General features: G+C 40.2%; 1 protein-coding gene and 2 long non-coding RNA genes across 3 annotated transcripts; all 3 read left to right on the top strand.

Moving 5' to 3' along the window:
• Nucleotides 1–9398: 9398 nt before the first annotated feature.
• On the top strand, nt 9399–28492 carry LOC124276541. Its single transcript, XR_006898563.1, has 3 exons — nt 9399–9484; nt 27846–27923; nt 28403–28492. It is a non-coding gene; the product is annotated as an uncharacterized LOC124276541 (long non-coding RNA).
• A 1065-nt stretch (nt 28493–29557) lies between these two features.
• On the top strand, nt 29558–39710 carry LOC124276572. Its single transcript, XM_046712219.1, has 6 exons — nt 29558–30033; nt 32466–32647; nt 35860–35979; nt 37468–37539; nt 38369–38434; nt 39225–39710. Exons 1-6 carry the CDS (start codon nt 29558–29560, stop codon nt 39287–39289), a joined length of 981 nt encoding a protein of 326 aa, XP_046568175.1. The 3' UTR covers nt 39290–39710.
• A 5279-nt stretch (nt 39711–44989) lies between these two features.
• On the top strand, nt 44990–47160 carry LOC124276539. The gene is made up of 2 exons (XR_006898559.1): nt 44990–46200; nt 46746–47160. It is a non-coding gene; the product is annotated as an uncharacterized LOC124276539 (long non-coding RNA).
• Nucleotides 47161–65105: the final 17945 nt, after the last annotated feature.

The raw sequence follows: 65105 nt of genomic DNA, 5'->3' as shown, positions 1-65105 counted from the left end.
TTATCGAAAACTTACAAAAAAGTACAGATAAGTACAGTTCAATCAATCTAGACCATTAATAATATGCAACAGGAATTTATTGAAGCAACTAAATAAAAGCAATTGGTCAATTTGTGCAACTGATTTTCATCTGGTTATATTGTATGATACTTTCCCAAAATATGGGCTTCATTTACAGAAGAAAGTTGTTACCCGCCAGTAGTTTTACCGGACTGAATATTCTGTCTTTCTTACAGTTGACCAAAGATTATTAATGATTAGTTGCCTTTTAATGGCAGGATAAACTTCTATGTAAAAGTATTTCTTCATGACACATCTTAATTTCTAGTCACTAGGAAGTGACGTATAGTTTACGCTATGACATAACGAACTGGTGCCACCGACTCGAATGTAATATTATCCCCAGATTTCCTGTACATTGCGGATAAGCAAGAGTGTCTACGTGACCGAATCTGTGTGCTTGAACAGATTGGCTACGGGGAAGAGGAAACAGGGAAAATTACTATGCTTGAAAACATGTTTACATTTTGGTCATTTAATAAATGGTAATATCATGGATTAAGTTAATAGTCAACGTTTGTGTGCAATTTAATTGATACCACTATGCACTCTACATTATTTGCAAACACAGACATGCAGTTACATAGTTTGGACATCAATGTGTATTTATTAATTGACCACTCTGGAAACCCAAGACACAGGTTTTCTCGTATGTGCTTGTACTATTGATTTTGATCTGGTGAACATTGATGTTCATATAGTAAACAACAAAACATTCATTCTAACATTGTGACTGTACAAATTGACGTTTCAGATCAAAATGTAAATTGTTCCGGCTTGCCGGAATGACACAGTAGTTATGAATGGAACAGAGATAGTTTTCAAAGATAAACATCATAAGAAGGTAAACAACATTACCTGAGAAATCTGATTATGTGAGGAAGTGAAATGTTAGGGGCCATAAGGTTTCCAGTTATGGTTTGTCTTTTGAATGAATCTATTAATATATGTTTGCATGTTCACCTTGGATAGAGGCGGGCATGGCTGTATCCTACATGATACACATGATACATACAGCATTAGGACATAACGTGGAAGTGTGCACGAAACAATCACGTTTTTCCTTATGTGGAACAAAATAACATGTTTAAATTACTTAATATCAATACTTGAAAATATACAATCATTTTTCTTACACTGAATGTATAACTCTCAAAATATTTGCTGAAATGTTATGCCATTATGAGGCCTTTGCCGAGCTAAACAGCCCAGAGTTACCTCTTTTGATTAAGGCGTAATTGTTGCCAATTGATTTAGACAGATGGTCTCATTCTATTGTGAACGCTTATCTTTTGTTTTCAATCGTATACAGAAGGTTGATAAACTCTTTCCTCTTTCCTGTTACTGAAATCTGCATATTTTGGGTAGTTCAGGAACGAGGAACGAGGAAAGAGTCCCTTGATCGATAGTATTTGTAAAGAACGAATTGACGTCAACATACTGAAATTCCAACAAGGATGTAACGGGCACTAAATACAGCCCCAAATTCCAATAAGCCATGGTAACATTATAGTTACAACTGATATTTGACAGTCAGTTCAGGATAACCCTGATAATTGAGTACCATTCCTGTATATAAACAGCAAACATGATTCGTACTTCATCGGTATCTTGTGAAATATGACAATTGTATTACAATTGTATTACTATTACATTACAGACGATAATTTGATCGACCTGTCGCCATTTGTTTGAAGACAAAATTTGTCAACTTATAAACTCTACATTGGTGCAAAATTATGAACATTTATCGATTGATCCCAAGTGTTTACGGTTCATTTATCTGGGTTTAAAAGATAACTAATTTATTTTGCAACTTAATATCGCCAATTTTCCTGCACAAATTGCAGAACTTATTACTTGATCGATTGTATAACTGTATGATCTTTTTGAGGTTGAGGTTGAAGGAGTAATTTCTCATGAACTTACTTACTTCAACATGGACAGTAGTGATAATGACCGAACTGTTGTTGTTAAAAATATCATATTCATGGTTTCAAGACCAAGCAAACACGATTATTTAAGACTAACAAACATTGGGCCTTTTGTGGCACTTTAATAACAAGGTAAGATTGACTAATGTAACTGAACTTTGAGTAATTGATGTAATTTTTTTCAATCCTTATTTTGTATGTTAAAAGATGGTTTAGGCTGACTGCCTGACTGACTGAGTTTAGTTTTATGCCGCTTTTAGCAATATTCCAGCAATATCACGGCGGGGGACACCAGAAATGGGCTTAACACATTGTGCCCATGTGGGGAATCGAACCCGGGTCTTCGGCGTGACGAGCCAACGTTTTAACCACTAGGCTACCCCACCGCCCCAGATGGTTTAGGGCAACAGAAAGGGCTTACTCTGTCAACCTCCCACACAGGCATGTATCTATATCCTTGATATTTGGACCATTTCTTCAGTTCACAAAATGCTCGCAGTGAGAAGGTTAGTTACTGGTTCCTCGTGATAAAGCTGTTGGTCAGCAACCTTTATTATACAAGATAATAGTAATAGCAGATAATGCATTATTATGTAAAATCTATCGCAACACAAATATTTCAATGTCACTTACGTCGCTGATCAAGAGGCGGTGGGGTAGCCTAGTGGTTACAGCATTCACCCGTAATGCCAAAGATCCAGGTTCGAATCCCCATATGGATACAATGTGGGAAGCCCTTTTTCTGGTGTACCCCGCCGTAATATTGCTGGGACATTGCTAAAAGCAGCGTAAAACTAAACTCACTCACTCACACATCGCTGATCACGTGGAATCTTGACACACTTCTTATTGCTGATAGACCCTAAGGGACAAAGAAAACAAAGACAATGTGCATTATGTTAGCAGGTTTCAAAGTCGTTTGACATGCGACAATATTCGATTGCGCATTATACTTTTACATCTTCCATTTCAATTTACGTTGCATTTGCCATTTAAACACCCAATTTAGGGGACTGAAACAACTTACAATTGTGATGTGCGTTCATAAAAAGCTTTTACTCTTTCAGTGTGTTTAGTATCATTCTCTATAATACGTTCTGCATCGTCGTAGTGTGATCTAAATGTTCGTATTGGGGCGTGGCTTTGTTAGAAAAGTCGAGAACCGTATACTAGGTATGTAAGGATTGGTTGCTGAGATGTTGAATAGAAGATTTGGGGACTACTTGGATTTACGCTCATCTGTCTGTTAACATCGACGTTTCAAGGCCTCGTCCATTGGACTCCTCAGTAGCTGCCAGCAATCTTCAATCAGTACGTTGACAAAAATCAAAACTCCGGCAACTATAGATATATAGCTAATATTTAGCTTTCGATTTGTGACCCAATAGTATTGTATTAGGAATCTGTACTGTCATTCATTGTAACCTTGCTCATTGTTTAATTTGTCTGTGTTTTATTTTGCTGGTTTAAAGGGGACTTACAAATTCTTTGTCACGGCAATGTCTAAACTGTAACAGAATATGAACTTATTCGATTCGGGACCGACCAATCCAATGAGTGACATCATGAGCATCAGTCTACGGAAGCTCGATAACCCGATTCCTCACTGATTTGTAAAACGTTAACGTGCATTCTATCTGTCTGAATTACTAAATTAATGTGGTATTTTACTGAGCTCACAACTTGCTGGACAATAGTTTAGATGATATCCCGTAACTAGCGCCTATAAAAAGAGCCCCTATAAACTGTTTAACCTGTTTGACGTGATTACCGCTTTAGGTGAATATGTACAGGCACGTTAGTATAAGTTTTTTGAGTGACGCTGTGTGTACTTATGTTCAGCTCAATTACAGGATGGTTTTTGACATCAGCCTACGCGTCCGCATATCATTGCTCAAGACATGCTATACTGGGACCAGGCTGAAGACTCGTGTCAGGCCATAGCATTCTGGGGATGTAGTCGTTGGTGGGTTGGTTGCACCTCAGTAGGAAAACTTGGTACATAACCATGAATATTACTGCACGTCTTTATATGCAGTGGAAGATGATCAGAATCAGTACGACAATCTACAGCACAATCCAAAACAAGATTAAACAGATATGATGAAACAATGAAGTAAGCGCTAACACTACTTTCATTCTTGGAAATATACGTATATACACCTATGGTACGATCAGAGCCACATCGCTCATTCAGACTGTTCATATATATCATTATTAATGCAGAAATGTAAAAACTTCTTTCCATAAGGAATGTTTCATCTTTTTATACTCGGGTTAAACAAAAATGATCTTCAGAAACATCCTGTTCCTGTCCTGAGCGTGCATTAAAATCACTACAAAGAATACAATCACTTATGTATATTTCTTATATATGTCTGACAACTCTGTGTCCAGATCATTTATGTTACCGCACTGGTCATGTAGCTGGTGCATAGGTGAAGTCATGGGTGGTATATTTACACCTCCAAGTAAAACATCTGTCGGAAGTCGGTATAACTGTTCGTTTTAATGTTTAGAATACAAGGTTTGAATAATTGCAGGGTACTCTATGGACATAGTCGGAAATACTTTTCCGTATCATAACACATGTACCCCCCATACATCTCCCAAAATGGGCAATTCGCCTACCAAGCGAATGTAAACAAACAAAATCGTCCACAAGCTGATCTAAACAAAAGATAATATAAAATATATTCAAGTACATTTTAATTTCATCCAGATTCAATTTCGACAAAAGGCCTGCAACATTCCAACTGCCTAATCTGAGTGTTGAATAACGTTTCTGATACAACTCTGCGCCTCGCCCCGCCCCCCTGAGTTCGGACTCGTGAAGGTCCGGGTTAGAATTGATCTTAAGTAACCCATGCTTGTCGGAGGAAGCGACTAACGGGATCGGGTGGTCAGGCTCGCTGACTTGGTTGACACATGTCATCGGTTGCCAATTGCGCAGATCGATGCTCATGCTGTTGATCACTGGATGGTCTGGCCAGACTCGATTATCTACAGACCGCCGCCATATAGCTGGGATATTTTCGAGTGCGGCGTAAAACTAAACTCACTCATTCATCCCTGAGTTTCGCGAGTAGATGATTCTCTCCTCTTGTAAGCGTTGTGTCTACGAGCCCTACCGGTCAGTGTTGGTTTAGTTTCAGTTGGTCGAAACTCACTAGTCGCTTAACACTGCACATCAGGAACACGATCATAATCATCAGTAAACTGTACCACAAACTCCTATCACTGATAGGAGCACTCACACCATCCTCACTCACACTGACGCCTTGTCCTGTCGACCTGTCACTTCTACTGGTAAAGGCAACACTATCCATGGCCTCCGGCTCCTTTGGTAGAGTGTCGCTATTCTTTAGTCTCACGATATAATCCCTATAATGGCTCAGACGAAAACTGAATGAGTTTCTGTCCCGGTGCACTGTAGACTAGCTCTCATGATTACCTTTGAACTCATAGAGACATGGCCTTCCTGAAGCGTCCATGACTACCAGCTTGCCTCGACTGTAGTAGGCGGCCTTACCTTCCTGCCGTGCTGCGTTCATCTCCGTCCACTGGCGTCTTGTCATATCTGCAGCAGTCCGAACACCTCTAGCCCTGAGGTCCATTTCTCGCCAAACACTCTTTCCACATCGTCAGGGTGGGCGACTCTGGGGATAACTGCTTTGGGCCGTCCATCCTCAGAGCGACAATCAGCACGGTGCGCCCTTAAAATATCCCTAATCAGCCATACCTCATCAGTCACGCATTCACTAAGGATAGACAAGATTTTGTGCCGACTCCTAAATGAAGTCTCGTCCTCTTCTTCAGGTATTCCAAACAAGCGGACATTTCCTTTCTGCTGTTGGATTCCAGCCTGTCTAGCTCTTTCGTGAGTCCTCTCACCTTATCCTCCATTGCACTGACTTGTCTGTTCTATTGGTCACCTGCGTATGGAGATCCAGACTTAAAACATTAAAACATTTGCCTCTTCCTGTAAGCCTTGCACATCGGCAGTCACAGTGGTCACATTTGTGTCTAATCTATCAACTGACTCTATTATGTTCTTGAAATCAACACTTAATTTATCAAATCCGTCTTTAAATTCTTCCACTCTTTCTCAACAAGTCTAAACTTGTCATTTAAATACCTTTTAGTTTAATCACTTCGTTTGTCCATATGTTCTGTCATTTGTGTAAAGAGCTTTTCCAGTTCTGCTTGGCTGACTGGACTGGGGTTCTGCTCGACATCTCCCGCACACAACATATTACCACATGTAAGCAAACAGGTAGCTCGGGACAAAATTGTCGGGTCATGATGGCCCCACGAGATTAATTCCGTCCTGTATATGACTGATAGGGTAGTATCGGCTCAATATGATGATGCCCCCTGAGGATGTCTAAAACACCCAGTTCGGCATCTAAAGCAACTCCAACGATATCCCTTATTCAGCGCAACACTCACGTCCCTATTTGAAGCCGTCGCACCGAGTCAAAGGAATTAAAGAAGAAAAGTTGTTTGACAGATGGGGAATTAGGGGTAGCCTTTTGATAAAGCGTTCATTCGTAATGTCAATACCCGGGTTCAATTGTCCACAAAATTACAATGTACAATATGTGTAGAGACCATTTGGTGTCCCTCGCCGTGATATTGCTGAAATATTGCTGAAAGTGGCGTAAAACCATACTCACCCACTTACTCACTTAGAAGCCTACAGATTGCAAAATGAGCTGGAATGCTTAGTACCCTCAAGAACAAGCTGACTTTCTTGTTGGATTGACGACTTGGTTGTATGTAGTTCATGTGTCACCTTCATATCCTTATAACGTTCACTATGTTTACAGAACTGGACATGGACTGTAACTGGTTGCGCAATGATGGATTTAAATGAGACGGATGAAGATCGTAAGTCTCTGACATTATCATGAAGTACGAACCCGTGAAAGTCTGCGTAAGAACTGGTCCTTAGTGTCCCGTCGTAAGAGGCGACTAATTCATCGGGTGGTCAGACTCGCTGACTTGGTTGACACATGTCATCGTATCCTAATTGCGTAGATCGATGCTCATGCTGTTGGTCACTGGATTGTCTGGTCCAGACTCGATTATTTACAGACCGCCTAATAGCTGTAATATTGCTGAGTGTGGTGTTCAACAACAAACAAACCAAACAATGGTCTACGGAAGGAATCGAAACCCACAAAAATTTACTCTTTATAATTGCTCCATCTGCTCACAGTTTGCCTAGAAGGTAATTATCTATTTGTTGACGTCTCACAGCAGTGTTCCTGACATGATCCTGTTACCTGTAGGCAAACCAGACAATCAAGTGATCGTTCGATCTGAATTCCAAGTGTCACGATTTTATTATTTTGAAGAAACAAAACATTGTGGGTTGTGGGTGGATATTAAAATATTACACAACCGGCTCATATTTTACCCTGTCCACAGACGTGTTGTAATGATCACATTACAAATAAGTTAAACAGGAAGATGACCTAAAAATTGAAACACCATGACCAAGTAAATGTGTATTTAAGAAATCAATCAAATCTCACGGCCAAAAACTATGAATACACAATGCCTTGTGTATTCATAGCTTTCGGCGGTGGGAGCCGCGCCAATTTACACTTATCAGAGGGGTACACAAAGCGGTGGTCAAAACTACCTGTTGCCAGACTTCCATAATCTTGAAATGTGTTTCAATTTGAGAACATTGACCAAACAGTCAATACTGGAAGTCAGGTCACCCTCGTGGCGACCGTCTCCCATAGTAACATCCTGGCAGGACAGTGGTATAAGAACGGAGCAGTATTGGCGCTGAACTCTCGCATACAGGCGTCAGTGAATAGGCAGTCTCAGGTTCTGAACATCTCAAATGCCCAGACATCTGATGGTGCAACGTACGAATACAGAGTTGATGGACTATCTACAAGTCCTGATAGTTAATGTTCAAAAAGGTGGGTATGTGCCCAGCCACAATGTCGTACGACTCTTTTAAAGTCCATTTCGGTCAGTCGGTTAGACGGCTGACCTTGTGTGCTGGCGATTGGTGCCTGACTCTTGTGGGTGTAGGTTCGAATCCCGGATGGGACTCAACCCAACATAAGCACTAAAATCTGTACTTTACTGAGAAAGTGTAATGCCAAATATATCATGTGTTACAGGATTGTAATTATTTTCTTTTTGATAAAATGGAACTGTAATGGGGTTTTTTCTCAGATATGTTTGCTTGGGCATTCTTTCCATTGTAATGAAAAGGTCATTAACAATATGGCCAATTTATGTAAGGTTCTCTAATCTTGATTCATTTGTGTATTGACTATTACCATATCTGTATTTTAGGTTCCAGAATTATGATAAAGAATGACATTTGCCATTTGCCTTCCATACATAACTGAAGCTGTATTCTTAAGAACTTTCATATGTTTTTATGGTCTTTTTGCAGATTGTGAGACCTGCTCAGAGTTTTTGAGAAATAAAGATGATTTCCACCTACCCGAGGACAGTGTGTTGCTCATTGATGAAGATGTTAAGGTAATAAACAGACCTTATCGCAAAGAGGAGGAATGGTCAGAAAAGAGAAAGAATTTTGTTGACAAGCTTAGGAAGTACATATCGGCTCTGAGGAACACAGCAGGAGGCATTGTGCTGGTTCACCTACGGGGATTAGCGTTGGAAGACAAATGCCTCGACCATTTTAATCAATTAGTCGATGTGAAACTGAATGATATGATCGAAGATGGCAGTCTTTTTGTGGACAGTTACCAGAAGGATTGGTATCTAGAGAACGAATCAAACGATGACACTATCAATCGTTTTAAAGGATTTGTTTCCATCCATGTAAAAGGTTCTGACATTGTGACAACATTCAACTTTAAATCAAAACAATCGCTTGATAACAGTGTAATTGATGTACAAAGTAATGTAGCCATACAATTTCTAAAACGGAAAAAACTTTTTGAAGACAAACGTGCGTCAATTCGGGGAATACCACAGATCAATGAACGGCGAAACATTCAACTAAAACGTTTGGGCACTGACAAGGAACACACTTTGCAAAGTGTTCACGAATTCAATGACTTTGTTTGGCAAGAATGTCGGTTAGGTGAATATATAAGTGCCTTTTCTAAGCTAGATGGTGGTGGGTCGTTCTTCCTTGGCATCAACGAGTACGATAAAGAATACGATACCTACCATTCTAAAAAGTTTTCAACAGCTGGCATAAACTTCAGAGATTTCAATTTTCGTCAAGATATTAAAGACGCCATCTTCCAGTCTTTACAGGACAATACTATCATCGTGACATACGATGGAGAGCGACTGGAAACTCTTCGCAACACTATTGAAGTTCAATTCCATCCCGTAGAGGAAAACCTGTTTGTGCTGGAGGTTGCTGTAGCAGCAGTAGACGGTTTACTGTTTTACGACAAGGAAGGCCCAGAAGCTTACGAGTATGAAAATGAGAGCTTGAGGAGGTTATCGATAACAGAGTGGTACAGAAGGTAAGTAAGTTATATTTATTGGCTTTCATGAGTAAATCAAGAAACAAAGTCTTAAACTTAGGAATGGTCATTTAATGAATAGGTTTACACTGATGTATCATACACGTCGTCAGTGTGTCCGGGCTTTTCATAATTGTGTGTCTGTGATCAGATCAACTGAACGGGAAACTTGCATGTATTTTACCAGTCCACCTACCCTCTTTAAAACAATGAAACATTTCGCTGCATGCAACTGACATTGTGGGTAAAAATAAAATTGCATTGTCCATGCGTGTAATCATTACTTAAACAGTAATGAGCAGCGACATTTCAAGGCCAGGGGAACAAGCAAGACCGCTCCAGCGGAAGATAGCTATCTGGCCCGTGAACGCAACACCCGATTGAAGCAGATCTGGGTGCCCAACAGACGTTGTTAACCAATGTCGTGCATAACCGTCACAAGACTCTTGGTTTGAGGTCCAACTCGGGCTCGTGAACATCAAAGGCAAGGGCACGTGATGGTGCTTTGCTCGACAGCGTTGGAATCTTCGGACCTGCACCTGGATCCATTGGTCTGATGAAAGCAAATTCCTGTTTCATCTTATGGATGTCGTCTGAGAGTCTGAAGGCGCACTAAAACTGTTTATATGACGAGGGGCATTCATCTTACTGTTACCTATGGTGGATGCTCAGTTAAGGTGTGGGAATGTGTCTCCCATATCATAAGTTGACATTATTTGATGAGCAGAAAATGATAATGATACAGCCTAACCTGACTAGAATGCTCGAGAACTGTGTAAGAGCCATAGAAAAACTGGCTGTTGCGTTGCGACACGGACTAACACACGGAATTACACGGGACTTTTCATATAACTGGATATGAAAATGTCCTGTGACTGTTGTAGCAATGTTTTGTATATGTTATATAGCCACAAACCATGTAGGATTACTTCCTTTATCGGGCATGCGCGGGTAGCCATGTGTATTGGTGCCCCAAATTAACATTCTTTCTGCCGTCACAAATACATCAACACATGTTCTGTGTATACTGAAAGAATGTCTGAGACTCCGAATATGTACATTGTCCCCTTTTACGTCCCAACGTTCTAAATTCATTCTTAAAAACTGTGACCTTTAGTTATAATTTACGCTTGTTTCCATGTGGTACTTACGTCAATTGTCTTTGCCACCGTTGAAAGGTTTGGGCTTATGGTTTGTGTTGCTTAGAATTTGTTTGCTTTCAACCATTATTGTTTCATTTAAGCCTTAAGCATGCCTTACAACATGTTTTATGCATGTTAAATGTGTATTGCGTTTGCATACGTTATTTCAACTATGTTATAGTTGTAATTATCCCCTGCCGTGCGTTTAGCGCGAAGCGGGGGATATTGTATTAGACTCCGTCTGTACGTCCGTACGAATTGGAATATCTTAAGAACCATTTACTAGATTCTTTTCATATTTGGTACCTAGGTTCATCACACTATAAGAAAGGTCCGAGTCAGGATTGGTGACCTTGACCTTCATTTCAAGGTCAAATGGGGACGTTTTACATGCATGTTAAGCTATCTCAAGAACCGTTTCTTGGATTTTCTTCATATTCAATACCAAGCTTAATCGAGGGAAGGCGCAGGGCCCAGTCGATTTTGGTGACCTTCATATAATTTCCAAGGTCATGGCGACACTTTGAAGATTTCAGCATGTAACCCTGCATGTTAAGCTATCTCAAGAACCGTTCCCTGGATTTTCTTCATATGTAACACCGAGCTTAATCCAGGGAAGGCGCAGGGCCCAGTCGATTATGGCGACCTTCACTTAATTTTCAAGGTCACAGAGGCACTTTGAAGATTGCAGCATATTAACCTACATGTTATGCTTGTCAGCGAGATACCTCAAGGACCATTCACTGGAGTTTCTTCATATATGGCACCAAGCTTCATCAAGGGAAGGCGCAGGGCCCAGTGGATTTTGGTGACCTTCACTTAATTTTCAAGGTCACAGAGACACTTTGAAGATTGCAGCATGTTAAATTGCTTGTTAAGATAGTCAGTGAGATATCGCAAAAAATATTTAGTGGATTTTCTTGATACGAGGGTCGGTCAAAAAGTACTTAGCCTAACTATATTCTCGACGTATAACAAATTTCACATATGCGGGTAATGTCATTAACGAGAAATTAGTCATCACAACACATTGGGGTATAATATTTCTAGAAAAAATGCAGAAAATGAAAAACGATCCGTCATTTAGTACCTCTTGGATAATGGTATGCCCTCAGATAATCAAAATTCAAAGATTTGGATTGCTTGATTTATGTTTAGACAGGGCTGTTTTTTTAAGGACACACCCATTTTAGTCTTTCAAAAACATTGTGTCCAGATATTCAAGCTGGCCCTGTTTACAATATACTGAGAGTTGACACTTGTGTGACCATTCAATATTTACTTTAAACCTGTAGCATCATGTGTGAAAAGGTGAAAACATAAGAATAAGTTATGTCCTTATGAATTCGTCGTCTGAACGGGGGTGGGTAGTGTCTCCAAATCAAGCTGTTTCAGTAAACATGAAAGGGGAATAACTTTAACAAGCGATTGTACTTTCAAATTGCTTTTTTATCCACTTTAATATCTAAGTTTGATTCTAGCGGACGTCTACCTATCTCAAACACACAAAATGTTTTTTGCATATTTTATTACCTGAAGTTTGTGGTGCAGATTTTGCGCTTTTGGGGGGTACCAAGATAAAATTTCAAACAAAATAATATAATAATAATAATAAATGCATATTTATAATGCGCCCCTTCCACACCCTAAGGCATGCTCAAAGCGCTACAGAATATTTACACTGGAGTATTTACAGATGAAGTTATACATAATATACTGAGAAAAGGTGGGTTTTAAGTCTGGACTTAAAATGTCAATTGTGGCAGAGCTTTTAAGGTCACATGGGCGAGAGTTCCAAAGCACAGGCGCGGAGTAAGAGAATGATCGGTGTCCGAAGGATTTCAGTTTGTAGGATGGGATGACCAGTCGGTTTTGTGTGTTTGAGCGCAAGTTGTGTGCGGGGACATATGGATGTAGGAGTTCAGACAAGTAGGAGGGAGCCAAACCATGGAGGAACTTGTATGTCAGACAGAGGATCTTAAAGTCAATTCTGGCCCTAACTGGTAGCCAGTGCAGTTCTTTCAACACTGGTGTTATATGGGAACGTTTAGGAGTCTTGCTGATGATGCGGGCGGAAGTATTTTGGATCTTCAGAAGCTTATCAAGGAGTTTAGAACTGAGGCCTGAAAGGATGCTGTTACAGTAATCAAGCCTAGATGTAACAAGAGCTCGAACAAGGGCTTGAGTTGCAGCAGTTGTCGGGTATTGCCGAATGTTACCAATGGATCTTAGGTGAAAGTAGCAGGTCCTGCTCAGACAGTTAACATGAGCATCCAGAGTCAAGGAAGAGTCGATGTGGACACCCAAGTCCTTATCCACATCAGAGAATCTGACGTCAGAGTCTGCGACTGTGAGGGTGTCGGTTTTGACCTTGCTGAGTTGTTGCTTTGTACCAATGAGAACTGCTTCTGTTTTGGTGTCATTAAGTTTAAGCATGTTTCCTGTCATCCAGCACTTGATGTCCTGCGTACATTCAGCGATGCACTGAAGAGACGTAGATAGATCTGACAGATGAAATGCTTCCAGGAGCTGGGTGTCATCAGCGTAGGCATGATGAGAAACTGTGTGGTCTGTAGTAATCCTTCCGACATATCCGGTATACAACACAAACAGGACTGGACCAAGGACTGATCCCTGTGGCACCCCACATGTGATTACAGTGCCTTTTGATCTCTCAGTGCCAACAACAATAGATTGCTGTCGGTGAGACAGATAAGACGTCACCCATTGAAGGGCATGACCTTCAAGTCCGTACTGTTGTGTGAGCCTGGACATGAGTCTATGGTGATCGATTGTGTCGAAGGTTGCAGAGAGGTCCAACAACGCTAGAGCAGCAACCCTACCATCGTCGACAGCACAACGAAGCTCATTCGTCACTTGCAGTTAGGCAGTCTCCGTACTATAGTATTGCCGATACGCTGACTGAAATTCATCAAGCAGAAGATGTTTAGAGAGATGGTCTTTGAGTCTGAAATGCACGGCCTTCTCAATTATCTTGGAAATGAAGGATAAATTTGAGACAGGTCGAAAGTTCTGAAGATTCTGAGAGTCAAGATCAGGTTTCTTAAGCAGAGGTTTGACAACCGCTGGTTTGAATCTGGATGGAAATACACTACTCTCCAAACTTGAGTTGACAATTTTGGTAATGCTTGGCAGCAACAAGTCAAGATATTTCCTTTTAGCGGAGATGATTAAAGAGGTGGTAGCATTTCGGCACTGTTGATATATCTGCCTGTGAATTTCCAGGAGTGTCTTACGCCACTGACGTTCTGCTCTGAGCCGTTGTGTCTTAGAGCGACGAACGGACTCGTCATACCATGGAGCATGAGGACGGAGTATCACATTCTTCTCAACTGCCGGAGCATGTTTGTCTAGAAGAGATGTGAGGGTGTCATGGAAGAGCTCAACATGGTCCTCAACATCAGGGGGAGGATCAGTGAGGATGTTTGAATTAACCAAGTCAAGTCTGAAACTATCTGGCTGAATCTTCTTGATGTTTCGACACATCAAGATTGAATGCTTGTTGTTTGGCTTAATTAAGTCCATAGCAAAGAAGACATTGAAGTGGTCAGACATCTGGCGATCGATGACTTCGACATCTTTGATAATATTGCAGCTGCTGTGTGTGATAATCCAGTCAAGAATGTTGCCAGATGTGTGTGTGACGACAGACACATGCTGGGTAAGGGAATAAGTATTCAGTAGCTGAATGTATTTCTTGACCTCGGACTTCTCGGGAGTGTTGAAGTGCACATTAAAGTCGCCAAGAATTACTGTATAGTTTTTGGAGTGTGTTGCGAAGAGAATAGATAACTCTGGAAGAAAGTCATTGTTTTTCAGTTTGCTTTTCGCAGAGGGTGGAGGTCGGTAAATACACACCAGGCTAAAGGTAGCCTGTCCAGAAGTTATCACAACATTCATGTTCTCAAAGGATTTAGAACTGTTTTCTGAGTCACTACGACGAACAGTGAGGGAATTTCTGTAGAGAATTGCGATTCCACCTCCACTTGCATCAAGTCTAGGGCAGTGGAGGAGAGAATGGGACACTGGTGTCATTTCAGCTATCTTAGCTTCATCACCCGTGAGCCTTAGCTTTCAGTAAGGATAAGCACATCTATGTAATCGTCATTAATCATATCAATAGGTTTGTTTCTGGATGACTGAGCATTCCAGAGGCACATTTTAAGAAATGCTGGAGGCTTTGTAGGATGAACCTGAATGAGATTACTATGGTTAATCCCATGCCAACAGTTAGTTCTGACGGAATCAGGGAAGACATTTTCACAGATTGTTATTTTCCGAGGAATTTTCCTACCCGCTCTTGCAAACAGAAATCCCAGCATCACGTAATATTCTCATAAGTGTAGGGTCAATCCGACCTTGAAAGTTTTTGCTTTCAACAGAGACACAGGATGGACTGCTGTGGCCGGTGTGTTGATTGACAGACAAAAGATCTGCCCTGCTGTAGAAACAATGGGGTTGTAGTTGATTGGTACTCATTGTAGTCCAGCTGGGGTAGGCTTGGGGAGTGATTTGTGACACAAAGTAGGATGTGAATATTTCCAACAAAACTGAAATGAAAATTGTCCAATAAATCCACATTATGACTGATATGAAGACTCAAACTTCACACAAGCATCCCTGGTGATGTTAGCAACATCATCAACGAAAATGGCGGTAGTAGTCTCCACAGGTGTAATGTATCTTCCCTTTATCAGGAGAGCTAGTGATTGCTGCTACCAAGCGCAACAGTATCTCTACGCATGCCAAATGGGGATCGTAAGGCTGGAACGTAGCAAAACCAATTTGCTTCAGGTTGACAGATAATATGTAGAAAAATAGAACATAAAAACAGTTGCATTTGTATCATTTACTAGGTCTGGCTCACTACTTTTTGACTGTCCCTCGTATTTGACACCAAGCTTCATCTAGTGAAGGCCCAAGGCCCAGTCAATTTTGGTAACCTTCACATAATTTTTAGGGTCACGACGACGCTATGAAGATTTCAGAATGTTAACCTGAATTGTCAGCAAGATATTTTAAGAACGGTTCACTGGATTTTCTTCATAGACTTTAAATACCTCCCGTGAATGTTTTTCGATAAGCAATTTCTTTAATACTAGTTTTGCATATTTCATACAGTATGACATTCATGTCAAGGTCAAAGTCAGTCTTGAAAATATGTGTGTGTTTGAACAACTAAAGAGCGAGATATCAAGAGAGGTTGGTTGGTCATGTTTTTGTTGACATTTAACTTCATCTTAAACTTTCATTACTTTATAAGTTTGATTTGATAATTTGCAGCAGGGGATTATGTCACCTTAGTGACAATGCTTGTTGTGGGTTGTTATGGTAATGCTCAGCAAGTTCATTTTGTGGTTCCAGGATGAAGGTACCTCATCGCAAGCCAATCAGGCTAAAACGTCAAAGTGTGGCAGGAGTCCCACGGTGTTTAGTTTCCCAACTTTGTTTACTATGTTACTAATTCACACCCTGTTTCAGCAGCATATTGCCTCGATTACGTCTATTCTCCTCGACATGGTGAAAGGCCTACATCAGGAGTTCCTCATACAATCGGGAGAAGGGGACTCAAGGTCGTATGTGGGGTCCCTGGCTTCGACTGGGTCCCGAGCCTGAGTGCACCCGCCGATCTGACGCCCTTGGCGTTGGGTCCGATATCTACAGCCCCCGTCGAGGGGGGGGGGGGGGCCACGCCCGGTCACTTTAGGGCTACTGCCTCACCAGCTTGCCAGATACGTCAGTGCCTCAAAATGCGCTTGAGCTAGGACCCCACTGTTCTGCCAGAGCTGGCTCCTGACTCTCAGAACTGGGTTTCACTCTCACTTTCTGGAGGGAACATCACCTGGAGCCCTGTTTTCCACTGGCAGCCTCCATACAGTCTTCGACTGCTCAGTCTGTTGTCGGGCCCTCGGGGTTTCATGGGTCTAAACAGGTTATTCCAGCGGCTGCCGGGTCAGCTACAACCTTCAGGGACTATCAGGCCTTGCTGGAGCAGCCGTGGCTTGCTCGAGCCCAAGCTCCTATGACTGGTCCTTCCTCAGTGATGCAGCCACTTAACAGTGTTGGGGTGTGTTCCCCAATTCCCCGCTAGGTCTGCAAAAATAATGATAATGATACTGGCATGACATTTGGATTTGACAAATGTAATACTCTTCATTTGAAACGTGGCAAGGTAGTTAATGATGGATCGGTCAAGTTACAAGAGGGAGGAGCTATTGAGCATCTTGTGGAAGATCAGGCCTACACCTATCTTGGAATGCGAGTTTGAGACAAGCTCCAGAATGCCCAGATTCAAGACAAACTTCGGGCCGAGTACAAATCTAGAGCTCAGAGCTAAATGCTCGAAACAAGGTCAAAGCCACCAATACTTTTGCTGTGCCAGTCCTTTCCTATTCATTTGGAGTAGTTGATTGCACAAAACAAGACATCCAGACCGTCTGACCAGAAGGATCATGTCTGATAACAGAGCCCACCACCCTCGTTCCTCTCTTAACCGTTTATACACGCCAATCAATTCTGGAGGTCGGGCTTTGATTAATGTGGAGGCTCTTCATGGTATAATTTTATTGTGTACTTTTGCACATATTTTTTTATCAGATGATCCTCTAGTGATGCAAGTAAGGACTCATGATGGAAGCAAGGAATTCCACAGCTATTTTAAGCGTGCCAAGGTTGTTGGACAGAATCTTTTGAATGATTTTATTGATGGCGATGTACTGTTGGACGGTACAGTGATGGGAGGAAACCAGGTGAAGTCCTTCACCAAGTCTTATATTTAATTTGTTATGGATAAAGTGGCTCCATGGTGACTGGCCAGTGTGGACAAAGCGAGAGGTTTTCCCGTACAGGAGTGCATGAGATGGATGTCCGGAGCATCTTTCACTCTCAGCATCCCTTTATGATCGAGTTCGAACTTGAAAGGATTGCAATAAAGAGGAGCTATATTTTCTTTTTGCTCCTTGTCATCGTAATCGTTTTTAGCAGATCATTGCCAATGTTTCCTTGCGTGAACAAGGTCTCCTCATCGTTGAGCAAAGAGGTTTTATCATCCTCCAAATCGTCCATGGGAATATCGTCGGCCATCATTATTTATTTATTAAACATATATTATATATTTTTTATATAAAAAATGGCATCGCAATATTGACGAAAATTGAGAGAACCCCTGGCGGTCAAACGCATGCATCAATCGGTGATGATCACAAACAATCCGAGCACGATTGACCAATGCTGTTTGTGCACTTTCCCAACCTCGGCGAGAACAATGTCATCATTCCGGGGATGGCTCTTCATGGTATAATTTTATTGTGTACTTTTGCACATATTTTTTTATCAGATGATCCTCTAGTGATGCAAGTGAGGACTCATGATGGAAGCAAGGAATTCCACAGCTATTTTAAGCGTGCCAAGGTTGTTGGACAGAATCTTTTGAATGATTTTATTGATGGCGATGTACTGTTGGACGGTACAGTGATGGGAGGAAACCAGGTGAAGTCCTTCACCAAGTCTTATATTTAATTTGTTATGGATAAAGTGGCTCCATGGTGACTGGCCAGTGTGGACAAAGCGAGAGGTTTTCCCGTACAGGAGTGCATGAGATGGATGTCCGGAGCATCTTTCACTCTCAGCATCCCTTTATGATCGAGTTCGAACTTGAAAGGATTGCAATAAAGAGGAGCTATATTTTCTTTTTGCTCCTTGTCATCGTAATCGTTTTTAGCAGATCATTGCCAATGTTTCCTTGCGTGAACAAGGTCTCCTCATCGTTGAGCAAAGGGGTTTTATCATCCTCCAAATCGTCCATGGGAATATCGTCGGCCATCATTATTTATTTATTAAACATATATTATATATTTTTTATATAAAAAATGGCATCGCAATATTGACGAAAATTGAGAGAACCCCTGGCGGTCAAACGCATGCATCAATCGGTGATGATCACAAACAATCCGAGCACGATTGACCAATGCTGTTTGTGCACTTTCCCAACCTCGGCGAGAACAATGTCATCATTCCGGGGATGGCTCTTCTGTCCTTCCAGATCAGCGCCATCGTGAAGAAAACGACCACAAAATCAGCGGAAACGAAATTTTTAGCATTGACGTGTTCTCCAGCTACACAGACTTCTGGAGAACCGTGAGTAAACGGGAAAACATGAAGTAACGGGGGATTTGTCCGGAGTATGGCTTCGACCAAGCTGAACTCACCGCGATGACGAAAACACTCCTGGCCATCGAAAAGGCATTTGGGAACCGATTTTGCATCCTGCTCGACTCTAAGTTGCTGGAGTGACACATGCCGTTTTACCAAGCCTCGCTTGGTGATAGGCTGGAGTACACTCATGATCATGACGGAGAGCGGCGAGGAGGGTCGCTACACCATCGACAATATTTCGCTGGAGTTCGCTGGAGTTCGCCGAATCAAGAATTGACTTCACAGATTCGCAACCAGTATTTGGGCACGTTAGTCATCCTGTACGATCGCGTGCTGCATCACCGGAAGATCATTGCGAGCAAGAGTGACACGCTTGAAATATCAATCTGAACGTATCCACGCGATTGATGAAAGGCATTTTGATCCTGCCAGTGGAAGAATTTTCGCCGTTTCAAAGGGTCAAAGTAAAGTATTGGAACCCCAAGATCATGAAAGTCGAGGTGGCCGTCAAGGGAGTGCCCAGCGTGCGGTCAGACGGGGTGGGTAAATCGGCTTTCGTGCTGGACCTGCTGGAAAGATACTATTGAGACGCGTTCGATCACATTGTCATTCTCTGCCCGCCGTTGGGGGTGAACAAGACGTACACGGAGAGAGCGTGGGTGATGATGGACCCGGACATGCACAGGGTTGATCCTGGAACGCGTATGCAGGACTGGTGCACCGCTTATCATGGTAAATTGAAAGGGGAGTCAATGCTGTTCCTCCTGGACGACTGCAGCGCTAACAAGGACATGGTCAAAAAACGAGACATGCTATAGTACCTGGCCTTCTCGGGCTGGCACAGGAAACACAGCGTTTGGGTACTGACGCAAAAATTTAACTTGGTGCTCAAAGACCTAAGGGAGCAGACATGATGAGTGGCCCTGTTTCACTGCAAGGACAGGGATTCATGCAACGAATGCTTAAAAGAAAACGATGTGATTCCGAGCAAACAACAACGCGACCGCGTGAAAAAGCACCTCGCCAAACTCCTATTGAAAATGGACCCACCCGTAGCATATAAAATGCGCGAGCTTAAGCAAACAGAAGCAACATTCTAGCAAAATTCTAGCAAAAAAAATTAAGCCACATTATAGCTCGCATGTTCGAAATTTTCACGGCGTGTCACTTGACTATCCTGTTGCTGAAGGAACAACAACCACCACCTACAGAACCTGTCCCAGAACAACCACCACCAGTGGAGGAGGAACCGATTAAGACCGTCACCTGAAAAAGGAATCACCAAAAAGTAGCCGCCGGTCACAAAGGCAGGCTGGCAAAACAGCAGAAAAATCTTGTGAATGGGTCCTGTATGCAGAAGCGGCAGCATGCATCGGCGTCATGACCGCATGGCTGTACAAATTCAAACCGGCAGCAGCAACACCGGCAGCACCTTATTTAGAAGTAAATCCTCATATCATGATATAATTTAAAAAAAATAAAATTTATATATACACACACCATGTCTAATGACGGAAAAAACGCTCATCATCTAAGCGTATCACACCGCCGTGGTCAACGAGCTGGCCATAGGCTACACTCGATTGAGCAAAATGATCACCAAACAACCGTCACCAAAACTCGATTTCAACCCGCAAGACATGAGCATGCTCGTGTTTGACTTGGGACTGGCGATGGCCACCAAAGCGATGCTCGTCAAGCAAGGCATCATTCCGGAAAACATTGAAAAAAAAAGTAAAATAATAACGTACATATAAATATGGCCACGATCGCGATCATGATCGGCGGGGCTATCATCAATGCCCTGGCTTTCCGGGGAGGAATTACCTCTTTTCACAAACGGTGCAAGCCGAGTACATGAAAAAACGCGTGGAAAGAATCAATTTCATCAACGCCCAACTCCAATGTGAAAACCACGCCCTTCGAACGTACAAGGACGTCGACGACGCCATGCAACAATACTACCTGCTTAACAGCAAACGATTGGAACCTCTCGGGGACTAACAGAGCCTCCCCTCAGTATTACACCTCTTCCAATGCACAGCAAGATCGGGAGCTGACTTGTGTGGCCTTAGGATTAGCCGCCACCATATGGATCACCAAACAATTAGACTAAAATATTTATTTATGTGTATAAAATATATTGACATGTGCATGAAGATGGGAAGAGGCACAGCGTTTCAGTGTCAGAAAGTGCTTCTCGGAAAAACCGAAACCTGTGGCAGGAAATGCACCACCGACTATTGCGGCATCCACATGATGTCCATCAGAAAGGGTTTTGTCAACTACACATGCAAAGGGTGTGGGATCGGCGTGAAATGTCATTATCGTCGTTGCAAGCCCATGGAGCAGACGTGGTCTAAGGTCATCTCATCTACTTGACGAAAAGAGATTATTTCAAAGAACGTAACCGACTCCTCAGAATAAAATTTAAAAAAAATAATTTTACGTGAGAAGGCTGACGGAGTTACCTCCCATGAATGAACAACCTATTAGACATTAGACTTCGCACTTGAATATAATTATTTACTTTTTAATAAACTTTTCGCACATTGATATAGCAATCATGACGACTGTCGGTGAACTCAAAAAACGTGGATTGGTGGGTTATTCTCGCATGAGAAACCCCAACCGCTCACCATGCTTGGACATGAAGTATGTCAAGCCCCCTACTGTGTGAGACCTCAAACTCTGAGCTAAAGAATGGGGTTAAAGGGTAATTCTTGCATGAGGAAAGCCCAACTGTCCACCTTGCTGGAAGACACCGAGCCAGTCAAGTTGAGATTCGTGCCGACGGACCATGCGGTGGGTAAGTATCTGAGAGGCTGGAAAATGGTGATAGATTCTAATATCGATACTGATAAAATCAAACCCTTAATCGACAGTAAACTTCACGAAGTATTAAACGATTTGAAAAGTATTAAATACCAGTTGACCCTTAAAATGTCGCTTAAAAAACCTCAGACGGGCGGTAGCACCGAGCACCTCGAGCCTTATTTCCGAGGCAATCAGGATGTCGTACCTCAACCCGACTCGATCCGCTCGACCCTCTATATGTCGTTGCAACATGTACAAGAATCGTTGGAAATATTTACCCATAGAGGCTCCGGATGGGTGGTGGACAAAAATTTATACCATCTACCTAGATATAGCGAACTACGTACCGTTCAGAGGCCGATCGTACCTAGACTTGCCCCTGTATTACAAGAATAAAAAAGCCACCGTGAACGTTAACAACAAACGACGATCACTGCTTAAGATGGGCGCTGAGATCTGTCTCATTCTCCGCCAATTCTAAAATGGCGAACAGACCTTCAAGCTATCCCGCTGAACTTGGACGGTATAGACGCACCCACACCAATCTCTCAAATGATAAAGGTGGAAAAACAAAACCATTAAGCCATCAACGTCCTCGACCACGAAGGCAATACGACGATTGTGCACTGAATCAGCTCAGGGCTCGATGATGTGTACAGAATCAATTTATTTCTCATCAAAAATGGCGACTGGTATCATTATGCGTGGATCAGAAGTCTGAGCCGTAAGGTCAATCAAACCACGCCAGAAAGAAACATTTCTTCTAATGATGCCTGCACGTGTACAGTCGAGAAGACCTGCTGGAAGTGTACCGGGAGGATTGCCGAGGCGTGGGAAAGACGGCCGTCCGAATCGACATGACTCGAGAACATCAAAACGTCTTAACGTTCATCAATCGCAAACATCAAATGCCCATGCCTTACGTCATCTATGCCGACTTCGAAGCACTCATCAAACTGATCGACCACGGCACACCCCACGGCACACCCCCACGGCATGAATTGCAGTTGCACGTACAAAAGGCAAGAACACAAAGCCTGCAGGTTCTGGTACGTGGTGGTCCGATGAAACGAACGAACGAACGCTCCCGTGATCTACCGGAACGTTTCTCACGTTTTTTACAACGCGAAGAGAGAAACATCAGGAAAACTTTGTCGGACCCTGCCCCCATGGATATGACGCCGGAGGATAAACTTGCTCAGAAAAAGGCTAAGCAATGTTACGTGTGTGACCAATCCCTGAAGGTGGATGTCGTGAGAGATCATTGCCACATCACCGGTCGATACCAAGATGACGCCTATAACGTGTGCAACCTCTAGCTTAGAATCAATCCCCAAACCCGTCCCATCCCAGTGGTGTTCCATAACTTAAGTAAATGTGCATCCCCAACAACATGGACAAATACATCTTATTCTCGCTTAACTGTCTGAGATTTATCGGCAGCGCTCAGTTTCTCCTGTCATCGCTCGATAGTTTACTCAAGGCCAACAATACCTTCCCCATCACTGATCAATTCACAGATGCGATGACTCGACATCTGCTGCTCCGAAAGGGTGCGTACCCGTACGAGTACATGGACAATTGGTCTAAATTCGAGGAGCCATGATTACCTCCCCTTGACTGCTTTTACAGCGGCTTAACTGACTCGACCATCTCCCAGGACGATTACGACCATGCCCAGAACGTGTGGGATAAACTGTTTGCAAGCATTTGGGCGATTATCACGATCTCTACTTGAAAACGGACGTCCTGCTGCTGGCCAATGTGATCGAGACGTTTGAACGTGTTTGAAACAACTCGACCCTGCCTGGTACTACACCAGCCCCGGGTGTCAAACTGTAATTGCTCACGGATTACGACATGCATCTGTTCGTCGAGAAAGGGATGCACAGTGGGATTTCAATGGTTTCCAACGGTATGCAAAAGCCAACAACCAATACGTGGAAAGCTACGACTTGAGCAAGCCCACCAAGCACCTCCTCTATCTTGACGCCAACACCCTGTACGACTGGGCCATGAGTCAATCTCTACCTATGGGCGGGTTCACATGGTTGGACGATCAGATCGATATCATGAGCATTGCGCCAGATTCGAACAAAGGCTACATCCTCGAAGTGGATTTGGAGTATCAAGGGCATTGCACGCTGCTCACAACAGCTAACCCCTGGCTCCCGAACGTGAGTGAGAATGGTTTTACGGCGTTTTTAGCAATATTCAAGCAATATCGCGGCGGGGGACACCAGAAATGGTCTTCACACATTGTGCCCATGTGGGGATTCAAACCCGGGTCTTCGGCGTGATGAGCAAACACTTTAACCACTAGGATACCCCCACCACCCTGGCTCCCGAACGTATGATGGTGAACCGAGACTGGATGTCGGACTATCAACTAATGTTGCTCAGGAAAAATAAGCTGGCAAACGTGGAAAAACTCGTTCTGAACTTGATGCACAAGACCAAGTACATGGTGCACTATCGGAATCTGCAACTGGGCATGAAGCTGACTAAAATACATCGGGTGCTGCAATTCGATCAAAGTCCTTGGATGGTACCTTACATTCGGCTGAACACGGAGCTGCAAAAACGGGCCACCAGTGACTTCAAGAAAAACCTCTATAAACTGATGAACAATTCGGTGTTCGGGAAAACCATGGAAAACTTGAGAAAACCGGTGCAGGTCAAACTCATAGCCTGAACGGCCTTCAATCGAAGCAAGCTATTTGATAATGACTTTGAGGCACTGGACATGAACGAAAGCCGCATCAAACTCAAGTGACCCATCTATGTGGGGATGAACATTCTCGACCTGTCCAAACATTTGATGTACGACTTTTATTACAACTGACTCCAACAACAGTACGGCGATTGATGCGAGCTGCTGTACATGGCAACCAATTTCTGTTGAATATAGGCGCCGAGGACGTGTACGAGGATTTGGCAAAACATATGCACCTGTACAACACCAGCGATTACTGCCAAGACCACGCCCTACATAGACTGACCAATAAAAAGATCTTCGGCAAGATAAAGGACGAATGCGCGGGGACACCCATCGCAGAATACGTTGGTATAAGACCTAGACTGCATTCGATTCAAAAAGCCGATCACGATGAAATCTGAGAGGCGAAAGGGGTAAAAAAATGTGTAGTGAAACGACACATTCAACACACCCTCTTCAAACAGGCTCTCTTTGATAAACGCATGTTCAAACACCCCATGAACATGTTGAGAAACAACAAGCACAACATCTATGGCATCACTTTCAGCAAGACCTCGCTGTCACCCTGGATACCAAAAGATGGATGCGAACGATGGTATCCACAGTAAGCCTCGACGCGTTTGGAGTTTCCTAGACCCCCAATAAAGGAAACTCCACTCGATGCGTTGAGACAATTGAATGAACGATAGCGTGTATACATCATGGAGAAGGTTTACTACAGCCCTCGGAGTTACTGGAAAGGTGTGAGTGCCATCCAAGCTAGCCAAAGCAGCTCACATCTCCGAGGATACCGCCAAAGCTCGGCTTAAAAAACAAGCCATCTAGCAAGTGTACCTGCCGGTTTCCTGATACATCCTGAAAAGAAAGTTTGACATTTCCATACCCAATCGTACCCATCAAGCCGACCTCCTGTTCCTCCCGCATGACAGGGTGAGAAACAAAATGTACAAGTAAGCCCTGACCGTCGTGGAATTTGCCAGTTGCAACAAGGAAGCGGAGCCGGTAACGACCAAAGATTCGAGTCAAGTCGCTAAGGCCTTAGAACGTATCTACAAATGCAGTCACTTGACCTGGCTGACCAAATTACAATTCGATCCCGGACGCGAGTTCATGGGAGCCGTGTCACAGCTGTTATCAAAGCATGAAGTCTGGATGAGACGAGGCATGACTGAAGCTCACCGATGCCAAGCCATCGTTGAAAGATTTAACAGGACTTTAGCCGAATGAAATCTGTGACGAACGAATCGGCTGCACTATCTCGTCACGGTCAAGAGAAAAAACTACCAGACCGGGTCATCGTGAGGTATCTGTAACAGGCCGGTGAACTCGAAGGAGGGGACAAACGTCGTGCCACAGACCCCGTATGATCCACGAAAACGTACCATGTCGACCAAGTGGACATCAAAGATGACAAACCGAATTTACATTACTTGCAAGAGGGACCGGGTAGGGGTTTCGTCTGAGAGGAATTCCAAATTGTCTCTCACGACACGGTATTACTCCCTTCTTATTAAAAAGAAAAAACCCCGTTCTGTCTGGGATTCGAACGCTAAAACTGTAGGTCTGAAGTCCGGCACATTCCCTTCACAGCAGCAGTCACACTCTCACTGTGGAAGTGCATTCAAGCTATATATAGCTCATGCGCTTTGCGAGCTTATGTAACCTGATTTCAAATTAGCTGATTGTGGCTTCTAAACATGTTTTGAGCATCCATCAACACATGCATCATAATCAGCATGGTCTAGATTACATAAGAGCATCGTGATTGTAATATATTAGACCTTGATACGTGGTGAAAAGCCATCAAACGTGCATGAGGCGAGCCATCCCATAAGTCTGGTTCCCTTGAAATTTTTAACAGTGACCGGTTTTAAAACTGGTTTGCGCTACTGTAACTAGTATAGACGGAGCTCAGCTAAGACTGGTTCTAGACATTTTCTGCGCTACTATAGATGGAGCCCAGCTCAAGAGGATGATGTAAAAAATAATGAATTGTAGCCTTTACAATTTTTTTCAGAGTTTATCGACTACTGTATCGTATTCAGCGTTGTTCAAACAACCTACAGGCATCGTGTTTGTATTTTATGACACCTTGATTCGAGGTGGAAAAGCCACCAAACGTGTTCGAAGTGAGCGATCTCATTAAAGCGGAAGTGGAATGACGCCATAAATCGGTTTCTAGACATCCTTTGTACTACTATAGACGGAACCCGGTTTAAGAGGATGATGCAATCTAAGGATAGACCCGTTAAACGGAAATTTAGCTATCAAGTATAATGTATAGTTGCGCGGCTATGCATTATCAGTTCGTATCCCGCCGTTGCCTCAGTGGATTCCTTGCAACTTTCGTACTATTACTCCAGCGGCTGCAGAGGCAGTTACGACCTCCTGGGACTCTCATGCTTTGTTTGGGCAGCCGTGGCTTGCTCGAACCCAAGCTCCTATTGCTGGTTGTTCCTCAGTGATGCAGCCACTTCACAGTGGTGGGGTGTGTTCCCAAATTTCCCGCTAGGTCTGCTGAGTGTGATCTCGACTCTGCCATTATTTGGTATGAGAGGACCCAGTCGCTCTTACCTGATGTCCTTGTTGGAAAAGGTGCTTGGGTGCTCACCACCCTTAGGGTAGGTCATTTCCCCACAGTGGAAGTGAGGCCTGCCTGTATTCTTTGGGATCAGGCACACTCAAGTGCCGTCCTGCTTTGACAAGGTGAGGACTCTGCATGATGAAATCCAGGCTCTTTTGGACAGGTCTGCTATAGAGTGTGTACCGTTGGGCGAGGAACAACTGGGTCTCACTCCATGTATTTCCTCGTAACCAAGAAGGATGGCATCTCCTGTCCCATACTCAACCCCATATCTAACATGCAGCCTTCCACATTGGGAACCGCACCTTCCAGAACTCACCTGTTTTATGTCTCCCGTGCATGCGCGGTAAGGGAGGTTATCATAAGCGTTACAATAATTTTTACTAAGGCATTGTTACAACTGTAGCAGGTGCATGAATGTAAGCCAAGGAAGACACTCTTCGGAAAATGGAAAACTCCTACTGTTTCGGTTTATGTATCTGCAGGCTCTCATGAGATGAAGGTGGCGCTATCATACAAACATGTGGCAGATACACGCGATACTGATGTCAAACACCTCGGTAGATGGGCCTTTACAGACAGTGATACGTCACTATTTCATCATGGCACTATCTCATCATATTTTTTTTCCGCAAAAAAACAAACAAAGACAAAACAAAAAGATCTCCAAACAAACAAGAAAAAACAAAAACAAAAAAAACACACAAGCAAACAATTAAAACAATGACAAAGCAGTACAACAGTGTCAAAACAAATTAACATATTGTTTACATTTTGTTGTTTTTCTGTACTCAGGCTTCCATCCGATAATCAGACATTACTGCCCGGCCAAAGTTACGACACTTTTCTGATGATGCCATTGTTCTAAAACAGATGGTGCTTAATGTGTGTATTGGTGCTTACATAGCTCGGTACTGATTCCAGATTGTTTATTGAGACCGATGGCGATGCTGCAAACTAAAATGGAACTCTCTGAAAAAGACAGCATCAAATGTTCAGATGGTATGTTTCTACATTTGTAAAAAAATACAATTGGGACGTATAGTTAAGCACTGTATTTGGTGCAAAGTTGTCAAATATTATTTTTGTGAGTGACGTAATTCTTTCCATGAGCGAAATTAGATTTAGTGACTTTCTTAAAACTTACACTATAAGTTTAGCAACAGTTGTCAACCTTCAGAAAATGTTACTTGTATTTATGGCTATTTATCTCAAAGGCAAACCCCGCAGCAAAGTAAAATGAGAGTAACCCCCTAAATATTTTTGTTTACATATTTGTGTTGCAAGCTGTGGCACACTGCATAGGAGATCTGTCGAAAAACAGTTTTGTTAGGTAACAGTTCCAGAAGCCTGGGAATCCACAAACATCTTGACAATCTTGAGTGAAATGATATTTAAAAAAAGATCTCGAATGTCATTGCTGCTGCTACATATCTGCATTGTTTATTGTGAAAGTTTACCTTATGTTTCAATGTTTACAGAGAACCTTACGGACGTTCCTGTGGAGAGGGTAGACACAAGGGGCCTGTGTCAGAGGAGGCCCTTTTGCAAGCAGCTTCGGAGAAGTCTTCAGGATATAGAAGCCATGATTTTGCAAGGAGGTGAGGGCTATGGTTAGAAATTTCTTCCACCCCTATAGTGCCTGTGGTAGGAAAGAGCAAAAATGTGGTTGTGTGATAAGGCTTTTAGATTGTGACTGGTTGCATTTGTCCCTGATTCTGTGTCATTTGTATTCTATATATACTCCTCACAAAAAGTTAAGCAACACAAATTTGTAGTCTCATTACAATTTCATTTATTGAAATTTCAAATCATGGAATGATGCAATAGAAGGGTTAAATATGTATACACACGATTAACAAAATGAAATGAAATGGTATTGAGCAATAATAGACTTACAAATCATCAAAAGCATGTACCCGCGAAACAGTCGTGCAAAATGTGCTGCATTGATGGAGCAAAATGTTAACATTAAGGTTCAAGTCAGTTTTGGACAGTGAAGCAGTGTTCAGTAACGCGTATGACCACCATGAGCACAAATGCAAGCTTCTACACGTCTTTGCATTGACCAAATGAGCCTTTAAAGTTGCTGTTGTGGAATGTTCTGCCATTCTCTGTAACGCCTGCTCAAGGTCATCCAGAGTCTGGGGGTGCACATGGAGACCGTAAACACGACTTCCAATAATGTCCCAAGCATGTTCAATGGGATTAAGATCAAGTGACCTTGCAGGCCAGTCCATATGTGTGATGTTGTTGATCTAAACAACATCGTTAACAACTCATTCTCGGCCATTATCATCCATGGACGGGCATTATCACCCATTAAAATGAAGTTAGGACCCGCTTGTTGTGCCAGAGGAATGATTACAGGTAGGTTTACAATGATCAGGGTGCATGTGTGAAGAGTGGTGCACATTCATCCCACACATTTTGCATGTTGTTTCTGAGTGTGGTTGTGTTCGGGTTATGTTGTCAATGTTATCAGATAAATTAATTTGACAGTCACTAAAGGTTATGTATTCTTTGAATATTTACCTTTCAGTAACATGTCGGCAAAAATTGCTATCGAAATTGATAAAGATATTACACTGAAAATACTTGTTGCTTATTTTTTTGTGAGGAGTATAGTTAAGAATATGAAACTTCAGACTCAAAGATACAACTCTGCTGTCTCGAAAGAAGTTACAAAGAACGTTCGCAAGTTTACAACCGTGACCTTCAACTCTATATATGGCTTAGTGCACGAGAAGGAGCTCATGAAGAAGGAATCATTTGAGTTATCTCTAGCAAGGATAGAGAAGGAACGATCTCGCCTCTGTATTCCTGATTCCTTGAGCATGAACAATGAGAAGTATAAACATGTTGTCCGTGCTTTCCTCTCCTCTGTGGCAGCAACAGAGTTTGTTAGTGATGAAAACGATGAAACGTTATGGTTTTTGACTCACAAACAGTTCCGTATCCTGACAGGGAACATTGATTTCACTGATGTGCATGTGCATGCCGTCCCTGCCAGAGGTGGTCGCGTCCTGTCTCTCACCGTATGCCAGCGTTTACAGAAACTTGGACGAACATTGCTCATTTCTGACGATGACAAACTGATCGAACGTGCAAGGTAATGTTTAAAAACAATTCTTACGTATTAAATGTTATTTTGAAAGCAGAACATTTCGTCAACGACAATACACAGGTATGGATACTACCATTACAATCACACACACACACACGCATATATATATATATATATATTCTGAGAAGAATGGGGATAATGAATTATCGATGTTAACTGAAACGACAAAACCCATTACACTGTTGTGTACAATTCACACTATATTGTGAGTATGCGTTCACTTGATGCCGCATTGAGCAGTATTACTGCTCTATAACGCAACCTGTAAACAACGATGTATGATGTTGTTTGTAAACAATCGAGTGTGCATCAGACACTGCAGTGATTGATACTATAAGGATGAGAAGCCGGAGGTCTTTCATAAAAGAAAAGAACATTAAAAGTTGAAAAGACCAAGGGCTTCTGCTAATGATAACGCCCTGAAGAATAGCGTTACCGTTATTACAGCTAAAATGGATAGAATCTTGAAAATAATTCAAACAAACAATGATATCGGTTTTATAGCTTTTACTGCTAACAACAAACAACAGAGGTCATTGACCCACTTTTTACAAATATGGAAACGTCATAGAACAAAACAGATGACGTCACTATTGAGAGTGACGACATTCGACCTTGACCTTTGCCCATACTACCAGCCGCCATGCTTTCAATGCTCAAAAACGTTAGAGCTCCACATGTCTACCATAAAACTTTTTTAAAGCTTAATTGATGCCTTAAATGTTGTAACATATTGACTTACACAATACCGGCAGAAATCAGTGGCCACTGTCTGTTAGCAGCAAGTTGCAGAACAACATTGACTGATCAGAGATCAGGCTCTACGAAATCAAGCTCAAAACGGAAATATCAAGAGTCATCAGAAGATGACAAATCCCTCCGGCCCCAACAAATTTGAAAGAACAAATCTTCTGACAGTTACTTAAAGTCCAACTTGATATATTTTAGACGAAGTCCAAATCGTTTCCATGGAAATCATGAAAATTATAAATGCCAAAAATCTGCAAATACCAAAAGGCACCACTTCAAGATCTGTCTGATATATCTGCCAAGTCTTGTAGAACATCGACTGCAATTAGCTGGTCTTCATTAACCCATGCATGTCGTAAGAGTCGACTAACGGATCGGATGGTCAGGCGCGAATCCCAATTTATGTTCATGCTGTTGATCACTGGATTGTCTGGTCCACATTTGACTACTTACAGACCGCTGCGATACAGCTGGAATATTGTTGAGTGGGGCGTTAATCAACTCTCCAACCAAACGTTATACAGCCAACAGACGCTAATGTTAAAACTGGGGTAACTTGGTCCAGTGTGATTTTCCAGTCCAGTCCAGATTCTTTGTGCACTACCTGGACTGACGTAGTCGTCTCAGGCAACATCAAAATGAATTGGAGACCTCACTGTCAGATTTGATTGTGGATCGATTATGGTGTAATTATTTAAGGAACCCGGATCCATGGTGTAATTATTGAAGGAACCTGGATCCATATTGTGGAAGGAAGGGTCACTATCAGGAAAATATTCTGACAACCTTTGTTGTCCTGGTTGCAAAGCGAGTTGGTCCACATTCTAGGGGTGTCACGATACACCAATCTCACGATACGATACGTATCACGATTTTAAGGTCACGATACGATACGTATCGCGATACATACTTTTCGCACCTTTTCATAGCAATACCTTACCGGCAACGTACGCGTTCGCTGATTGGTCCGTCAAAATAGTCTAGCCAATCACAAAAGCTTTTAGTTTCCAACCTATTTTTTAAGTAATGCTAGCTACATCTATTTATCGGAGCTGTCTCGTATAATTTTAGTATCAAGACTTTGTAGGAGATGGATATAGCAGAAAAATTTGAATCGATAAAGTTTTAAAATAGGAATCGATACACGCAAGCATGTATCGCGTATCGTATCGTCAGTAAAAATGTATCGATGCATCGATACATTCGCGTATCGCGACACCCCTACCACATTCTAAAAGATGTCTAGGACATACATATCTAATTAGACAATTTTGAAAGTTAATTAATTCAATGCATGTCCCCATCCCTTCCTTTGGGCGATAAAATATAAATACTATGTTTAGTGTGAGTGAGTGAATTAAAATTTAAAGTTACATCGGCAGTATTTCAACAATATAGTGACTAAGGAAGCTGTAAATTTATGAAGTTAGCTAGTATACTTACCTGTCGGCAAGGGACAGTAAAAAAACTAAATTATCACAGAAATATATTTAAAACTAGCAATCAAATCTAAAATATCTTAACTATACATGACAATACAATAAAGATTGTCAACCACTGACAGTAGATCACCATACTAGAGACCATGTGGACTTATTAATATTTAGTGTAAACTACAAGGGTAGACAGAGATGCCGTAATATGAATACCTATATTTTTTCTTACAGAAATCACAAAATTGTTTGCAAGACTTTCAGCGACCTTGGACAAGAAGATCTGGCAGCTGAAGGAAACGGTTTCCTTTGCCTTGTTATATATGAAGGTGGAGAACATTGCTCATCTCAGGTTCCACACCTTCCCCAGCTGTTGGCCGCTGCACAAAGGCGCTGGGTTTTCCATAGACACAAAGGTAGTTGTAAGCAGCTTGCTTCAACTCTGTTTGCTAAGTGCCAGTTGTGTAAATCGATTCTCATGCTGTTGATCGCTGGATTGTGTGATCCAGACTCGATTATTTACAGACGGCAGTAATATAGCTGGGATATTGCTGAGTGCAGCGTTAAACAAAAAAACCAAGAGTTAAAAAAGTGTGAACAGTCGAGTCTGGACCAGACAATCCAGTGAATGTCACTATAAGAGATGGAGCATATCTTCATTAATCAAAGTGCAATAGTGTTGATACCAGGTGTTCGCGAGAAGGTGAACGTATCCTGCCCCACCAGTGGCACCCATCCTAACCATATGCCAGTCAGTTGTTCACCTGAAACATTACGGGAACGTATGGTTCAAGTCAAAATAGGGAATTGCATCGGACATAAGTTTTGTCACTGGTGCATCCAATTTGGAATGCGACAAGTGTATCTGAGAAGTTTATATCTGATCATGCAAAGTTTAGAACTGAGAACAGATTTACATATTGCTTAAGAGAGATGTCTGTATGATTAAATTTTATGTTACTTATATTTACAAACGGCAATGTAAGACACTATCAACAAACGACTTTGACAGGTTTTGCTAATCGAATATGTCAGTTTCCAGGATAGTTGGGGGATTAAGATTTGCAAGGAAGCAGACATGTTACCCATTAAAGGAAAAAATAAATCAGAACATATTTGCTAATTCAAAAGTAAAAAAGCCTTAGAATAGTTCCTAGTTTGTGATTGTAGATGGAATTTTCTTCAGATCAACTTATACTCACTCTATAGCATAGGTTTGGCTAGAGAGAATGTAAATTTTGTTCCAGGATCGCCTGAGGATGAAAATGTGCAAAAAAACGAACATTTTATGGCCCGTTCAAAGACAATGTTTGATTGTGATATGTAAAATCTAAAATTCTAATATTTTACCAGTCAGTTGTTCACCTGAAACATAACATATGGTTCAAGTCAAAATAGGGAATTGCATCGGACATAACAAAACAAAACAAAAACGAACAGCGAAAAAAATACGAAATCCTTGGCAAAAAAAACACAAAAATGTCTTAGAACAAAACCAAACAAGAAAACAAAGAACCAAGAAAAACGAAACAAAAAAAACAAAACACACAAACAAAGATATACAATAAACACAAAAGCAGAACAACAATGTCAAAGCAAATTAACATATTGTCTACACTTTGTTGTATTTCTGTAGTCAGCCTTCCATCCGATAATCAGGCATTGCTGCCCGACCAAAAGTATGAAAGTTTCGACATCTTTCTGATGATGTCCTAAAACAGGGGATGCTTAATGTGTGTATGTGGTGTTGACATAACTAGGTACTAATTCCAGATTGTTTATCGAGACCGCCGTTGGCGATACTGAAAACTAACATGAAGCTACATTCATAAAACATTACAATTGCGACGTATAGTGAAGCACTGTAGTAGGTGCATAGCTGTGGAATATTAGTTTTGTGAGTGACGTAATTCTTTCCATAAGGGCAATTTGATTTAGTGACCTTCTGAAAAGATATCTTTTAAGTTTATCAACATTTCTCAACATTCAGAAAATGTCACTTGTATTAATGGCTATTTATCTCAATGGCAACCCCGCAGCAATGTAAGATGAGAATGACCCCCTAAATATTGTATTTACATAGTTGTGTACTGTGCCAATCTCAGGCGAGATATTATAACAGCAACTTAACACATATTGCATTGGAATCTTCAACTTTATTCCTTAGAGCGGGTAAAAAACTGTAAAACAATAAAAAAATCCGTAAATCTCTTCTACATAACAAAGGTCGTATTCCTCATAGATAACCACCTTTTAGCGCTTAAATCTACATGTAATAGACAATGTATAAATTACAACTCTTTTATGGACGCTTCAAACCAGCATGTCGAACAAATGGAGCGCATACCAATTAAGAAATTACTCAGTTGCATTAAATATTACATTCCCTTGTTACTAATACATTTGCCACTGTTTACACCAACCTGATAAAGTTGTTTACGTATAATTGCTATGAAACTGAAATGCGATATCAACGCATACCTAAATCGATACAAGCAAGGGTGAAGGTCACACAATAATAAACCAATATTGAGCATATTTGGATGGGCAAATTGTATTTCATGCATTTATACACAATCAAAAACTTTTCTAATCATTCAAATGTACTACTTACTGTATGCAAGCCATACGTTTTTGACTCTTTTACACGCATTTGGGAGATTCCCTCCCAAAACGAAACCCGATAAGACCATGTAGTCTTAAACAGAGGTTTTAAAACAAACTAACATACGGAAAAAAAACGAAACGTACGTAAAAGGAGAAAAAAGACCAGAAATTAGAATGTGCAACAGAACAATTTGTGTTGTAAGCTGTGGCCCACTGCGAGGAGATCTGTTTGACACTTGAAGAAAAGATTTGTTAGGCAACAGTTCCAGAAACTGGACAATTGATAACAAGCATTGTCACTAAGGTGACATAATCCCCCGCCGCAAATTATCAAATCAAACTTAAAAAGTAATAAAAGTTTAGATGTCAGCAAAAACACGACTAGTCAACCTCTCTTCTTATCTTGCTCCTTAGTTGTTCAAACACACAAATATTTTGAAGACTGACTTTGACCTTGACATGAATGTCATAGTGAATGAAATATGCAAAAGTGGTACTAAAGAAATTGCTTATTCAAAAACATTCAAGGAAAGTCTTGAAAGTCTGTGAAGAAAATCCAGTGAATTCAGGTTAACATGCTGAAATCTTCAAAGTGTCGCAGTGACCTTGAAAATTAAGTGAAGGTCACCAAAATTGACTGGGCCCTGCACCTTGATTAGACACGGCTTGGTGTCAAATATGAAAAACATCCAGTAAATGGTTCTTGAGATCTCGCTAACCATCTTAACATGCAGGTTAACATACAGAAATCTTCAAATTGTCTCTGTGACCTTGACAATTACGTGAAGGTCACCACAATCGACTGGGCCCTGCGCCTTATCTGGATAAAGCATAGGGTCAAATATGAAGAAAATCCAGTAAATGGTTCTTGAGGCGCGCTAAACGCGCGGCGGGGGATAATAATCCAGACATTCTTGAGTGGGATGACATTCAATAAAGACCTTGACTTTCATTGCTGCAGCCAAATATTTGTATTGCCTATTGTGAATGTTTATGTTATGTTTCAATGGTATGCTTACAGAAAACCTAACAAAACTTCCTGACGAGATGGTAGACACAAGGGGCCTGTATCAGAGGAGGACTCCCTGCATGCAGATTGAGAAAAGTCTGCCGGATATTGAAGCCGTGCTTTTGCAAGAAGGTGAGTGCTTGGGTTAGAAATTTGTTCTAACACTGTAGTGCCCGTGGAGGGAAAGAACAAAAGTTTGGTTTGTGATAAGGCTTTTATGTTTTCACTGGTTGCATTCGTCCCTGATTCTGTGTCATTTGTTTTCCACACATTTAAATATCACTATTCATGAAACATGCCGTTGCATTGACAGGCTAAAAAGAAATCAAATTATTTCCAAAGAGTTTTCCAGAAGCAAAGGCTTATGCCAATTTGAAGAGAAGACTCAAAGAGCTTTCAGAAAGGGGCAATGCTGTCCTTTCATACATTGCAAAGTCTCTCCCTGTTACTACTAATATGGACATGAAGTGCATGAGGTTATTATGGACGTGTGTTTGATCAGACAGGGAAGTCCAGCAGCTATTATTTCGGTTGTGACAGACATGTCTGAAAATATGAAACTTCAGACTCAAAGATACAACTCTGCTGTCTCGAAAGAAGTTACAAAGAACGTTCGTACGTTTACCACCGTTACCTTCAACTCTATATATGGCTTAGTGCACGAGAAGGAGTTCATGTCGGAGGAATCATTTGAGTCATCTCTAGCAAGGATAGAGAAGGAACGATCTCGCCTCTCTATTCCTGATCCCTTGAGCATGAACAATGAGAAGTATAAACATGTTGTCCGTGCTTTTCTCTCTTCTGTGGCAGCAACAGAGTTCGTTAGTGATGAAACGTTATGTTATGTGACTCATAAACAGTTCTGTATCTTGACAGATATGCACTAACCCATATATAGAGTTGAAGGTCACGATTCTCATGCTGTTGATCGCTGGATTGTGTGATCCACACTCGATTATCTACAGACGGCAGTAATATAGCTGGAATATTGCTGAGTGCAGCGTTAAACAAAAAAACCAAGAGTTAAAAAAGTGTGAACAGTCGAATCTGGACCAGACAATCCAGTGAATGACACTATAATACATGGAGCATATCTTTATGAATCACTGTGCAATAGTGTAGATACCAGGTGTTCGCGAGAAGGTGAGCGTATCCTGCCCCACCAGTGGCTCCCATCCTAACCATATGCCAGTCAGTTGTTGACCTGAAACATTACGGGAATGCAATTTTGAATGCAACAACGGTATCTGAGAAGTGTACATCTGATCATGCAAAGTTTAGAACTGAGAACAGCTTTACGTACTGCTTAAGAGAGATGTCTGTATGATTAAATTTTATGTTACTTATATTTACAAACGGCAATGTAAGACACTATCAACAAACGATTTATAACAGGTTTTGCTAATCGAATATGTCAGTTTCCAGGATAGTTGGGGGGATTAAGATTTGCAAGGAAGCAGACATGATACCCATTAAAGAATAAAATAAATCAGAACATTTTTGCTAATTCAGAAGTTAAAAAGCCTTAGAATAGTTCCTAGTTTGTGACTGTATATGGAATTTTCTTCAGATCAACTTATACTCACTATGTTGCCTGAGAGAATATACCTTTTGTTCCAGGATCGCTTGAAGTTGAATATGTGCAACAAACGTACCATGATGTGACCCTTTCAAAGACAATGTTGAATATTGGTATGTAAGATCAGAATAATTCTAATAGGTGTATCAAGTGGCAACCTACTTTCATTAAGACTGACATGTACACACGAACCATTTGTGAGCGAGTGAGTGAGTTTAGTTTACTCAGCAATATTCCAGCTGTGTGGCAGCAGTCTGGTGAACCATGTCTGTGTTTACAGCTGGAAAAAAAAGCTTGAAAGGGCAAATGTATCAAATAACAATGAAAAACGACTTTCGATTCAGGCGATAGAAACCTCCTCGTCTTTCTTAAGACAATTGTTCTTTCTGGTTGGGCACTTTGTGCTTTACGTGCAGTTTACGGCAGTGTAGCATGCGCAAAAAGTCATGTATATTCTAAAATATTCCATTGTACGACTTGGTTAAGACAGGGCTGTATCCCCACGCCATTGTTATTCTCCCTTTTTATTAATGATTTAGTCAAGTGGACTGAATGTAGAAGCTATACAGGAACGCAACTATACCATGACCTCACAGAGCTGACGATATTACTTGTCATAGAAGCATTGATAAAAGTCTGCAAGATATTAGTATGATCACCCAATGAAAATCAAACAAATACAAACTCCTCACTTACACCTTTACTTTTAACTTTTCATTTTTGTGTGGAAGCTGTGTTGAATACAAGAAACAGAACTACAGGTATCTTTTGAGAACTTGCAAGGTTGGACATGATTATCAAAAGAATCATAGCATATATGCTAATTCAAAAGAAAATGTGTCCAAGAATAGTTTCTAGTCAGTGATTAAAGATGGATTTTTTCTCAGATCAACTCATTATGTAGCGAAGGTTTGGCTAGAAAGAATGTACGATTTGTTCCAGGGTGTCACAAGGAAGAAGATGTACAGCAACGCAAACGTTTATCTTTGATAACAAGGCCTGATTATGGTATGTCAGATCATAATAATTCTAAAGTTTTCAAATTTGTGTGTTTGGAGCTGGAAAAAGCTATATAACATGGCAAATATCAAGTGACAGTGAGATCTTATTTTTCAGTAAGTGAGTATGTGAGTTTAGTTTTACGCCGCACTCACCAATATTCAAGCTATATGGCGGCAGTGTGTAAATAATCGAGTCTGGACCAGACAACCCAGGGATCAACAGCATGAGCATCGATCTACTCAACTGGGAACCGATGACATGTGTCAACCAAGTCAGCAAGCCTGACCTCCCGATCTCGTTAGTCGCCTCTTACGACAAGCATGGGTTACTGAAGGCCAATTCTAACCCCCACCTTCACGTTTTTTTGGTCAGTAACACTGACATGTACACGCAAGTATAAAGTTAAAAAACAAGCAACAGAAACATTTCCTGTCAAGTAACATTTATGAAAGATGTCTGCTAAATGAGTGAATGAAAAACGTCAACTTTGAAACATTCCATCTATCACCTATTGTCCGTCAAGATCGCTGGCGGTCATAACAGCTACTGCCATACTTCAATACCAGTTGCTGTGTGTTCCACCTTCGTTCATTATTATCATACAGCAAGTTCTAGAATTTTCTATATGTTTCCTATATTGTTCATGTTTATACAATTATTAATAGTAACTATTATCTCATAATTCAGTAACTTTTAAATGAAAATGTTTAATAAAAGATTTGTGGGAAATGTAATTTTAGGTAATATAAAATGATGTGTGTGTGTTTATCTTTATGCACCTGATGGACAATGGAAGAAGTGAAAAGGAAACGACAGGTAGAACAAGTGGTACTGTTGACGACAGCAGGAGGGACGTTCTGAGAGTGTTATGTATTGGGATGAAGCAGTTGGAAGAGTAATATAGGTATAGGAAAGAAGAGCTGCGACTTGAACAGGATCGTAAACTCAAACGAGAAAAGGTTGAACATGGCGACACAAGTTACTTGCAGAATTTTAGTGGATGGCTTGCTAGTAAGCTTCCATGGTAGCTTAACATAACAGCCAACAAAGGTTAAGTGAAAGAGTATAGTTTCACTGATTTTACATGATTCGTGCATCACTGTTCATTCGTTCATCACTGTTTTGTTTTACTTTAACACCCACAGACACACATTGAAACTGTGAGGCAGACAATTCAGTTCGGTGAGTGTCATAAGTTGTTTGACGGAGACAACAACTTTTAAGTTCCCAGGAAATGTGTTAATTTAGAAAAGAGGAAGACATTTCTAACTTTAACAACATCAGTGACGGAACTGGTGACTATTGAATTTCTCTATTTTGACATGTACCACATATTCTTTGAAAGTGCCATATTGCCTTGGCTCACACACACACCTGTTGTTACTTGCTTCCTTGTTTGTTTAACATTGCAATCTGCAATATTACAGCTATGTGGTGGTGGTCTGTAAATAATACGGGCTTCTTGCCTCTAGGCAGGAGACCTATTGTAATCGTTCGGATTATTATTATTATAATTTATTATTCCGCCGATTTTTATACCAAACCGAACTCCTAAACCAATGCATAACTTACAAAAATCACGCGCACCGATGTGTAGATATTCCCCTTAAAAATCTCTAGGCTCTTGGCCCAATAGCAAAGGGGCGATAATTCAGAATTAATTCCAGAATTTCAACGTTTGACAGCAAATATCTCAAGAACTAATTGTTCCGACACTTCCAAATTTCTTGTACAGATGCACAATCGAATACCCAACTATTTTGCCCGGACGGGTCAAGTCGCTAAAACGTACCGTTTGGCAGTGATTTTTGATTTCAGCTTTTCTGAGTAGTTTGCTCCCAAAATGTGCAAATTGCCAGTATGGTAGATGATGTCCTGGCGATTCCAGAACACTGAGTGTTTTGAACGTAGACCCACGAACAACTGAGATATAGCCTTTTAAAGAGGGAACTATTTCTTCTCCGGAACTACTTAAAAGGTACATCACCCCCGTGACCCCGGCTGTATTTGGAAGATCCGTTCGCCTGTCAAAACACGTTTTGGACGATGATATCTAGCCCTCAGATACAATAGATAGAAAGTAAAGCCAAGGAGACCTCATCGTTGCCCGCAACTATATTTTTACCTTATCTTCATGGAAAATAAATTTCATTGGTCAACACCTGGGAGGGTGAAAACTGAAAAACTATTACCCGCTGCAACGGTAACCGCCAAACACTCCGCCGAGAAGCTGTATCGCTAACAATTGTATGACGTCATGATATGACGCATGCAGTACACGGTGTTTGAAAACATTTCGATTAGCTGTTTTTTAGATCATTATGTACACATTTAGTTGACCGACTTTCACTGCTTTATTTAAACTATTTTACACATTGAATCGTTTGCACACTCAACTTAAACATAATAAACTAATTTTACAGCAGTTTTAATCTTGTCAGAATATGTTTCACTGATATGAAAAATCCAGACGAGAGGCAGACGCCATTTTGTTTACATGTCATATAGTCCATAGTGATCATATCGATCTTCAAAATAAAATAAAATGATATTTTGTACATTAAACATGGCGGTAAGATAAATACGTTGAATGCTTCTCCCTCGGGTAATACGGTCTAACATACGTCTGTTTGCAGCAGTGTCACCGGCTCGGGTAACACTACCACAAAGAGGCGTACATCAGACTGTATTACAATCGAGAGAAGCATACAACTGGACTGGACTTGACATCATGAAACCGTCTCTGTGGTGTAGTGGTGAGAGCGGAACGTCGCGGGTTCGATACCAGGCGGCGTCATACTAAAATATGTTAAAATATTGTACTTGTTGTTCCCGGCCTGATGCTTGGCATTAAGGGGTACAACAAGGACTGGTCGGCTCGGAGTCAGTATAATGTGTCTGAGTGAAGTATGTGAGCTTAACTGTGGCATGGTACCTCAGTGAGCTAGCGCTAAAAAAACAGCTAAAGTCTGGGCTAGCACAAGCAGCCAAACATACAAACGCATGCATGTGGTCATATGAGCGAAATATTCTTAAAGAACAAATACACTTTTTTAACTATTACATATGAATAATTTGTGGTTAGTCCTGTGCAGAACACCAAATTCATTCTTAGATATTTTGTGGTTAAGTACTACCGAGCGATTAAACGTTGCCAAAAAGTCGCCTGCTTCACTCTCGCCCGCCAACGAAACCACAGAAAAGTTACGTAACTCTGTCGCCAGACCACTGCAGTGACGTCATATGAGGAAAGATTTTCAGTTAGTTGTATATAAAGTGTGTAGCAAGCTTGTCATTTTGATGATTTCTCGACATCATCGAAGACATGCTGAATCGTTACATTGTCGTCAGTTGCTCCTAGGGGTTGGATGATGGTGTCACCATGCAGAGATTTCCACAAGACCCCGCAGTTCGTGCTAAATTGGTGTGAAGCGAGCGTTGTGGAAGCCTGAAACGATATCTTACTTGTGTTCAGATTGCTGTAAGGAAGTTAAAGAATCAAAATTACTTACTAGTTGTAGTAAAATATGTATAACATTGATGACCATAAAGATTTTCCATGACACAACTTGTAACATAATGATTTCTTCCTCGGAAGCAAGGTTGTGGTCGAAGTAACAATAATACTGTAAGTAGAATTATGTTGACACCCACCTCGCTTCCACGAAAGAAATTGCTATGTTATACGCTATGTCATGCAAAATCCTTTTGGCCATCAATCAAATACATATTTTACTACCGGTAGAAAGTAGTTTTGATTTTGTAACTCGGTGAAAACAAACCTAAATAGCATTTATCCTCAGACTGGCGGATGTTCGCGACAGGCCGCTGCCATTTTTTAAACTCGTAAAGTCACAGGCTAAAGTCTGTTAGAATTAATGAGATTATGGTCTGTTATCATCAAGTTAGAAAATCAAAATTACTTTCTACTCGTAGTTAAATATTAATTGAATCATGACCAAAAGGATTTTGCATGACACAACTTATAACATAACGATTTCTTCCACGGAAGCGAGGTGGGGGTCGAAGTCATAATACTGCGCGATAAATTTCTTGCTACATTCATGTGGTTACTGTCCACTTACCAGTATGTAGATACTAGTCAATGTACGTCTTTATATTTGGTCTTATAATCCTAATTAGTTTATTATCATACTTGTATGCATTGTGAAACTAAATAAAAAGCAGACGATCTGCTGATACTTGAATTTATAACAGGACTGTAATTTCTAGACGTTTTATAGTTTGCCAATGTGAATCATAATTCGCACACACGCCCTAGTGTATGTTGTCTGTCTCATTACACTTCACGACGAAAACAATGATTCTGTTGAATGCTACGACAAATGAATAGAAACAAAACGCAAATATTAAAATTAAAACCGATTTAAGTTATAGGAACAATTTCAGGCTATTACCTTGTTCAAGGAATGTATCCATCAATATCCACAAAAACGAGTGATATGCCATTCATCTGCAGCTGTTCCAAGTGATGTGGCTTTTAACAGTCTCATATACGAAAAAGTGACATATCGTTTCAGGTATTTCACATTCGCGTATAGTCTCATTGGTCACCCAAGATAGCACACCTGGCAACTGATTGCATAATGTCCGCCATTCTTTAAAAAAAATAATTTAGTTGTTAGCCAATAATGAGCAATCAATCAATGTATTGGCGGTTTATCCTTTGAAAGAAGGACGTTTTTTTCGCAGACACAGACACGACAGAGTGTATTCGGTATAGATTAGTAAATCTACATACACAAACACTACCTTTTGACAAATCCGCTGTGTAAGATAAAAGTAATTAATCAATCAGCGTGTTATCGGTTAATCCTTTGATCGATGTTTATAATGTTGAGTATTTACTCCACACACACGAAATGCCAAATGGGAACCTTTGTCGGTTACTCTAAGGAGTGTTACCACTAATTATACCTGTTATAAATTCATTAACTGACCATCAAGTGAATGATGACGAATAACGTGAAGGTTAACACCACCTAACACAGGTTACAACAAAGGAGTATTTTTAATTGCATGTGAAAGGTTATGGGCCGACGCTATTTTGAGAATACAAACAGAACTTCATTGTTGCATAAGAAATACATATAAGCATTTGCTGTGTGCTAAAACTGTATGTACCTATTTACCTAAGTAAATTTTCAGATTTTCTAGCAATGGCAATGTAGGGTTGTTTAGTTTACGGATTCAAAGAGATCAATGTCAATTTTTAATATTATACGTAATAGACGTCATATTTTTACTCGACATGATTAAATATCGAGGTAAAAAAACACAGAAATGGGATCAATTTGGATCAGTCATTATATCATCCAGGCATTAGAAAACCTGAAAAAGCCCACTGTGCTTTGATACTTTATTAAAATCAGACAAGAACTACCGAGGATATTTTGAACTAACTGCATCTGATGGGCATCCACCCTTCTTAATGTCGTACTGTGTAGGTTGAAGAAATTAACCGTAACCGTGATGAGCGAGTCTGATCATCATTTTCGCTATGACTAGCGTCTGGCTAGAACAAATAAGGCCTAGCGACGCCGAACGATTTTGACAGAATCGTCTATGAAAAAATGTTGTAACTCGGAAACTAGGCAAAGTAGGAGACAGAAATAAATGACAGTAGATTGTGAGAACATACAGCTTTCATTTTTCATAACAATTCTCGCGATTTCAGGTTTATACAAACCTGTAAGCAAAATAATTTACCCCCTGAAATGTACATGAATTCTGCATGGGCCCTTATATCTATTCCTCTTATGACGTCACAGAGACGCACCGCTCTGATTGGTTGAAATTTCGTTTGCGGGTGAGAATTTTGCACTGTTGTCAAGAAGGTCGATTTAAGTTAATTAGAGATCGAAATGAGTAGTTTTGATAAGTAATCTTTAAGTGCGACGTTAAACCCCATTTCACCTCACCTCACCAGACATCATGAGTTGATTGTACAATTTTGACTCTATCGTGCGTATACGGTAGATTTGTATCATTGTGTATTTGCGATGTTGTTTCTAAACAAATCGAGTCTGGACCAGACAATCCAGTCACTTTTGTCATCACCATTAGATACTGATTCATATATACATGCTTATGAGGCGATGGGGGTAGCCTAGTGGTTACAGCGTTCACTCGTCACCCCCATCACATGGGTTTGCTTCCCAACAGGGGTACACCGTGTGAAGCCCATTTCCGGCGTCCCCTGCAGTGACATGGCTGGAATTTTGCTGACAAAATATTTAAAAAAATTGGCTTGATTCTTCAATATAATATACTTTGTTTGATGTATGAATTATATTTCTTTTGTGTACAAAATGTATGGTTACTTATAAATTTCACCTTATTGTTTTATCTTTAATAGTTTTATTGCAACCTGGTAAGAGCTACAACACTCAGTGTGTAGAAAATCTGTAAGTGCATTGCATTGTGGTACAATACAATTTGACTGTTATGCATTGGTTTCTCTCCTGCTCTGAATATATGCAAACAGTGGACATAAGCAGCTAAAACCAATTGCCTCTTGAAATCTACCGAGGAAACATGAAGCAGGAACCTGATTTTGACTGATCAATGGATTGGTCTCCATGTCCAACGATTCATGTGCAATTGCCGCCTTTGATGTTAAGATTTGGACACATGAAGATCCGATTCGTTACGTCTGTTATATCACAAACGTCAATGTCAGTATCATCTTGGTAAACGTCAGTATTTATTCGTAGATGTTAGTACATTCTCGTAGATGATGGTCTTTTCTACATAGATGAAGGTATCAGTATGTAGAAGGAAATTGTTATCAATGTAGTTCCGGGTCGCTTTTATGTAACCCTATTAGACTTTGTCACTAATATGTCCATATCATTGTATGAATTTCACACTGTGATGTTTGTACATGAGTTTTGTGGATAAACACTTGAGAAAACACATTACGAATGTAAAGCTTCCAGGATTGATTTAAATCCATTGTGCTTGTTATGAACATATATATTCATAGTTATCTTACCCCACACTTATATGTCGTTTTCCAACTGGCTGAGCGCTTTTCTATTATTTTCAATGTACCCCGCTTACAAGCTAGTAGACAGTTTCTACGTTACCCGCTGGAGATGCCGAAGAGGGGGAATTTGTTTCTTCGTGTTAGTAAAAATTTATCTCGAATAATTGAGCCCCGTATGATGTTTGGAAAATACCGATATTTTGCGAATGCAAATCAATGGAAGGGAGATAACCCTAAATGTGTTTTTCTTGTCTGTCCTTGTCGGTATTGGCTAACTTTCTCTGGTACTCCTTATTATACTCCAATACCCGTGCTTCAAACAGTTCAAAATTAACATTGAGATGTTCGGTATGATAAATACGTTGTTCACTAGTCCCTTGGGCACATGGGTTAGTGTACTCAACCCATGTACCCCTCGTGATCAGTGAACAACTTATAATTTTAGTACATCCGAGTATATGTAGGTGTTTCCTACCTAGATGCAGGTATCATCGATGTGGAAGTAAACTGTCATCTATGCAGTTGTTTCTGTGTTATGAACTTTTTAGACTGTGGCACTAATATATTTCCATGTTAGTGTATGACCTTCAGACAGACAGATTGTATGACCTTCACACTGTGATGTTTGTACATGAGTTTTGAATCGTTGCATTGTTTAAAACCCACTGTCCATGCTATTCTAAAATATATCACTAACAGATTTTCTAAGACAACTTTATTTGCTTTATAGCGTTTTGAATACATTAACACACTTGCAATTGTCAATATAGTTGGTTTTTTGTGTGTTTTTTTTATTGGTTCCAAGCCGTGATACGAAGGCTTAAAGTAATACGGCTACATGATGTACAGGTGAGATATTTTTGTTTCAATATATTTATAAATATGCATAATTCATTAGATAGATAATGCACAGATGTACAGGTGAGATATTTTTGTATTAATATATTTATAAACATGCATAATTCATTAAATAGATACTGTACAGATAATGTCAGGTGCACGTCAATACAGTTTGAGTCATCTAAATACTGGGGAGAAAAGGCTCCATTTATGATGGGAATTATTTATTTTATTATTTTTTGCTGATATATGTTTTTCCACAAAGAATATTTCTTTTAGAGTTTTTATATATATAGTTAGATTTGGAAGCATATTTTTAATACTGCATAAGTGAATATGTCTCTTTGCAGCAATGATGATGTGATTTAGTAATCTATTTTCATGTTGAGTACCAAACCAAATCATGTTTTTTTGATAATTGCAATAGATGTGGATAACAATTGTTAAGCCAAAATGTTTGAGTAGGAATTGTCAATATAGTTTGCTCCCATTAATAACACAAACGAAGTCGTATCAAAACTCCGTGATCACGCATTTCTTCTGTATGCCAGTGAATGAGTAAATCTTCAGGAGTATTACACATATTCGTAGCTTAAAACATCAGGTTATCCATTATCACAATAATCAGTAAAAAATGACATTCAAAATTCAAAATCTAGATCTTATCATACAATTTAATTTCCTTTAGATATGTTAAGCTTAAATAGTTAAAAACGGCATAGTAAGGCCCAACATTTGTGTGAACAGTATAAACATCATTGGCAAAGGGGCGAAACGTCCACATAATCCAAGGAACGCTGTTTGAGAGTAGCAGTGCAGTAGCAAGGAATACATAGAGGGGGGTCTTCTCACTTGTATAAAAGAGAGTGAGTATAATGGCTGAGTCCAATAAGTCTTCTCGGATCACCGCTTCATCTTGACGATACAGATCAGTAAGTGCATGATACCCTATGAAGGTTTTATGGCGTTGTCTTGAAGGACACATAACATATACATATTGTTGTTACAGCCAGCAGTTATGCAAAAAGGGGATAGTGCTGGTATGATTTTCGAGTCCAGATATTTCTTTTACAAATGAAACTATGATTTTAGATATTTACAAGCAACAATAATTTGATTGAAGGCAGACAACTGCCTTTGTTATTTATAGCCTTTAGCTTCTGTTTGTTTTCTGAGACAATAACCAGCCGCCTCCCTGCACAGAATATCACGTGTTGTTCGTATTGTGTATTGGAATGCTATTGGTATTTCATAAACCAAGGTGATCAGAGAATCACAGTCAAGCATGTCCTGCTTGCCTGTATTGATTCATCACAAGGGATAAATATTTCTGTGCAAAAACAGTAAAGGATCTTTTTAGCAATGTTAATAATCATTGAATTATTGGATTTTTAAACGAAATTGAACCAACTGATAAATTTTGATTTATTTGTTTTGTATATAGATGCATATCTTATTATATTTTATTATTGGTTGTTAAATTAGCAACTTAGATTGTTAGTGGCGGTATCCTCAAGGGAGGTTGAAGTACCGTAAAATTATTGTCCTCCTGAGAGGATACGTAAGTCCCAAAACATTCGAAGTAAATTTTACTCAAGTTTTTATTATAGTAGTATTGTCATTTTAATTTACGGCTAAATTTGCCTACAACCACCAGCAGCTGAGGGGATGGTGTAAATCCAACTAGGGTACATGCAGGTAGCAAGGGCACTGTAAGTCCCCATGGTCCCTAGTGTGGTGATGTACCTTCAGTTGTTGGCGATCTATAGCCTGTTTTTCTATTGTATCGTCTTCTATACTATTTTAGATTTAATTACTAGTTATAAAGTTATATTTGTGATAGTCTAGTTGTTTTATTGTCTTTCGTTGACATATATTGATCATTTAAACTTAATTATAAATCTATAACTTGATTTAGTTACGATATGGCTGAAATATTGCCAATATGACTTAAAATCTTAACTTGCTGACTCACTCATTAACTAGGATCAACGAAGCTTGATCTCCGACGACAAGCTCAGTTTGCTTGGATCCATCTCGCCCGAAATCTTGTTCGCTTTTGTTATTGATTTTTTAAAAATAAACAATTTACACATCAAAGACCGTTACTTGATTCCTCTTAAACGTTTTCTGTACCAGTCTGTGTCATTGTAGTGGTGTAGTGGTTAGAGCGTCCACCCGGAGAGCGGAAAGTCGTGGGTTCGATCCCCAGCCGCGTCATACCAAAAGACGATAAAATATGGTACTTGTTGTTCCCTACCTGGCGCTCGGCATTAATGGGTACAACAATAACTGGTCTGCTCGGAGTCATTATAATGTGTCTGAGTGGGGTATTCGTGCTTCACTGCGGCATGGTATCTCAGTGAGCTAGCACTATAAAACCAGCTTAAGTCTGGGCTAGTACAAACAGCTGCACATACACATACACACGCATACACGTCGTCATATGAGCGAAATATTCTTAACTACGACATTAAACCCCATTTCACCTCACCTCACCTCATATGCCAGCGGTAACATGGACTTCATGTCAACACATACTATGATTCTAAATTTACCCTAGTTACAAAACTCAAATGCAACTTGACTCGTCTGTACGTTACATGTGTGAATAACGTGCATTATGGATAATAATTTATAATAATAAGGTAATTTATATTGCACTGACTTCCATGGCGTAAGGGCATGTACTAAGCGCCTACAACATCATGAACATTATTACCCTGGATAACCCAAGCCAAGGCGCTTGAAGGTTAATTGTCATATGAGATCCCACCGGGTACCCATTTTCTGCTGGGTGAACTTAACTAAGAACAAACTCACTTGCCTGAGGGGAAGACCACACGTATCATATGCGTCACGTGTGCTTCGACAGAAGTCCTAAAAGCTCTCAGGAGTCAAGCTGCCTTTCATGGTTGCCCATTCAAGGACAGCGTTGTTTAAAATCAACTGATTTGTGACCGGGCTCTGTGCACAAGACCACACACCGCCTCTGGATATATATAAGCAGGGACTTTCAGCAAAAACAAAACCTATAAAATAACGACACTCACACAGGCACGCAGCACGCACACGCACGATTATAATACGGACGACTCTATCTTGATATATCCCAGAAAACAGAAAACACTGTAAAGTCTTGTATTACCTTGGACTTTCATTAATTAATGTATCACAATGCGTCAAATAGTTGACATTGATGCCATCAAATTCTAAGTGTTCACACAGAATTGGGGAGGTGGGGTAGCCTAGTGGTTAGAGCACGCCAAAGACCCGGGTTCGATTCCTCACAGGAGTATAATATGTGAAGCCCATGGAGAACTCGTTGATTCTCTGCTTCCATGACATCTTCTTAATTAATTAATAAATAAACCAGCAGGGGCTCAATACGGAATCTGGGATGCAATACGGAATTTGACCACGTCATCCGTATTGCACCCATGTATTACTATCCTACGTTTATATGGGTATCTGATAAAGTTTGAAAGGCATTCTCGAAGTTGTTGGGCCAATAATGAAGCATACGGCTTGATGGTTTCCACGCTTGTAAACGGTGTAAGAAACCTCACCGAAAGGTTGCTCTATGCAATAAGTAAGAACTTGTTTCCATCAATTTGTATACTTTATTACAGAAGTAGATATCCTTCCTATGTGTTTGTGTCGAGTTACTGTGTAAGGAATACTGTGATAATTCCCCCGGAGCCTATATTATGTGATATTATATGAGAGCTTCACTCAATATATTTTTCACTGCAAGCGTTTATCTGGCGTTCCCTTCCCTTGGCTCCCTAACAACAACGAGCGTACAGACATACTGTAAAGCTTTAAAGCTGGGGATGACTACATTTTTTCAGAAACATTAATTATATTAAGTTTAAAAAGGTCGCTTTCTATACGAGAGGACGGCGATTCAAGTCAACGATTAGTTCCCTGCTGACCGGCTAAACAGCATTATCAGTGGTTCAAGGGAGGTTACTCTCTTTCACTACATTGGACATGCGAATGTGGGCCCATATTCGAAAGTAAACGACCCTTGAAACCATGTCGACATGACATCACAGATATCTGACGAGAAACATACTCATAAATACAATCTAAGCGTCAGTTATTGATACAAAATACATGAAATAGTTGTTACATAGTAAAACAATAGCACACGACACGGGTACTTTTGCCACGAAACTAGGTCGTGAACATTAATATTCATGAGTGTACTCCTTTTGTGGAACGGTTCGCACGATATCTATGACGAAGTTGGTTGAGATTTTGACTTTCGAGTGAGAAAGTGAGTTAATGTTTATAGCCACATCGGCAATGTTTCAGCCATATCGTGAAAAAGAACTAAAAATTATAAATTGATAATAAATGGAATTAAATCACAAAAAAGAGTCAACGAATGACAGAAAAATAACTAGATTATCACAGATAGAAACGTTAAACCAGTAATTAAATCTAAAACAGTTTAACTATAGATGACAATACAATATAAACACAGGCTATAGATTGCCACAACTGAAGGTAGATCACCATACTAGGGACCATGGGGACTTACAGTACATTCGCTTCCTGCATGGACCCCAGCTGGATTACACTATCCCTTCATCCGCTAGCAAGTTAGGAGTACATTGTATGGTCCTTAGTATGGTAATCTACCTTCAGTTGTTGGTAATATATAGCCTGTTTTTATACTGTATTGTCATCTATAGTTAAACTGTTTTAGATCTAATTACTAGTTTTAAATTCGAGTCTGATAATCTATTTATTTTACCGTCCTTCGTTGACAGGTTTTTAAAATTACCATTAATTCTTATGCATAAAATTAATTGTTCTCGTCACGATATGGCTGAAATATTGCCGATGTGACGATAAATTTTAACTCACTCACTGACTATCCTTTTCTTACAGTTAATAATTTACAGTGACAAAAGGTTTAAAAGTCCCCTTTGATCCATCAAAATAGAACACAGACACGTTTAAAATATATTGAACAAACTAATGAGCAAAGTACAGTGAATGACAATACAGATTTCTAGTACAATGCAATTGAGTTACAAATCTAAAATATTGGATCACGAATATAAAATATTACTCACCAGAGTCTTGACATTTGCAGTGTGAGCAGATATACGGATTGAAAGTTGTTTACAATGACAGTAGACGAATAGGCAAGCACGATCAGTCTTGAAATGTTGACGATTGTAGACAGATTTACAATAATGCAGTCATATGAAAAATCCCGTTGCATAGCTCAAAAATCAGCCTTTATATAGCTCTGTCACAATTCTCGAGCATTCTAGCAAAGCTAGTCTCCATCATTATTCACTCAGAACGATGCAGGAATTTCTCGAACAAACGACGTGACAAGACTCAGAAATCAAAACAAAAAAGAGTCAGCCAAGGGAGGCAACTCTGAAGCTCCATCAAAAAGGCATACCGCTACAAATTATATTGCCATTGAACATATATGATAGGAGATGCGAGCCAAAACCCACACTCAAACTTTAAACATTGTGACCCATAATAATTATCACTTTATAAATGCGATATTACACATTACAAATTACAAAAAACACACACACTCTCATAACACTTAGATGAACAGTTGTATACAATGTAGACATATCTAGCGCTACATTAAAAGCACACATATTAAAAAGCGTGGATAGATTAATTGACTATAATTTCGTACTTTCAAGTTTACACAGATTCCCGAACATTGGTTTGTTGAGAGAGCGGTCATTTGATCTAAATTGCAAGGTTCATTACTCTTGAACCCTTCTAATCGTTCATACTTGTGTAAACATTGTTCATATGTGTGTAAACGTTTTCCGCTTCTGTTTCAAGGACCCCGAATAATCTTGCTGCAATTGGTGATGCCAATTTCGCGAACGAACCTGTTTCAAGTCACCCCAAGTTTGGCAATGTCACTACCAAACGGATTGCCGAACATTGTCCCTTTTCATAGGAGTTTAATGTCTCGCAGTTTGCAGGTTTATCTGGCGGTTTTCTGCCCCGAGGTCTATTTAACAACTGCTCAATACATTTCACAATTAACAATCATAAATAAATAGAATACAACAAGATCAACTTCCTATTCACCACGCCGCAAAACTTCGAAGTCGGTCAGTGTATTATTACGCAGTCAAACGAATCCGTCATAGTAAAAAGGTACAATGTCAGTTTGTTAAAATGGTATTGTTATTGCTATTTGTTTGTTTGATATGCTATTGATGTTATACTTATTAAAACAGTTTCAAACCTCTTGAAGAATTTGTTGTTATATTTTAAAGATCGAATACTTTGAGAACTATTTCTTCAAGGGTTGGGATACATGTGTAGAAGAAATCACCTGGTACACAAACATCGCTGCAATACGTTCTTGAACAGAATGGCATAACAACATTTTACAGGTATTAAAACACACTGTAAACAATGATCATCCAGAAGTGGGTAAAAAACGATTGTGTAAACTTCAAAGTGCGAAATTATAAGAATTGAATGTCAGTTTGTGTGTTTGCATTGATAAATGAACGATGTGAAACCCGTGTTCACACGAGAGTTTGAACAACGCTTTCACGTTCGCTTTTGAACAACGCTTCTAAATTGAATGTTTTGGGACTTGCGTACCCTCTCAGGAGGACAATAATTTTACAGTACTTTAACCCCTTTGAGGATACAACCCTGAACAGTTTCAGCTGATAATCTTAACTACCAATTATAAAACATTTATCAGAACATATATCAACATTTATGCAACAATTCTATTTCTTTTAAAAAAGCAATAATTAAATGACAAGTAAGGTTGAAAAGATCACAACGCGACATTTGACATTGAAATATTTATCCCTTGTGATGGAAAAGTCAATACAGTCAAGCAGGACATGCTTGACCGTGATTCTCTCACCACTGGGGATGCAAAACAAAGGATCCTCACCTTATAATAAATGTTCATGTGTATAGCTTGTATGGCTAATGTGACATCGTCGCTTGGTGACCTCTTCAAATCTGGACTGACAGCCCTAGTAGGTGTAACCGATAGTTGGCTTTATTTCATGTAATTTATCGATACCAGTGTGCAATATGATGAATTTTCCATCAATATAATCACACTCTATTATATTGATAATCATGACAGATTCATAGCTGTTTTCAAATTAAATGAAACAGAATTTCGATAAAACTGCATTATGTCACTGACTTCATTGAAAAAATGAGATACAAAAGGTGTTTCGGATAATTGCTACTGATGTCACTTGCCTTACACATGTTTGGGTAATAATGATTATATGCTGCGTCTTTTTTGTTTTGAATGAATAAAATCTTCATGTATGTATTCGTTTTTATCACTTAAAATGTGTTTCAACTGTAATTCTTGGACGATCAGAAGAGTATTTTTACTCAGTCTAATTTCACAAAGTAGGCCCACTCGAAACATGCCTAACAGAACCATTAAAAAATGGGCCCACGTCTATGTCTACTTTGATGCCTACAGTTATGTTTGTGAGGTCGTTTTTCATTCTTTTGCATAACTACAGTCAACATATGTGGGCCCACTCACAAAAGCCTCTATAGAGAGAAGATATGTGGGACCACATTTCTGTTTTCACTTTAATATACAGTTTGGTTGCTGATATCATGTGTAGAAAAGGCTTTATATCTATGAACAAAGACAATGAAATTGGCCACCTTTATTAATATTTGAATATAATGTGGGCCCACATCCGACACCCTCTAACAACCAGCTAGTAAGTGATCCACGATTCAGTAATATTGCCAAATACGTCTAACAATCGAAAAGCAAAATATTGATATAGATTGAAATGACTCGCTAATTGTGTAGTTTTAATGATGATTTAAGTAACGGACGATGCAGTTTATCGCTTGTCAGCGTCATGGCGTTTTTAGATACGAAACTAATCAGTGTCCCCCGCCGTGATCTTGCTGGAATATTGCTAAAAGCGGCTTAAAACCAAACTCAGTCAGTTAGTCCACCCTGTATCTAGAGTTAGTTCCCTTCGCAACTCGAACCACTGATAATGCGGTCTCGCCCTGCCTTCTACTTATGACGTCTTCCAAATCACGGACCGGATACCTGTTGGCAAAAAACAAACACCACCTTTTCCCATCAGCCAGCTTTTTCAATTTAAGTCAGACTTCGTTCATCATTCAAATCAATTTAACAACTGTTGAACATTTTTCAATAGAATGACTGTGAATAGCACCTATATCATTTAAACACATTGGTCATTTCTGCTTCCAAATAGTTTGGCCACTACATTACATATTGTGTACTGTGCTGGATTCTGCTTCAACATAATTGGGCGGTGGGGGTAACCCAGGCCGCTCGTCACGCCTAAGATCCCGGTTCCATTACCACAAGGGTACAACGATTGAAGTCCATGTCCCCTGCCATGATATTGCTGGGATATTGATAAAAGCGCTATTAAATTCCCAAAAGCACCACTAAAGTATCATCCTACGGAAGCCTTTTAGGGCCATGCGTTTTTTTCATTTTTTTCTTGAAATTTCAAGATACCAAGTTGAAATTTCAAGATTAGTAAGTTAAAATTTCAAGATTAGTAAGTTGAAATTTCAAGATAATGTGTTTTACCATGCGACATGAAAATATATTTGAAGTTAATTATCTTGAAATTTCAAGACAATGCGAATCATGTTGTAGTTCTCCATTTGGGGAATGTCTCTTCGATAGGAAGGATGGCTAGTCCAGGCAGATATGAAACTACAGATGCTACTCGCACAGATGCAGTGAACGTAAGTTTCTCTTTCTAATAAATTTCAGTGACAAGATACATGCTAAATACAGGTTTTCCTTTAGCGGTATTTGACATTAGAATAAGACTTTAGGTATTTGACATTAGAATAAGACTTTAGCCTTATCTTCTTTTTGCAGTTAGCGTCGTTTTTGCAATTCATTTCCTAAGTACCGGTGCGTATCATAATTTAACAGATATATGTGAGTGTTCAGCCCAGAACGTATAAAGGCGGTATAGAGCTTATTGTGTACGTCCCTTCTAAGCCACCCGGTTTGCCACAAACCCATGTTAAAGCATTTAGGAAACAACTCATCTATCTATGCCAAAATGGGCTTTGTTTTAAATAATACCGTCATGACAAATTGTATTTCTCATATGTTGAGCAGGCTTTTTAATGCCGTCCAAGTGTGAAATATATTGAACCATTTGAACATATGTGACGTCTGACATACGTCTGGCAAAATAGAGCCAGACGAGGTGATTGTTATCGCATGGCCGACTTTGGTATCACTCTGGTAACAAAACATTCATGAATACAATCAATAATTAGCCTTGTATGCACAATGAGAAACGACGTCATTGAATCCAATTTGACCATTACAATTCAGGCTGTTTTCATGGGTCACATAAATTTTCAGTGCTTAATCCAAATTGTCTTTTCAGATTGAACAAGCAGAGATGGCTTCTCAGAAGAAAACTTCTAAATGGAAGCAGAGTTTATTTGATCGTCTGCGCATCAAACTGAACCGACCGTCGACAAGTGACGACCCAGCATCAGCCACCGTGCTGGAATTCTGAACCACAGAATCAGGGGGATCAGCAGGATCACCAGGCACAAGCTGCAGGAAACACAGGTGATTACAGTTATGATATCGATGAGTTACCAAATATCCTGCCTCTACATACTGAGGTTGAACCATATTCAGTTGATATTGATCTTCTGGACAACTTCATTGCAGATCTTGAACACCAGACTGCACAAGCCAATGTCAGCCACCATACCATACGTATACACTGTAAGGTCTTCAGGCCCACATAACACAGGTGTACAAATAACAGACGTTTACTTGACGAAGACAAAGACGAGACTGACTACAATTGAGAAACAATCGCACGACACAGTTGACGAGTCCACGGGCAGGCGCACGCTATTGATGGATGCGTTCGTGCGATGCTGTCCAAATACCGGGAACAACCTCACATCGCTCCCCTCTAATATACTAATGACATGCAAAACATTTATTAAAACGTTGTACATTTCTACAATCAATCAATAAAATAACACAAGTGATGGGATTCTTTCTCATGCACAATAATTCGTATGTTTACTTCAAAACACACACACACACACGCACACACAAACACACACACACACTATTATTGGTGTGCGAAATGTGGATATCACATGATCCCTTACATAACCAATAAATATACTATACGTACACATATTCAACATTATGAAGAAAAGGATGTATTGAGATGACCCCTCACCCGAGCTTGTGCTCAGGTGTCAATTTCACCTGTCGATACCGTGCATGCTGATGACATAACACAGGCAGTTAATGTTTGTATCAAATAACGTTCCACTACCCCTTATTTTTCTAAGTTTTTGATATTTTCATATGTAAAAACACATTATAGGGCATGTCTCAAAATTTATTCCCTCGGTCTACATTAGGTAGATGTTTCTCAAAGTGATATTTGTTATTTAAGTAACTGTAATACCTCTGACTTTTACATACAAGTCAAAAAGCATTTTTCCAGCATTTCCGACAGTACTTTAGTAGGAACTCACCATAACACTTGGATACCACAAATCCGGACTTGAAATGTTGTTTCTTGAACTTGTGTCCCCCTAATATTTTGACTGCAACACGATCACAAACATTAAACATCCTTGACACTCTTTGTGATGTCTGCTCCTGACGATGTAATTTAGCCGACGTATGGGATTCGATACACATATCCCACACCTCTACACAGCTATCCATCTCCTCCCCCACAGAGGAAACATCGTCTGACACTAATTGATAAATCAAACTGTTACGACCAAACATTACAAAATAGGGTGCGAAACCCGTGGTACGATTTAACAACGAATTATGTGCTAACACAATTTCTGGCAAAACTCTGTCCCACGTTTTGTCACACTCTGCTGTTTTCACTAAAGAAGTTTTTAATATTCTGTGAGCTCTTTCAACTGGATTAGCCTGAGGTCTAGCAACTGGAGTATAACTGCATCTAATTCCCCACTTGGATAGCACACAAAAATCTTGATGTAAAAACCGTACCATTATCCATATGTATAACACTGGGTGGACCAAATATGGAAAACAGACGTTCAAGCACTGTTGTTGCACTAGATGTCGTCGCCGTACGAACTGGAAAGGCGAAAAACATCCTACTCAAACCATCTAAACATGTAAACACATACAAATAACCACAAGACGAACGTGGAAATGGGCCAACAAAATCACAATGAAGAACCTCCCAAGGACGCGAAGCAGTAACAGTAACACCTAACGGAGACCTTGCTATAGCATGTCGACTCTCTATACACACAGTACATTTCTCCACTATTTCAGCTACTTCACGTTGTGTAACTGAAGAATCAACTTTTTGTGCTAATTGCCATGTTCTTTTCACACCAAAGTGACCCAGTTCATGTGCCTTGCGAATAATATCACGTCGTTTTTCTTGACCTCTAGTCACAGCTAACACTGGTAGTGCATTTGCGTCTTCAACAGGCTTACGACTCAAAATATCACTTGGAATGTTTTTATTCCCTGGAATGTGATCAATGTCAAATGAGTAATCAGAAAGTTCTAAACTCCATCTGGCGAATTTCTCTGATTTTGATGTCAAAATGTATGTCAGAGGTTTATGATCTGTTCGTCTTCTCGAACACATAGGGTCGAAATTTCCTAACAGCCCAAATTATCGCCAGTGCTTCTCGGTGGATAGTGAAATAATTTCGTTCAGTTTTGTAAAGTTTCTTTGAAGCATAACTGATGGGATGGTCATCTTGCAAAAGCACTCCCGCTAAACCTGTCTTACTAGCATCTGTTTGTATTATGAATTGCGACGCCTCTGCACTAAAATCAGGATGTTTCAAAACAGGGTAAGACGTCAAGATCAACTTGAGCCTATCAAAAGATTCCTGATGTGGCGACTGCCTGTCTCAAACTGTCCAAATGTTCATCAGCTGTACGGGAATGGACTAACACATCGTCCAAATACACCAAAACATGATCACGAGTTAAGCCACCTAGTACTACATGCATCATACGCTGAAAGGCTAATGGCGCAGTCTTTAACCGGAAACACATTCGTTTGAACTGGTCTACACCTGAGCTTGTTTGAAATGCAGTGAGAGGACGAGATTGTTCGGCAAGATTTATCTTGTTATACGCTCATTTCAAGTGTGCTGAAATATTTTGAATTCTTACGTCTCATAAGTGCTTCACTTGGAGACATCAATGGAAAAAATTCATACTTCATCTGCTTGTTTATAACGCGTAGGTCCAGACAAAATCTCAGAGATGAATCAGATTTGCGTACCAAAACGATTGGTGACAATACAGTAGAGTTACTTGGTTCAACTATGTCCTGCTCAATCATAGATTGTGTCTGTTTGTCGATAATGTCATCAATATGGGGACTGAACTGCCGTCGACCATGTCGCACTTGACAGATCAGCATCTTCCTTAAGGTTCAGGTCATAGGTAAAGTCTTTCACAAAACCTAACCCACAAAATATGTTTTTCTCATATTGCTTCAACAAACTGCATAATTTTGACTTGTGTTCACTGTCAATAGGACCTATATTCCAATTTGTAGAACTAGAATCCGAAGACAGAATCATTCACAGGCTGATTGCCGGCAATGTTAGACGCCTGGCCTCACTGTCTGACACCTATAAACACGCTTGCTGACAACATCGGGATTCATAACGGCAACATAAGCATCATCAGTTCCAGAAACAGATCTACCAACTATCAACCCAGTCCTAGATTAAAAACTCAGAATGTTTTTCTATCATCACATGTTCGGCCACAGTATTTGACTGACTTATAGCTACTCTCAAGATTGCTTGACTTCTTGGTGGAATAGTAGTAGTTTCAGCAATATGAACCTTGTGTACACTTCCATCAGTAACTAAATGTCTAAAGTCCGCTGACTTTTCCTTTGGCTTAATGACTATTTCCTCAAACCGACACAAAGTCCCATATTAGCAACAAATGGTCATCACAAACATCAAACACATGGAATCTAAAATCATGGATTTCACCACTGATCTGTATAGTTGTATCGAACACACCGATGACGCACAAAGAACCCGACAGATCAGTTAACTTAGATTTTGTCTCTTCTAGACAAACACCATTTGGAAAAGCCCTCTTAAGCAAAGACACACTTATGCACGAGACGCTAGCTCCACTATCTATGATTGCAGTGAAAGACTCGCTACCAAGACGGATTTGTGTGGTTGGTGAATTTTGAGGAATTGAGGGAAAGTTACTGTTGGTGTCTGAAGAAACACAATGTACATTGGATTTATCTGGACATTTAGTCGCAATGTGTCCATATGTTCGACAGTTGTAACACCGAATGTTTCTGTACTTTGACATATCACTCGACTCTGTATCACGACATTCAGCTGCTGACTTTAAGGAACAAAACTTGCCACGACTATTTGGTGAACCTAAATCCCGTTTCTTCTAGTAACACTGTCGCTCTTTATGACCTGGCTTCTTGCAATAATTGCACTTGATAAGAAACACAGACTTATCACTGTCCTCACACAGAGAACCCGCAAGACGTATAGCCATGTCTACAAGAGCATGCAATTTTGGAGATTTAGATTGTTGACAAATGGCAATGTTCAGTTGTTCTCTCAATTTCTTACTTGACAAGCCATCAAAAAATCCTTGAGCACAGAGTTCATTTTTGTTTGCTTTTGCGAATGAGGTGTATGCTCCATCAACCTTGACCTGAAGACGGTGGGCGAAATCATAAATGGATTCATGGGGGTTTTGACACATGTCTCTGAACTCCCTATAGCAGCAGTTTGAGTACGCTCTTGGGTTCTATCAAGTTCCTTAATCAAAGCGTCTTTCAGACTTGCATACGGGAGAAATCGTCCTGTTATTATGATAATAATATTGTTCATTATCTCGTTCACTCAGAAGTTAATTCAGAAACAGTTCTTGTCGTATTTCTCTCCTGAGTGTTCACTTAATACAGTTCACTTAATTCAGTCTTATCTTCAGGAAACTGCAGCTGTTTTTCCTCCATGATCAGAGCACACAACTCAAACACTATTGGGTCACAGGGCATTCGCATGTCACGTGTGGTGGCCTCTTCCTCACACTTTAGCAGAACCTCTGGGTCGACAGTTTTGACGTGGTCTGCCTTTTCGTATAATGTTGGTAACGGATACAACACTGCTGGTTTACCATGCAGACCTGGTGGGGTTTTCTAGCTGGCTCTCATATGATGAAAATTCCATGTGTGTGCCAGACTTCTGAGTTCATCCTGAAACAGACAATTCTAATACTCAATGACATATATTTAGCATTCTGGTAAATATATTAATCTTGACACTGATTTACACATACATTACATACATGCATTATTCGGAGAGGATATAGGCACGCTTCTTTGAACTTGTAAAACATCGGTGGTGTTTGTTAATGACAATAACAACATCTACATTCCTGTATACATTGCAGAAAACAGAACTGTACAAGATTCTTGCCTATGAAATCGCCTGCAAAATATCCGTCATCCGTAATCTGTTTGAAGAGATCCATCAAGAACTTTGCCCATTGCTTCCTGAGAATACACCACCACGACTCTATCCTTTGGTTTGTGTGACTGGAACCACAAAGGAAACTCTTGGGACCTGAGAATCTATGTTGGCTTCGTAATATACGCTGCATGTGTTCTACTGATGTGTGTTCTGTTCCCAGATCCGATCGAACTCGTTCAGGACATCCGTTTAGTCTTCTTACGGCTTAAGTATAGCAGCCAGCGATGACCTTAGGGTCATTATTTGTCACCCAAGCTTGAAGCCAAATAACATACCTTGAAAAGCCATCAATGCATCCGTATATGCAGATACCGTAGGGTTTCAGTTTATCGTAACCATCCATGTGCCATACAGAATTTGATCCTCACGAGATATAGGTTCGATGTACTAATGCACGCTTTTTGCGACAGTTGACTGCTTCAGAATCTAGGATATGAAGAAAACATCGAACGGTCTCTTTGTCTACAACAGCCCTTTTCCGGACACATACGATGCATTCAACGGTATCCGTGTTGCCGACAAGAAGAGTCACACTCGTTCAAAATATACAAAGCAACTTGCAGAATGTCTGTGCATTGTTTTTTCCGAAACAACTTACACTTGGATAGACATCGTTTTAAAGTTCTGTTGCTTATAATCATTTTGTGGTCCTGGGCGAGGAAACACAGTATTTCGTTGTTCGTCAGTCCAAGGGAGAAGTATGTACTAACGAGAATAAAACGATCCATTTTGTCACCACAACCACCTGCCGTCATTTGTGTAATAAACTGACAGAACATGTACACAATATATATGCATTCCGAGAAAGCATAATATGTTGAAATTTCAAGTTAGTATCTTGAATTTTTAAGTTAGCATCTTGAAATTTCAACTAAATATCTTGAAATTTCAACTAAATATCTTGAAATTTCAAGATATTGAGTTGAAATTTCAAGATACCTTTCTTGAAATTTCAAGTTAGTATCTTGAAATTTCAAGTTAGCATCTTGAAATTTCAATTAAATATCTTGAAATTTCAAGATACTTTTCTTGAAATTTCAACTTAATATTTATCTTCAAATTTCAACTTAGCATCTTGAAATTTCAACTTAGTATCTTGAAATTTCAATAAAAAAATAAAAAAACGCATGGCCCTAAAAGGCTTTCGTACTTATCAGTGTGCATCAATATTCTCTTTCTCTATCCCTCGAGATTTGAGGTCATTGACCAAAGACACCATGTCTGAATCCTCAATCAAACCTTAATACAATGCAATGTCACGCGTGAAATATCTTGAAGTTTCAAGATACCAAGTTGAACATTGAAGATATTTACTTCAATATTCAACAAAGTTAACTTGAATTTTCAAGATAGTAAGTTGAATTTTCAAGATAGGATGTTGAATTTTCAAGATAGCAAGTTGAATTTTCCAGATACTAAGTTGCACTGCTGTAAAACTTACATCGGTTGATCCTAGTGATGAAGCATTAAAATGTTCGTATCAAGCTTTCTTGGTAAATTCCAAATTTACATCACCCGTGAAGGTCCGGGTTAGAATATTGATCTTCAGCAACCCATGCTTGTCGTAAGAGGCGACTAAGTGGATTGGGTGGTCAGGCTCACTGACTTGGTTGACACATGTCATCGCTTCCCAATTGCGCAGGTCGATGCTCATGCTGTTAATCACTGGATTGTCTGGTCCAGGCTCGATTATTTACAGACCGCTGCCATATAGCTGGAATGTTGCTGAGTGCGGCATAAAACTAAACTCACTCACTCACTCCAAATTTACATCAGTGAGTGAGTGAGGCACGGTTTTTAGTCACATCGGCAGTATTTCAATATCGTGACTTACTCATGATAAGTAAAGTTCGACTGCTTTTGACATTTTTCATATTTGTGTCGAGGGCATCTTGAAAAGATATTGTTTTGACATTTCACAAAGTATCCACGAAGGACATGATTTGGAAGATGCTTCATGTTGACCCTTACAATTAACACAGTTCAGGTGTGATCCACAACCAGGACCTTCATGATTGCCTCCACAATCATGGCACATGGAGCAGAATGTGGAACCATTGTCCAAACTTCTCACAATTGTAACACAATGTACTGGGGACAAACACCTTCAATCCGATATTAAAATAGCCTGTTTTAATGGTCTTCGGGATAGAACAATGTGAACAAATAAGTATTTGTTTGGGTATATACGTTTCACTTAGGTATCATGTTGTCGTTGAAGTTCTTTTCGTATTTCTTCCTCAGTCATTTCCGCTAGACAACGGACTCTGTCTGATTCCTCGACTGGAATACAAGGTTCTTTGCACACAGTCATTGAGGGTGAGGTGATATGGGGATTAACGTCGTGCATGCGTGTGTGTGTGGATGCTTGTACTAGCCCAGACTCATGCTGGTTTTATAGTGCTAGCTCACTGAGATATCATGCCGCAGTTAATGAATACCCCACTCAGACACATTATACTGACTCCGAGCCGACCAGTCCTTGTTGTACCCATTAATGCCGAGCGCCAGGCAGTGACCAACAAGTACCATATTTTAACGTCTTTTGGTATGTTGCAGCCGGGGATCGAACCTGCCACCTTCCGCTATCCAGGCGGACGCTCCAACTACACCATGGAGGCGATGCACAGAGACAGTAACTTCAGTGTCTGCAATAGTGGGCGATGCCTTTACTGCTATTCTATGTCCTGTGAGGGGAAACTTCAACTGGAACATTGGCTAATAATTTTGTTGAGAGGAGAACCGGGGATTAGATCTTGTCCTGCATTGGATCAACAGAGAACGAGATCGTAGTTTTCTCACTTCCTTCACTTCACCAGCCAGGCCATTGGTACTTTTTGCTATCGGATACGGATTCAGCTTTATAGCTTTATGATAGATGGCGCTGCTCTGCTGGCGACAGACATCAACAGAGCTCCCATTGTTTTTATATCTACACAAGTCAGTATCTTTTAAGGAACCGTATCTTTGTGCTTAACAACCCTGCAAGTATGGGTGGATTCCACCGGTGTGTGATTTTAGCGATGACGCTAAGTATATTTGTCCGCTGCGTGTCATCGTCTTGGAGGCCGTTAGATGACTCCGTAACGGCGAACCAAGATGGACGTCATTGGCACCAGTATGGACGTGAAGAGCTGCTGGCACTGAAGGAAACCGCGTTGGAGTTGAAAGGACTTAGAGACTTGCCCCCGGAATGTGCTTCCAGACAGGGAATATTTCAAATTCAGGATCAAAGTTACTAGGAAACGAAGGTAAAGCGGGAGGAGTCCGCCGACGAGTTCGGGCGCGCAAATCAAGACCACCTCTTCCAGCTTTTCTATTATCAAACGTGAGGTCTCTTAAGAATAAACTTGACGAACTTTCGGCAAGCACAAAATATTTGTACGAATTCAGAGACTATTCTATGTTTCACGGAGACATGGCTATCACCCTCCGTGGACAGTAACACCCTCTATTTGGAAGGATTTGGTACTCCAGTTCGATTAGACAGAGATTCAGATGCTACAGAAATCTGGAGGGAGGTGTATGTATGTATATATAAATGAAAAGTGGTGTCGTAACTATCTTGTGAGGAGAAAGGATATGTTCACCCAAACATCGAACTTCTATCAGTGTCTATGCGGCCTACTTATCTACCACGTGAATTCGGTCAGATCTTTGCTGTGAGTGTCTATATACCACCCAGTGCCGATAACAAACAAGCAGCTGATGTAGTTCATAATCATGTTCAATCCTAGAGCTGATTTTGTCCTGATGCGCCGAAATTCATGCTTGGAGATTTTAATGGATGTACCCTGAAGTCTGTGCTCCCCACCTACAACCAGTATGTAACATGTTGTACACGGAAAGACAAGATCCTTGACTTATGTTATGGTAACATCAAGAACGCCTACAAATCATATAGTAAACCACCCGTAGGAGCTTCGGACCATAATTCTGTGTTTTTGCTGCCCACATATCGTCAAAAGTTAAAAACAGAGAAGGCTATTGTTAAGACTGTCAAATCATGGAACAGAGAATCTATTGAAACCCTACAAGGATGTTTTGCGTGTACAGATTGGGACATGTTCTATGATGCAGAACAAACATTAGAAGATATGTGTGACGTCATTACGGATTATATAAATTTTGTGTCAACAACATAATACCAGAAAAGAAATCAGAATTTTCCCAAACAACAAGCCTTGGATCACAAAAGAAATGAAATCTTTATTAAACGAAAAGAAACGAGCATAC

The sequence above is a fragment of the Haliotis rubra genome, unplaced genomic scaffold, assembly GCF_003918875.1.
Source record: "Haliotis rubra isolate DU_JTF1 unplaced genomic scaffold, ASM391887v1 Scf1051, whole genome shotgun sequence".
Lineage (NCBI taxonomy): Eukaryota > Metazoa > Mollusca > Gastropoda > Lepetellida > Haliotidae > Haliotis > Haliotis rubra.
Note: the sequence above shows the minus strand (reverse complement) of the source record. Positions and strands in the feature narration are given on the sequence as shown.

Excerpts from the sequence above, each read along its gene's own strand:
- LOC124276572 (XM_046712219.1), top strand. The coding sequence starts at position 29,558 with ATGAAACTTCAGACTCAAAGATACAACTCTGCTGTCTCGAAAGAAGTT. Across the intron at positions 35,980-37,467 it reads AGCCGTGCTTTTGCAAGAAG|GATCGCTTGAAGTTGAATAT; the intron begins GTGAGTGCTTGG and ends CTTTTGTTCCAG. Across the intron at positions 37,540-38,368 it reads AAAGACAATGTTGAATATTG|GGTGTCACAAGGAAGAAGAT; the intron begins GTATGTAAGATC and ends GATTTGTTCCAG.